This window comes from Peromyscus leucopus, chromosome 7 (genome assembly GCF_004664715.2).
Source record: "Peromyscus leucopus breed LL Stock chromosome 7, UCI_PerLeu_2.1, whole genome shotgun sequence".
Classification (NCBI taxonomy): domain Eukaryota; kingdom Metazoa; phylum Chordata; class Mammalia; order Rodentia; family Cricetidae; genus Peromyscus; species Peromyscus leucopus.
The window spans coordinates 80948420-81012459 of NC_051069.1; the positions used below are offsets into that span (position 1 = coordinate 80948420).

Genomic DNA, 64040 nt, shown 5'->3' on the forward strand with positions numbered 1-64040 from the left:
AAGGGAGAAGAGAAGATCTGCAGGCAGCCTATCTGGTTTTATGGAAGGTGCAACCTATGGGTTAGCAGAGGGTGCCTGCTGGAGCGAAGGGCTGGGATAAAGGGACTAGCACATGGAGGGAAGTTTGGAGGGGATGGTCTGTGGGCTCCACGGGAGATGTGGGCAGAAGAAGGAAGGCTGCAGCTAGTGTTCCATTGTAGAACTAAGGATAAGACGGAGGGGTTGGATTTGGAGGGAAGGAAAGTCTCAGTTTGATTTACCTGGTTCCTGGCCTGCTCAGTTGATGTGCTCCCAGTGAATGCCTGCTGGTGTTGGAGGCTGGGATAATGGGATGGATTGGGGAAGGAAGGTTGGAGGAAAACATCTTTGTGATCGATTGAGTATCAGGTAAGAGAGGAAAGGGGGACTGCAGCAAGTTTCCTGATACAGAGCTGGGGGGCAAGACTGGCAGAATTCTTACTTGACTTTTAACAGTGATTTTTTTAAATAACAAGATATTGCTTAACAAACCATAGTTTTATTTAGATAATTGTAAAACTAAAATGCCCAAGTCCTGATGTTATGACAAGCCTATACTTGAGCTCTTCGTGGACCTCTCCTTAACAAGAATTACTCTTGCTTGAAACAAGCATCACTGATACAATAACAAATTATTTCCAGCACTTTGTATTATGCTAAGCCATTTGTATATCCAGTGTTCTTAACAGTCAAAACTACCCATCAGTAAACACTACTGATTGACAATTTGCTATTACAAGGGGAATATCCATAGGGTCAAGTGCATGTTAGTAATGTCTGATCTTGTCTCACTGAACAACATGGTGTCTGCACCCTGTCCCCATGTTGGAAGAAATACAAAGCACTTTTTTAAAGATGTAAATCTGTGTTACAACCCCCCCTTCTGGTTGACCTATTGGGCAATTCAAGACTCGCCCTAGTGAGCACCATTCAGCTTGCAACACAGAGTTGGCAGAAACAGCTTTCTATTCTCATCTCTGCCAGGATGACACAAGACAAGAATTATAAACATTAGCTCCAGGCCTCTCTCTCCCTTAAAGAGGCAGCTTTTATGTGTGGGTATTAACTGAGTCTCTGTCTTTCATTCTGTCTTCTGATCACCAAAGGGTATTTTGCAACCATGGAATGTATTATACTAATTTGAATTACTCATAAAAAAATGGGAGAAAGATTAGGAGAACAAATGTATTCCCTCTAACTTCTCAACTGTGAGGAAAAGTGATTTTGCTATTTTATTATCACCATTTTGTCCTAGGCATCACTGTTGTTATCATTTGAAGAGAAGCTCTTCCTATGATTAAAAAAAAAATAGATATTGTTTATTGAACTACAAAGGAAATGCCCTGACTCCGTGATCATGTTAAACTGTTGGAGGTTGAACAGGAACAATGCCTGTTTACAGTGACCTTCATAGCAACCTTGTAGAGCTGTGTGGGAGGCAGCTCATTAAAGCTTCTGCATATTAGAAAGTTATATACTGAAAAGAACCTGTTTACTTTTCCCCTGGGAATTAGATTGCTTGCTTCTATCGGTAACTCACTGAGATTCAAAGTTGCTTCTAAATATTTCTTCTACTATCTCATGGTGAGTGACACACTGTCTTCTTTCCTAAATTTTTTATTTTTCTAGGCTAGCTGTCTGCAGTATAGCATTGTTAAAATTAAAGCATTTGTAGATATCTTCTTCCTTCAGTACCCTTCTTTAAGACACTTTTCACCTTTCACAGTTTTGTTTGCAGTGAGCTAAATGATGTTCCAAAAACATTCTCATCATTAGAGAGTGTGTAACCAATTCAACTTTCTGTGCAAGGACAGCAGAGCTCCACTAATATAGTCTAAGTGTGCATCAATTTCTTCAGCAGTCATATGCAATTACAGTGCCATTTGGAGTATAGAGGTGAATAACTATGGGTTTTGTTTATATATTGTTTATTTTCATCAATGAATGACTGTTCCTTCTTAAAGTATGGTTTCTGATGTTTTATGGACACCATATCAATAAAAGGGGAAGCCCACTGAAAGTCAAGTTATTAGCTCACTGTTACAACAACCTTCTTGAATTAAGATAAGAGTCAATAAACTCAACTTTCTGACAGTTTTCACAGTTAAGTTTACTAATTTTTTTCTTCATAAAACTTAAGCATACCTTTGGCTTAATAAACTATTAATAAATCAAAACAAACATATCTGTGCAATTAGTAACTGTCACTGATCAAAAACATAAGTAGAGCAGTTCTGTTAATCCCTTTAATACCATGAATTCTTTGATGAAGGTCATGATTGCTCTTTTTAATTTCTACATCCTCAGTTCCATCTATGTAATTCTCATTGTAGAACATTTCTATAGAACGGGTAGGTTTGAGAGAAGACATACTTGTCTTGGCATGTTCTTGGTAGTTTGGGGGTGGGACCAGGCCATGTGGATTTCTTTCATAGTTGTGTGTCTGATATATGATTCTCAGATACCTCTGTTGAGTTCCTTGTCTGAGCTTGGCCGATTTTAGATCATGGATGAGGGACTGGTACATCAATCCTTCAAATAGTGTAGATTTGGGATTGGAGTAATGGGAGTCATCCCACTTATTAATAAGCCAGAGAGTATACAAATGAGACAAATAAGTGGACGAGCATGAGCTAGTGTGTAGGCTGTGCTTCCCTGCATGATATGGGTATATCAGAGCCCTAGGAGGAGAGTAAACAGGATATGTAGCAAAGGTGGCTTAGAGATGGCGTAGGCAGTCAAGATTCCAGGGACTCATCATGCTGAATCTATTCTCATATGTGAGTCCCAAGTTACGCTTGCAGGTTCAATATGGTACAGTCTGGCTAGTGTTTAAAGGATTGACCTAAGTGATTCAGCACACAGTATATGTAACCAGGGCCAAGCATGGTGTTGGGGAACAGTACAAGTAGGGCAGATCATACTGGACCTGTGCATAGGATGAGCAACTAGGTCCAAGCCTGAATGTTAGAAAACAAGCAAAAGGAATGGATCAGGATGGGTTAGTGCACAGTATGTGCTACTGGGGAAGGTCTGAAATAGGGGAGAGTGAAGATGAGCCAGAGTTCAAGGAATTCACTGGACTGGACTTGGCAAAGAAGGAGAACCTGGGATAAAGCCTGGATCTTGATTGGATGTGGTGCAGGCAGACTAAAGTTAGACAATCTCACCAGACTGGGCTGGTGCAGGGGATCTCAACGTAAGAATGATAGGGTCAAACCACAGCAATAGCAGTTAAGTTACAAAAAGTCAGGAAGCATACGCCATGCAAATGTCTTCCCCATGCTACATTTGGACCACACAGTCCCAAAAGAAATTAATAACAACTCTAAGAGTATTATTCTTTTGAATGGGATGGAAGAGGAGAAAAAGAATAACAGAAAAAGGGGAAGACAAAAGACATTTTTGTTCACTGTTAAAATACAGAAAATATCTGTTCATCAAAACACCACAGGAGACTATCTAGCATTGTAACACAGGTACAAAAATCTGAAAATGTTCAAGTTGCTTATATGGAGGAGCAAAAACATTTGTGTATCACTTTAAACACACTCACATATTTTAAAATCATTTTTGTATTACTTCTAACAGCAAGTACAATGTAATGCTGTGCAAATTGTTCTCCTGCTATATGATTTAGGGAAGAATAGCAGAGGGAACATCTACACATATTCAGAAACACTTTTTTAAATTAATATTTCTCCTCTGTTTCTGTTCAGAAAGGAGCAGGCCTCCCATGGGTGTCAACAAAGCATGGCATATTGAGTTGTAATAAGACTAGAACTTCCCCTTGTATTAAGGCTGAGCAAGGCAATTGGGGGAGGGGTTTAGGGGAGGTGGGGGTGGGAACAGAGGAGAGGAAGAAGGGGATGAAAAAAATAAGATTTCTATTTATCTTTCTTTCATTGAAAATAGACCTTTTTTTCCCTTACAATATATCCTGATATGGATTCTTCTCCCGTTCCTCCCAGCTCTTCTCCACCTTCCCACCAATCCAGATCTATCCTCTTCTGTCTCTCATTTGAAAACAAATCTGTAGATGTATCCAACCGTCTTATTAAATAAGAAACACAGAAACAATGTAAAAGAGAAAGCCGAGAGGTCAGAGCTCAGAGCTAAAATCTCACCCTTCCTCCTGCTGTCCCAGCTTCGCGAAAAGAGACCTACTTCCTGTCGGTTCGTTTTTTTATAGTATGTTGTTCTGCCTTCTCATTGGTTGTAAACCCAAACACATGACTGCCTCGTCACTGTCTGAATGTACAGCCCCCTAGGTCTTAAAGGCATATGTCTCCAATGCTGGCTATATCCCTGAACACACAGATATCTATGGGATTAAAGGCGTGTGCCACCACCGCCACACTCTTGCTATGGCTCTAATAGCTCTGACCCTGAACACACAGATATCTATGGGATTAAAGGCGTGTGCCACCACCGCCACACTCTTGCTATGGCTCTAATAGCTCTGACCCCCGGACAACTTTATTTATTAACATACAATCAAAATAATAATTCAGTACAATTAGATTACCACGACACAAATCAGGCACCTAAGGAATAATAGTAAAATAAAACAAGACAACATTAAAAAAAAAAAACAAAAACAAAAGCAGACACATTGGAATGAACAAACACAAGGAAAAGATCTCAAGAAACAGGTACAGACATGGAGACTCTCTTGGTCTCACACCCAGGAATTCCATAAAAGAAAAACAAAAAACCTGAAGCAATAATATATACACAAAGGACCTGTTGAGTAAAATAAAATTAAAATTAAAAATTAAAAAGAAGAAAAGCCTTGACATGACATTATAAGAAAAGCAACCTCCAAAGGTAACATTGAGTTTGTTTTCTGTTGGCCATCTACTGATGGCCATGTGGCCTACTCTTAAGAGTCATGTGTTTCTCCCTGGCTGTCATGATAGAACTCTCATCCAGTGTTTGATGGAAGCGGATGCAGAGAGCCATGGCCGAGCCCCAGGTGGAGCTCTGGGAGTCCAATAGACAAGAGAGAGGAGGGACTGTATGAGCGAGAAATATGGAGACCATGATTGGAAAAAGCACAGGGACAAATAGCCAAACTAGTGGAAATGCATGAACTGTGAACCAATGGCTGAGAAGCCCCCATGGAACTGGAGCAGGCCCTCTGGATAAGTGAGACAGTTGATTAGCTTGAACTGCTTGGGAGGCCCCCAGGCAGTGGAGACAGGACCTGTCCTTGGTGCATGGGCTGGCTTTTTGGAGCCTGGGGCTTATGCTGGGACACTTTGCTCAGCCTTGGTGTAGGAAGGAGGAGACTGGACCTGCCTTGGCTGAGTCTACCAGGCTGGGCTGACTCCCCAGGGGAGACCTTGCCTTGGAGGAGGTGGGAATGGGGGGGATGGATTGGGGGAGAGGACTGGGGGTGGGAGGAGGGAGGATGGGGGAATCTGTGGCTGATATATGAAATTAAGTTAATTATAAAATAAAAATATTAAATAAAAAAGAGTCATGTGTTTCTCCAGGAGACTTTCTAAGAGAAAACTAAATTTTCATTCACAAGTGGCTATCAATGGGAGGTAGCTTCTGAGTTATGTGGTGATATATTATGTCCCCCAATATATTGTGCATACTAATAAATTTATCTGGGGTCAGAGGACAGAACAGCCACTAGACAGCCATAGAGGCCAGAAACTGGTGGCAAACACACACCTTTAATCCTATCATTTGGGAGGCAGAGATCTATCTGGATCTCTGTGAGTTCAAAGTCACACTGGAAACAGCCAGGCATGGTAACTCACACCTTTAATCCCAGGAAGTGATGGCAAAAAGCAGAAAGGTATATAAGGTGTGAAAACCAGGAACTAGGGCTGGTTAAGCTTTTAGGCTTTTGAGCAACAGTTCAGCTGAGATTCATTCTGGATGAGGACTCAGAGGCTTCCAGTCTGAGGAAACAGGATCAGCTGAGGAATTGGCAAGGTGAGGTAGCTGTGGCTTGTTCTGCTTCTCTGATCTTCCAGCATCCACTCCAATACCTGGGTCCAGGTTTGATTTTATTAATAAGACCTTTTAAGATTTGTGCTACAGAGTTAGGGATGGGACAAGCGTCTACTGCTCCTCTCAGCTCTACGATCCCATCTGATTCAGACGCATGTAGGCCATGTGCCTGCTGCTTCAGTCTCTGTGAGTTCACACGTGTGTCAGTGCTGTTATGACTTGTAACACAGTGTGAGAACCTTCAGCACTTCTTGGGCTCCTTACACAAGGGGCAGATGCTACCGACTCCTTTCCAGATGAACTTCCACATGCAAGCAACATCTCTAGCATCTCTTCCTACCTTTTAGTAAGAGTCATACAAGTCTTCTGTATTGAAAAGCATTTTCCAGGAATCTGCCCCATTCTTCTCTTTTTTTCCCATCAAAAATACAATATTCAAACACTATTTGTTAGCTTTTCCTAGAATTTTTTTTGACACTTTTCTTTTTCACTCAAATCCTGGGTGGATTTTATATGTGATTTCTTCTTCTTTGGTGATTTTTTTTTATATTTTTCTTTTAGCACTTGCTTCAGATTTTTGTGACCTTCTTTTATCCTTTCATCTACTACCAATGAAGAAATATGTCAGTAAAGGCATCCTCACAGAAATGAAATAGGACCTGGTGGGCAGAGAAATTTGCTAAGTCATAGAACAAACATTAACTATAATAAATTCAACTTCCTCCTTGGCATCTAAAATTGTCACTATGCTTCCACCATGGGATGAGTTTGTCCATGTTTCTTATGTTTCAGTGCATTATGGGAACTTTATTTCCTCCCATGCCCCAGTGCCTGTCCATCTGCATAACTCACCACAATCCCATGTTCACTCGGAACTCATAATTTGTGACTTGTTTCTTCTTGCATTGTTCTTGCAAATCTTGGTGTTTTGATTGGTTGTTTGCTTTTGTACAGTGTGTGTTAACTCTCAAGAATCTTTATAAAGATGTAGTATGAGAATTTACTCACTTCATTCTCAAGAGTTTCTTAAAACTCAACAAATAAGATCACACCAAGTTTTACTTTACCAATAAAATGTTCCCTTAGTGTAGTTTCTTTTACTCCTGGATTTTCCCAGTTTGTTTAATGGCCTTGGTTTAATAGTTCATACTTTACAACTAATCCTGATTTATTTTCTCTGTCTTAATTCTGTCTTGGTCTTCTATCACCTGAAAGTCTTCTGTAGGTATCATTTAATATGATAGTAAGTTTATGGGAATATGCAAAAAAATGAATTTTTTCCTAAGAAATAGAAAATACATCAAAACACGACTCAAGCCCCAGTGCCAGGCATGGGAGACCACCCTTCAAGTTACTGTTCATGGGGAGTCCGAGGAACTCTCCAAGCCATGCGAGTTATTGCCATTACCTTTGGTTGTCTTCTAGAACTTGAAAGAATGACCCCATTGCTGAAGACACTATACTCTTGGGACACAAGGCATGGAGAAATCAAGCTGGATCTCACCTGGAAGTCTCTGCCCTGAGGACTGGCTCTCAAAAAGAGCTATGCAAGCTTCCAAGAGAGAAAAGCATCATTATACCCAGATGAAAAGCCTATGAACCACAACAAAATCCACACAAGTAAGATCTCTCCAGTGGTCTAATAGTGGGACTTTCACCTTGGGGTAACCTCCAGCTGTCCAGTTCAACTCAAGGCCTGTTCTATGTGAGGGAATTCATGTCTGACACTGTAAACTCAGCCAACCACCCTTGGCTGGAGGGGTCATAGGCCCTAGAGTAGAACCTTCCACTGCCATTTTCCTAAACCAATATCATTTCTACCCCTATTGTAAATACTTTTTCTTATACCCATGAATAAGTATATAGTTCTCACTCTTCACCAGACACTTCTTTTTGTAGTAATCAGAGACTACAAAATGCAGAGAAGAAGTGATCATGGGATACCCAGTCCCCGTTGGCATATCTCTAATTCAACCCTTGTATCTGAGGCTCAGGAAAAATTATTATTAAAGTAGAGGTAGATAGGATTGTAAGAGCCAGAGGGCCAGGGGATCTGATCCTAGATAGTGCCTTCTAGGCATGACAAGAATGCTACATCCATGAAATCTCACCAACATGGTTGCCTAAAGAAGACCTGCACGATGATAAGCTCAGCTAACATGCTTACATGATGTGGGAGCATTTCAAAAGGCCCCACCCTTAGAAAAAGAACTAAAGACAATTAATGGTTGCTAAGGAAGAGAGTCTTTTCACAGTCTTCTCTAAGGATGAACCCCTGATGGCTCATCCAATCCCAAGTGGCAGGCCCTAAACACATGTATATAAAACTTACTCTAAAATGTCTCAGTAGCATATATATATATATCAATAATAATTATAGAAGGATCACGAACTCGAGAAAGGGAGATGGGAGGAGTTTGAACAGAGAGAAGGATGTATAAAAATAACATAAATACAGAATTCATGCATGAAATTCTCAAAACAGTAATTTTTCATAAAGGTAGTCCATAAAGCCTTTCATTTTAGTAACAAATTATGTGAATTGTTTAACAAAGACTTATTGACTGCCTAGTGTGCCAGGACTGCTCTAATCCTCTGGGTGTCAGTAATGAAGAAATTGCTCTCAAGCAGCCTTCTTCCCTTTAATAGATGAGAAATTCTTAGAAATACAGGGTCTGACATTATTAGGCCAATAATACATAACTGTTCAATAGCTCTTCTAAAACAGTTCACAAATCCCCATATTTTTGTTTTCTCTAAACTGTAATAATATTATTTTGTTTTAATTTAAACCATATTCGTTATTATGACATTGAATCAAAATTGAACTACAAAGAACGGTCATTGTGTCCTATTCTCTCATTACATTTTTTAGCTTGAAAAATTCGTAGTTTGACCTAGTGTAGCTTGGGGGCTTATGTCAAAACACTCTCTTTCCTAAGCGAGATGCCCCACTTAAGTAGGCCTTCCCCTCCTTGCTTTGACTCATTCCTTCATTCTGTTGACAGTTCCGAGGCAGTTATATGTCAGCTCTGTGTGGCTTCACACAAACATCTTCTAAGTTACTGAAGGAACAAGTGCACACTGGGTGGAACACAATGGGATATTCTTCCCACTAGATCTTTTCATCCCTCTAATAGGTGTAACACACCCTAGCTAAACTGATTGCCAAGAGCCTGTTTACATCTCCATTTATGAAACCCTAGTAGAATCCACCAATGTCCTTATCATACATTAAGAAATCCCAGTCAATTTCTTCCACAATGTCTTTTTAACGTAGCCAAATAAGCACATTTGCACACTAATTTAATGAGTCTAACTTCTTGAGTTCATGTACTATATCATTTACGTAAACACAGACCCTATATACATAGTAACTACATACTACTACATAAACTTGCTTATTCTTCAAGACATCCCTCTCCTTTTTCCCTCTCCCCACTTGCTTCTCTTGTCTTTCTTCTGTACTTTTCTACCCCTCAATATAGGAGAACTTCTGTACTGGGTCCTGAAAGGTAAAGTACACATGTAATCCTACTCCTTATCAAATGAAGGATGCTTGGCAAGTAGAACTCATTCATCTTCTAACTTCTGAACACAGGCTGATATTTTTAGTTTATAAATTCAGCTTCAAATCATTTTCAACTTTACTATGTTTTTAGTTCTAGATTCTTCCTTCTTGTCAAACATCTTACAGGGTCACTTAAAATTACTGATATCTTTTAAAATTGTATATCTCTTGTTGAAAGTAGTAACAATGACATTTTAAAACACACTCAGTTGAAACATTTTAACTATAACTCATTATATGAAGGGCCAGGATGTAACTTTGGGTAGAACACTTGTCCAGCATGCATAAGACCCTGGGTATAACCTCAGGACCTAAATAAAAATATAAATGAATGAAACTATTATATACCTATACTCAATTTAAAACCTAAATATACAGGGCATAGTCACACAAAAACAAGCAAACAAAAACAGCAATGAAAAATCAAATAAAAACAAAACAAACCTCTAGTTTACAAGGTCATTTTCAAAAATCCCTAAACTGATGATCTTCTTCATTGGGTAACAGAACAGGACTGGGAAGAGGGAAGCCAGCAAGCTCCATGGAGGACCCCACATACAGACAGAGCAAACTCATGAAAGGAACATACATTATCACATACCACTCTCTCACTCTAACGCTATGATTTTGTTTGTTTTGTATTGTTCAAATCTTTTAATATACAGCTTATCTTTCCCCCAGGATGGTTCTGTTTTTCTGTCTTTATGTGAATGCACATATTTATTTATTTCATTTTTATTTTTAATCATTTGGGATGGATATCACTTTCTCGAATAATCAAGGACTTTTCCCCAGTCATTTGTAATGGAATCCCATCTCTTTATTTATTTTTTTTTTTTACCATTTTTTACCATCACCTAATTTATTGCATCCACACTATTTATTGTGATCTAAAGTTACTTTGAAGTAAACTAATTTTTTTTTATTTGTACTTGTTAAAAGTCTAAGTTCCATGACAAGAAAGTCTATAACTTGAATCTTAAAAGGTTTTATTAAAAACAAAAAACAAAAAAAAAAACACCCAGAGCCAGATATTGTAGCTGGAGTTTTCCTGCCTGACCCACAGTCAGGACAAATCTCTGTCACCTGCCAGTCCCACAGCCACTCAGACTCAATCAAGTAAACACAGAGACTTATATTGCTTACAAACTGTATGGCCGTGACAGGCTTCTTGCTATCTAGTTCTTACATCTTAAATTAATCCATTTCCATAAATCTATACCTTGCCACATGGCTTGTGGCTTACCAGCATCTTCACATGCTGCTTGTCATGGCGGCGGCTGGCAGTGACTCCCTCCGCCTTCCTGTTCTCTCAATTCTCCTCTCTGTTAGTCCCGCCTTTACTTCCTGCCTGGCCACTGGCCAATCAGTGTTTTATTTATTGACCAATCAGAGCAATTTGACATACAGACCATCCCACAGCAAGATATTGGGATTTTATTGGGGTGCACAATATATCAACACATTTAAGGTACACAATATATCACCGTAAAAGTCCCCTACTATATTCTTCACAGGATCCCCAGCACAGGACTTAGTTCAAAATACCAGAATGGAAACAAAGAGAGATGCCAAGAGTATTCATACTCTGAATGAGCCTGGAAGAAATAGAAACTAGACTGAGAAGTGGGGAGAGGCAATGACAAAGTGTTAGCAAGGTCATGACTCTCATGAAAAGCATCTTGAACATAATAAGGCAATGGTATATGGCATAAGCACTAGTCAGAGAATGAACACAACACGGAGCATGTGTGGAGAAATGGCAGGAAGTATGCCAGATAAGTAAATGCATTTAAGAAAATCAGGACTCCTCATTTTGGGATAAATGTTGAATTCTTCTTGAAAACAAGACTTTACATAGATATTTGCCTTTAAAAATTAGTTTATTAAAGAAAATTTGGGAGAAAAATATGAATATGTGTTAAAAACTAGGTTTTATTTCCTTACATGACTTATTTATTTATAAAACATCAGTGATTTTTTAAGTTCCTTATTTTAAAACTATAATTTATTATAAAAATTCACATTACTGAATTATATTTTTAGTGTTAGACTACTCTGATTAAGTCCCTGTATCAAACAAGACTCAGCTAAGTTAACTATTTGCCTGTATTTAATGATGAGCCAAACCCTCCATATTACAATAATTTCATAGATTGGGAATCTGACATGGGTCAAAACTGAATTTGAAATTCTCTCCTAATCCATAAATAAGAGTGATTTGCCACACTTGAAGAAATACCTCTTTTTCAGCAGTTTGCTTTGGGGAATGCTGACCGCTAACATTTCATAGTTCCTGAAATTTTTGTTGAATTGCATTAAACATGTTTGGAAACATTATTGCAAAATATTTTTGCATTAAACATTATTGCAAATGTATAAATAAATGCTGAACACATAGATAAGATATTCCTAAATTAAGTGTAAATAAAAATATTTGATATAGTTCATACATGCACAAACAAACCCCAAAGGAAATGAAGTTAATTTTTTTTAAGTAAGAATAATAACCAAATATATTTAGATGGATAGATTAGAAAAATTATTCCGTGTGTAATAAGTGAAGGAGAACCACATCCAATTTCCCAATTGTATGTAATAAGTAAACAGTATTTGTCACTCTAATAAGGCCATAAGTAAGAAGGAAATGTAACATAATTAAATTTTTGTTGAATTTGTTACCATAGTTGCAACTCAAGAAAAGCTTATGTAAATAGTGTAGATTTAATAAATACTCCATTTCAGATCTTTGACCCTGTAGTGTAGCTACACTACTTTACTCTCTCAAGCCACACTGTCCTTATTCCATACCATGTCTTAGCATTGCTTCATCCCTGATAGCCTATTTTATGAATTCATGCCTACCCTTTCCTCACAAGATCCCAGGGGGAAATCAAAGTATGATCCCACCCCAGGAAATAAATGGGTTTATTGGGCTTACTTACAGAACACAGGTGAGGGAGGTCACACTGGGATATCTTACCCAGAATGGATGATGTTTCTCCATAAAAGCATAGATAGAGACCTTTTTTTTCAGTTAACCTTCCCTAGCTATTTTCTCTAGCATCTCCTGAGACCAGCCAACAGTTTTGCAATTAAAACAGAGTTACATACAAATGGCTGGGAGGAGTAGCTGGAATCTCAGGAGAGAGTCCAGTGATCCTCTCCAACCCCTTCTTCTAGTGAAAGGATGTCAACAGTCGACAATCCCCATGATGATGATCTTCCACGGTCAGGCCCAGCTGATCCACTGAAGATGGTGGCTCTTTTGCTCAGAGATCTGTGTTCTACAACATAGGTTGTATTTACGGAATATGGTTGTTTGGCTCAAACTGTCTGGGGGAGGGCACCCAGACAGGGGTATCAGGATCCATCCCTGGTGCATGGGCAGGCTTTTAGGAGCCCAGTGCTGGTGGTGTGACACCTTGCTCAGCCTTGGTGCAGTGAGAAGGGGCTTGGACCTGCCTAGGCTCAGTGAGCTGGGCTCTGCTGACTCCCCATGGGAGACCTTGATTTGGGGGATGTGGAGATGTGGGGTGGCTTGGGAGAGAGGGCTGGAGGATGGGAAGAGGGAGGAGACCCATCTTACCCAGAATGGATGACGTTTCTTAAAAAAGAAAAATGAAAAAAACATAGGTTGTATTTATAACAATGATTAATGCTTAAATTTTTCATGTTTATATAAGGACAACTATTTGCTGTGTATTTATATGCATATTGAATATACCTGATTTAATGTTTTATTTATTATTAGCACGTGAGTGAGAAAGTACAGAGGCATGTGTGGTATGTACTTTCAGGAGTCAAGTCTCTCCTTCCACCACAGGCTCATGGTTTGTGGGGTTCTGAACTGGTCACCAGACTTGCACTGAGAGCATTTTTTACCACTGAGCCATTTCATCATCCCCATGTATCTATCTATCTGTCCACTTCAGCTACTTGCAAAAACTATCTTATATTGAATATGCTAAAGGAGCAACAAATTATGACTCCCAGCTCTGGATGTACAAGCTCATGGTGCCAGATGATTACATCTTCATTACTTCCTTCCAACTTATCCTAGTGACCCCTATTCTATCTTCCTCCCAACTTCACATCCTCCAGTTTTTGTTCTTAAAACCCCTAAGTTCAACTAACACTGCTATATGTTCATGGGTATGGGACCATTCACAAGGAAATGTACAACCTAACGCAAGCCATGTCCCAAAAGAGAGAGAGTGATTCTTACTCTCTCAGCAGCCACCCACTGTACGTAGCTACTCTATCAAGGGTGGAGCCTCTGGAGACCTTCTACCATTACTGTTGGAATTTGTTTGGCTTGAGGTTTGCACAGGGCTTGTGCAGGTAACAACAGTGGCTAAGAGTTATATGTGCAGCAACCATGTCCTCTTCAGAAGTCAGCATTTCACAGCTCTCATCTTCCTCCATCATTTCTTACATTCTTTTCACCTATTCTTCTGAAATGTTCCATGAACAAAAGACGGAAGAGGAAGAGCTACATCCTGATATCTCAATCAAGGCCATAGCTGCAGCCACTTTTCCACCACTAGGCATTGCTTCCTATAGATTCTACTGCCTTTCAATAGTGCCATGGCTAGGAACCAAGCATTTATTAACAGGCTCTGGCATGGTGGGGTTTGGAAGGACAAAGGTTAGCAGGACATTTTGGAGGGACTCCTATGACATTAGCAGGAAATAGAAAGCAGCAGATGGAAGAATTAGAAAGAGATTTCAAGTCATGTCCACTGCAAGGGAGACAGAATTTAGGATTTGAGAAATGACAAAGATAGATAAGTTTGCTATTACCTTCAGGCATTTAGTAGACCTGACTTACCAAAGTATAAACAGAGGGCTCCAGAAGTTAAGGATTCGCCTGTGAGCATCTGAATAACAGACTCTTCAGTAGAGTAAGACAGAAGTCAAAATATTTTTATTTATTTATTTATTATTAAGAAATTTTTTATTCATTTTACATACCAGTCACAGATCCCCTTCTTCCCTCCTCCCACTCCTTCAGTCTAGAAGTCAAAATCTTTATTACCCACAATATCCTGAACACACACACACACACACACACACACACACACACATTTGCAATGCATCCTAAGAAACAGACACTTATGACTCATTGTCAAAACTCAGTGACAGAAACAGAGGAAACAATATTGAAATACAGTAGAAAACAAATATTAAAAAGATGTCCAAGAATTCAAAGAAAATAGTGGTTCTATTTAATTACTGATCATGAAATTTCATCAGGAGATATGAAAGTTCTAAGAAGGAATCAAAAGACTATACACTATATTTTTTCCATTTAGCAATGTTTTGAGAATATCATATAGGAGTGCTGTATTTACATTATCTCCACTCCTTCTCTCCCCTCACTTCCTCCTAGCCCACCCTTCAACTTCTCTTAAACTCATGACTTCATAACCTATTCTTCACTTATTGTGATGTATGTGTGGTATACAAACATACATACTCACACAAACATATATGTATATAAATTCTGCTTGATAAGTCTATTTAGTTTTGCTTTTATGTGTATGTATTTAAGGCTGACTACATGAGATTAGATAAATTATTGAGGACTAATCCCTGGGAAAGATCGATTCTCTTCCCAGGAGCCATTAATTGCCTGTAGCTCTTCATCTAGGGGTGGGGTTTTATGAGATTTTTTTCTATCCATATTGACATGCCAGTTCACAATGCTGTCATTGTGAAGGTCTTGTTTGTGACCATAATGTTGAGATTTCATGGTTGCAATTTTCCTGTCATGCCTCATAACAGATGCCCTGATACTCTGACATATAAATATAAATATATATACTATTTCCTGCTTGTCCACCAGCCTTAGGTGTACAGAGTTTTATTATAGATGTACTAACCTATTTGCTGCTACTCCATCAGTCTTAGGTGTACAGAGTTTTACTGTAGATGTATCAACTGGGGACAGTCACTTCACAATCAATCAGTTGTTCTCTACTTTTTGATCAGCTGCAGCTTTCTGTGGTGGTCATCATCTGCTGCAAAATGAGCTTCTTTGACAAGGGGTGAGAGCCTCACTGTGTATAAGGATCAGCATTTAGAATACAGTCAGAAATTGTAGTCATTTAAGAAAGTGGAAGCTACAGGTTATCCTCTGGGGAACATGATGATCTCATCAGCCACGGGTAGTTAGCTAGGTGTACAGTATTAGGCATGAATTCCCTCATATTGAATGGATCTTAGATCCAAATATACAGCTGTTGATTGCCTTCAAGTTAGTCATTCCTGGACCTTACAGCTGAATGGGACTATTGATTTCATTATATCCCCCCCCCCACACACACCCTGCGACAGAACATAAGTAACTTTGCCTCTCAACATTATCAGAAATATATGTGAAGTTCATAAGAGCCTTTCACTCTATGCAAATACTAAGATTGTTGTTTCCATTTACTTCAGGAGGTTTCCTCATAAAAAGAAATGGTAAACATAAATCCAAATGAAGATAACATACCAAGCCCCAAAAGTCATCCTCTGACTTCTACACACAATCCAAGGTAAGCACATGTCCTCCTTCTACATACACAATGAATGAAAAAAAGTAAAAAGCCTAAGAAGAATGGCAAATAAATGGTCTGATAGTGTACTTCAAGGTCCCAGGTAAACAAAAATAAGCCAAATCCCCAAATAGTAGATGGCAAGAAATAATAAAGATCAGGGCAGAAAGTAATGAAATGGATATGAAAAGACCAACACATAGGATAAGTCAATGAAATGTTGGTTCTTTGGAAAAAAATGACCTTGATTGTCAAACCTCTCCCAAACTAACAAAAATAGAGGGGAGAGACAAATTAATAAAATTAGAGATGAAAGAGATCTGTTACAACAGATTTCAAAGAAATGTGAAGAATCCTTAAAGTGTGGAATGACTCATCCCTAACAGGGTCGAGGGCCAGCAAGCCCAAACCAGTAATAAGATACTTCCTGAGAGCCAACCAGGTCTGCCTAAAGGCCTTAGCAACAGCAGCTGAGACATGATCTGAGATGACCTGGACCAATGAGAGGCAGCCATGTCACACCAGCAGATGCATATTCATCAGACCTTCCCCTGGGGCTGGCTGGAGGGTCTGTAAAACTTGCCTCTTCCTGAACAAACTGAGCTTGTCATTTCCACATCCTCCAAGAGTCTGTGTCAGGTGACTCTGTGCCTACTCACCCCCTCCTCCAAAGGGAACAGCACAGGACCCTGCCTCATTAGAGAATATTTGAATATTTATATTTTAAGAAATTGGAAAACCTAGAAGAAATGGAAAACTTTCAAGACACACGTAACTTTCCACAATTAAATCAAATTAAGACATAAACAACAAAAAAGATTCATACAAGTAATAACTTTGAAACAGTAATAAAATTCCTCTAAAAAGAAGAGTCAATGATTAGAAAAATTTACTGCCCAACCTTTAAGGAAAAGACAATACTAATATTTTTCTGTTTGTTGTATGAAATAGAAATGGAAGGAACACTACTAAATTCATTTTAAGAAACCAGCATTATCCTTGCTACAAAACTGGCTTAGAATACAAGAAAGAAAGAAAGAAAACAACAAAACAAATTATCATCAATTGCCCTTATGAACATAGATACAAATATTTTCAAATGCATACATGCAGAACAAATTCAAGAGCATATTAACAATATCATGTGCCATGACTAAGATGTCTTCATCCCATGGTAGGTTTGGTAAAACATATACAACCAATTCCTGTATTTAACACATAAAAAGACTTGAGGACAGCAATGAGGTGATCTTCTCAACAGGTGCAGATAAGTTCTTTGATAAATTTCAGCATCCATTCATGATAAAAGCCCCAGAAAAACTAGAGAAATATGTCTCAACATAATAAAGGCTATATATGACAAACCAAAACCAACATTATACTAAATAGGAAAAAGCTTAAAAAAAAAAAAAAAAAGCTCTCTCTCATCACTCTTACTCAGTATAATGCTCTAAGTCTTATTCAGCAATAAGACCAAAGGAAGAAATAAACGTGGAACATAGGAAAGGAAGAAGTCAAAGAATCCCTTTTGTGGATAAAATGGTCATATACTTAAAAGACACGAACATTTCAGAACACTTTGTGCTGGTTAGTTTTAACTGTCAAGACAACCTAGAATCAGTTGGAAAGAAAATCTCAATAGGGAAATTCTCAGACCAAGTAGGCCCATGGGTGTATCTATGTCTGTTGATTCTTCATTCATCTAAGAGGACCTAGCCCACTGTGGACAGTACCATTCCCTAGGAAGGGGTCCTGAACAGTATAAGAGAAGAGAAGGCTAACTGGGAACAAGCAAGCAGAGATCCATGCTTTCTCTGTTTTTGACGGTGAGTGTGATGCTTTAAGTCTCTGCCTGGACTTCCCTACATCAATTGACTATATAACCCAGAACTGTAAGTCAAATAAACTCTTCCTTCCTTAAGTTGTTTTTCACTAGGTTATTTTCTCACAGCAACAGACAGTAAACTAGGACCATTTTAGACTTGATAAGACAGCAGAGAAGTAAACTACAAAATCAATAGACAAAAGTCACTTCTCTTTCTATGTAAACATAAGGGGGGAAATTTCTATCACAATAGTTTAAAAATATTTTTAAATACAAGAAGGGAGGAGTTAAAAATAATTGGTAATGAAACTTTAAAGCACAAGAGAAAGAAGTTAAAGAATACACTATAAGATGGAGTGATAGCCCATGGGCATAGATGGGTAAAATTCATACTGTGAAAACAGCTATGTAACAGAAGTAAAAATACAGATTCAGCATATTCCCCACAAAAATTTCAATGGCATTTTTCACAGAACAACAACAACAACAAATTTCAAATTCATATTGGAAGCACAAAAAGACTCAAATGGCCAAAGCAATTATGATGAAAGATCAAGGCTGGAATATCACACACAGTATCTAGTCTCAGATTATATAAGAACTATAGTAATAAAAACAGCATGGCACGACCCCCAAACAGACAAAGCATAGGAGAGACAATATAGAAATAAGCCCAAAGAGCTATGCTCACTTAATTTTTTTTTCTTTTTACAAAATTCCCAAAAATTTACATTGGGAGAGAAGGTGGGCTCTTTAGTAAATGTTGCTCGGATAGCTAGACCCATATATCTCAGCAATACAAACATTAATTCAAAATTAATCAAAGACTTTAAAGCAAGACCTGACCTTAAAGTAGATAGACTTGCATATAGGTAAGCTGTAAGTTCAAGATACAGCTACAAGGCAAAGACTTTCTGAAAAGAAAATATCACAGGAAATAATCTTCAGATTTGACAAATGGGACTATAAGATGCTAAAAATTTCTGTGCAGCCAAGGAAACAATCATCTGAGACAGCCTATAAAATGAAAAAAAATTTTGGCCAACTATATATCAGGACAGCGGTTAGTATTTAGAATATACAAATAAGTGCCAAACCAAAAAATGTAATCAATAAATGGTCTAATTAACGTTTGAAGAAATGTTTGATAACTTTAGCCATTAGGGAAATGCAAATTAAAATTGCTTTAAAATTCCTACTTGTCACCAGGTGGTGGTGGCACATGCTTTTAATTCTAGCACTTGGGAGGCAGAGGCAGGTGGATCTCTGTGAGTTCAAGGCCAGTCTGGTCTACAGAGAGAGTTCCAGGACAGCTAAAGCTAGTCAGAGAAGTTCTGTCTCAAAAAACAAACAAACAAACAAACAAACAAAAAAAAAAAAAAAAACCTACTTGTCCCAGTCAGAATGCCTAACATCAAGAAAGCAATGGTGGTAAAGATGTGGGTAAGTACCGGCAGGTGGTGGTGCATGCCTTTAATCCCAGCACTCTGGACGCAGAGGCAGGAGGATCTCTGTGAGTTCGAGGCCAGCTTGGTCTACAGAGAAGTTCCAGGACAGGCACCAAAACTATACAGATAAACCCTGTCTTGACAAACAAACAAACAAACAAACAAATAAAAAAGATGTGGGGAATTGAGAGCTCTATCTAGTACTAGTGGTTCTGTAAACTAGTGTAAACACTATGAAAATTATTATGGTGGCTCCCTAAAAAACTAAACTATCATATGACCCAACCTTACCACTCCTGGTTATATACCCATAGGATTCTAACTGTTAACTGTAGAATTACTTGCACAATCATGGTATTGCTTCACTTCCTAGCAGTTTAGATGTTCACCAACAGGTGAGTGGATAAAGAAAAAGTACATACATACCATTTTATTTTATTTTATTTAACCATAAAAATAAATTGGGACATTTGTAGGAAAAAAGATGAAACTGGAGATCATTACATTTAGTGAAATAAATTGGTTTACTAAATACAAATATCACATGGAGTCCTTATTGTTGAAGACACCATTTGCTTTGGACACAGGAAGATCTGAGCTGGTTCTATGCCAAAAGCCTCCCTCCTGAGCTTACGTAGTACCAAAAGACGCCATGGAAGCTTCCAAGCAAAGAAGCAACCAACAGTCCTACTCCGCTATGATTCCTGTGAACCACAACAATGACCAGTGTGGGGAGATAACACTAAGGGTACAGTAGTGGTACTTTGTGATACTTTGGTGGTAACCATCAGCTCTCTGATTGAATGTAAGGTCCACTTAACATCAGGAAAAACATGTCTGGTCCTGCCAACCTAGCCAACTGCTTGAAGCTAGTATCAGGAATCTTGGAATTGAACCTACAACTACCACTTTACTATAACAGCAGAATTCATATCTATATTCTAAATATTTATCCTTATATTCACAGATAAGTATAGGTCATACTATTTGTGAAATTTTAGATTTAGATATAGCTCCATCTCTTTTTCCCCCTTCTTCCTCTTTCTTCTCTCTCTCTCTCTCTCTCTCTCTCTCTCTCTCTCTCTCTCTCTCTCTTTCTCAGTGGATCACAAGAGAAGGAAGGGGTCCATGTGATGGTTAATGCCATCAATTTATTAGAATTACATAGGAGAAAATCCTCTGGGAATATCAGTAAAGGATATTTTGTGTTAGGTTAACCTCTGGGCATGCCTGTGGGAAATCGTCTTAATAGGTTAATTGGACTTCAGTGGTACTATTCCCTAGGTTGGGTTACACTAAAAAGGGAAAGCTATCTGACCATCACCATGAACTCTTTATTCTCTGCTTTCTGATTGTGTGCATGGTATGACCGCCCTGCTTCCAACTCTTGCTGTCCTGACTCCATTCATGATGTACTGTAGCCTTGAACCGTGAGCCAGAATGAATCCTTTTTCCCTTGAGTAGCTTTTGCAGAGTACTTTATCGCAACAACAGGAAAAGAAACTAGTGAGAATAGAAGCTAATGGAAAGTAGGTAACAAGAAACCAGAAAGGGGATTGGGATGGGGTGGGGTGAGGAAAAAGAGGACCTAACAAGAGGGTAGTGGAGAGAAGCATGAATAACAACAAAGTATGTTGACATATATGTAAGAAAATGTCACAATGCAATCCATTAATTTGTGTGCTTATGCACATTTTTTAAAAGTCTACATAATATACAGAATAAAAATTTTCAGATTTTACAAAAGCTATGGATTCACCTGTAACGGATGTGCCCTACAAAAAAAAATCAATTTCCAGGTTTAAGAGACCTGAAAACACAGATATAAGCAAGCAAACAAACCAAACCAGTAAAGTAGGAGAAATCACATACATGGGAAGTTATACATGCTATCTTATTTTTTTTCTCTAAGTTTTGGCAAAAGACAAGCGATCGACTGCTCACCAAAACCTCATAGTTTGTACACTTTATAACTTGTGTGCATGTTAACATTGCAACAGAAACACAGGATTGAGAAATGCAAAGTACTGTTATAAAAACCTTAATTTTACTGACTACTCCAACAGTAATTGTCGTAATTAGGGTTTCTATTGCTGTGAAGAGACACCGCGATCATGGCAACTCTTATAAAGGACAACATTTAACTGGGACTGGATTACAGTTCATAGGTTCGGTCCATTATCATCCTGGTGGGAAATGGGCAGTGTGCAGGCAGATGTGGTGCTGGAGAGGTAATCTAGAATTCTACATCTTGATCTGCAGGCAGCAGGAAGTGGTCTGAGTGTCACTCTTAGCAAAGCTTGTGCAAGGGAGACCTCCAAGCCCACCCCCACAATGACACTCTTATTCCAACAAACCCACACCTCCTAATAGTGCCACTCCCTATGAGACTACTGTAAATCCAGCAAAACAAACAAACAAAAAACAAATTTCAAAGAGACACAGGTAGAAAGCAGCAGAGAATCAGACAGAAAGCAGTGTATCTGTCACCCCCGAACCTCACCGAAGGGTTCATGTTGGAGGGTCACTCAATCTGAAAATGCAGAACCCCCTGATTTCTGTTGATTCTGCCTTCGCTCACAGGCTGTGAGGGGGTCTGTGGTTGCTCTCATATATTCGTTTTGTCTCCCAAACAATGCTTCACAGACATGTTTTGATCTTGAATTTTAGTATCTCTCATGTGGTCACTGTAGATATATGCACTCACAAGCTCAAGTTCTTGGTCCCTCCAACAAATTTAAAACAAAGCTAAACATTAAATTTTGCTAAGACTTTGATGTAAGCGTCTCCGTTTTTTTGCTTTCAATACGATACTATTTCTTCATTTGAGTTCTTGGAAGTTATTACTGACAAGAACATTATTAATTGTTACATCTATTCTGACAAATCACGTGCGAAGCAAAATGGAAAATTCCAGAACTTCACTCCCAAGTGCCTGCCCCATGTAAACTCCTCCCAAAGCACAACAAGGCCAAGTTCTCAGATCTGTTTGTGTCTAGTTGTGGTTCTGTGAGAGGTCAAGGGACATTTGGGTTTGCCCGCTTCTTTAATTTTCCTTCTCAGGGATGAAACACTTTAGTTTGATATAGTACTTGTGCCCGACAGCGTTAATTAACCAATTAACCAATGTCCTCTTTCTAGAGTCAGAAACCACGAGCAGGCCTGTTCTTGCCTCCCGCAGCACCCCATTCCCGGCTGCTGTCCCTCTTCCTCCCAGATCAGAACAGTGAGGCTGGGAAGCTAGGCCAGACCCAACGCGGAGGAGCCAGCCCATTCTGAGATTCTGAGCGCTGCCCTAAGGGCTCTGTTGGCGACTGCACCTTGTCGTCCCCCCCCCACCCCCCCGCCCCGCGCGCGCTTGGCTGGGGATCAGGACGGCGGCGCCCCACCCTGCAGGAAGCCCTCCCTTGGAGGCTCGCCCTGTGCCCGCCCTGGATCGCCCCACCTCCTCTGTGCCTTCCTCCTTCCTGGGGCAGGATAGTGGAGCGCGTCGGAGGCGCCTGCAGATGCGGGCGGTGAGCGGGGCCGTCGGGGAGAGGGGGTCCCGGGAAGTTTGAGGGATGCGGGAAGGCGTGGGGTCCTTGGCAGTGGTGGCGGTGGCGGAGGCGGGGCAGCGTCCCAGGCTGGAGTTCAGTCGCAGGTGGTTGCGCAACTTTAGCGTGGTGGTGTGGGCGGGGTTTCCTGCTTTGGGGTCCTGTCTGCACCCCGGGTCTGACAGGTCAATGGGGCACCAGGTGAAGGCTCCAAGGGAGAGTCACTCGGCCCTGGTGACAAGAGGGTGCAGACCCTACTGGAGCAACCCTCTCCCAGAGTTTCCCTTTTGCACCAGTGGCAGGCAGTCCCCTCCTTGCAGCTCCAAGGGTCTCTCCTCAGGCCTCTGACAGCTTCAGATAACTTTGCAAAGTTTGATGGGCAGAGACTGTGTTACAAGATAGAGCCTGTTTCTCCTGTTGTGTTACAGAGTGCAACATTAGCCTTTCGGGACTTAGATTTTATATTTATTGTGTGAATGTATATACTCTTTAGATCCGCAGTTTGCTTGTGGTTTTATTTGTATGAAGTATTTTATGTGGAGCCAGTAACCGATGTACAAATGAAGACCTTATGCCATAAGATTGATTTCCAAGGTATTTCAAGGATCCAGATGCTACTGTGGAAGTAAACACGTAACATCTACCTTCCTGACCCTTGTCACGGGGAAATAAAGAATCGAAGGCATTATCACTAGATTAGTCACACTGTGACATTGTATGGGCTAATGACTTCACCAGATCAGAGGACAGAAATCTGTCACATTATGTGCCATGTAAGTACAATCTTTAAATGCCCACAAGAAACAGCTGATTTAGGGGCAATAAGAAAGTTTAATAAACTTTCTAGTTCCATCACACTTTGTTAAGTCTCTTGAGGCTCAACTCCCCTCAAGAGGGAACCTGGAAAGTACAGTAAAAAACAGACTTTAATTTAGTATAAAATAGCACAAAATTTAAAAAAAAGTTTCTTAATTTTTAAAATTTTATTTTATGGTGCATCAGGAGATAGGAGATATATAGTCTAGAGCACTAGACTTTGGGAAGGCCTGAATGTTCTAACATGGAAAAATGGCAAAGTACTAATTAAAACACAAACATGAACAAAAGAGTGTGCATCAGTGAATAGGTACAGTTACAGCTTGTATGTATACTGTATCCTTTGAGGACACTTGGAGTACAGAATGAATTGTTGTTACTTTGGATGCTCATGTCCTCTTATATATTTATGTATGCATGTTTATAAAGAAAATATGATGTTAAAGTAAGAAAAGCAATAAAGTTACAGAGTATCTGTGGTTTGTAATTCATGTATATACTTCCTTTCTGGATACAGTAGCTATTATTTACTATAGAAAAATGTGTTATCTTTCCTGAGGATTTTCATCTTCTTTTCACTTTCTTTTTTTTAAAGACCCTTTTGAGATATTTCCTTAGGAAACCACGTGTTCTCCTTCAAGAATATTGATGGTTATGATATTTAGTATAGGGACAAAGGCACAAAACCTTTGTGTACTGAGTATCCTAATCATTAGTGTCGTCTAAAGCAGAAAATAAAGGCAAGTTCATATTTCTTATATATTTCACCAGCATTGTGCTAAAACCCACCTTAATAGCACATATTCTTTTGGAAGAAATACATAAATATGCTGTTATTTAGGAAGGAAAACATCTATCCTGAAAAACAAAACTCAAACCATTGAATGAGAAAAATGAAAATTTTTGGAAAAGTCTTAACATAAAATAAAATTTTGATGCCCTTCCTATCAATGACAAAGAAATGAAAAGTAATGAGCAGCAAATGAGCAAATGACAAAGGAGACATTTCTTGCAGTGGGGATGAGAATGACCTCCAGATGCAGTGTCTGGGAAATCAAGACAAGTTTCCTTTTCCTGCAAGATAGACAATAGCAAACACTGTGAAAAACCACTATATTGTCCATTTTTTTTGTTCAGTGTGTTAATTGGTTTAAAGCTTTTAGATATCAATTTAACAATGTTTAAAGTGCACAAATATTTTACCCAGTCAGTGGCTATCAATTTAAACAGTGTTTAAAGTGCACAAATATTTTACCCACTGACTCTATTTCTGGAACTTAAGACATTGATATACAGAGTTGTCTACATAAGTTTGTCTCACGGTTGTTTATGATAGCATCAATTGTGGGATAATTTAAGATTTCACTGTTAAGCAACCAGTCAAATAAATTAAGTAATTAAATGAGAATAGTTCTAAATGAGAATAGACATCTTAATAAGAGAAGATATGGAAGATACACATCTCTACTAAAACATAAACAACACACACAATGATATATATTACATACACAAAAACTACACAGAAATATGTACCATTGGAATGCAAAATGTCCAATATAAAGATAAGAAATGGGGAGTGAATTCATTTTACATAATGGCTTGAGTAACTGTTTGCTTTCAGATTATGTATGCTTTAAGAAGTCTCTTTAATATGCATAGATTTTCAAGCTATTTACAGTAAGCCACATGCCTTTCTGTGTATCTAGTTATGACTTGGCAGCATTCCTGACAGTGTACTTGGCTTGGTGATGATCCTAGTATAAATAGTCCTAATATAATGTTCTATATAAATGTAGCAATAATACTTTTGTACACTGTATAATGAAAACATTTCCTTTTTGAAAGCTAAAAGGAAAAGAACAAGTTACCTTTTCAAACAATTTTGACAGGTTTAATTTTAATCATTGTCTGTGGATTTGCCACTCACTCTGCTTCCATTTTAATACACCCTATATTTTGGAATGTATCCCCTCCCCTCATACAACCCACAAGATCCTTAACATTTGGTAAAGAGAAGGAAATAGTTAACTGTACACTTTTCTTTGGGAGGATTCATGGTGTGAGTACAATAAGGAATATTTTAGGTTATAAATGCCACACCAAAATTTTATTGGGTTTTTTTCCCAACATTTTCATTTGTTCATTGAGAAACGGCTTCTCCAATTCCTTGTAGGGTTGAGTTTATACAGTGAGGTTCTATGAATATCAATTATGTATATAGTTCTGATGGGTGTGTCTACACACAAGCACCTCTTCCATTGCAGAACTGTAGAATATGGCTGACTGGGTCCTTCCGTGACTCTTAATCTACTCAATATTCAGCCCCTCCACTGCTAGTTCTCTCATCACAAAGAAACCCATGAAACGACCAACACTTCACATCACAGATGCCGAGAAGCTGCCTTAAGGTCTATGAAGAGAGTTATAGGAGGAGGTATGCATTCAGCATTTATGTCTGGCAAACTCTAAGGACTGTTTCATGTTGCATTCACTGTGAAGGAATACACTGCCAGCTTTGTTTTCCTTTTTTTAAAGTTTAGAATATAATATACCTATTATAGAAAATGTAAAGAAGAAATAGGGTTTATTTTTGACATATCTTCTCCTTTTTTGTATTTTGACGAACTCTATAGTAATACTACAGATTACACTGTAAACATTTCATGGTTCTGTAAAACCATTTGCAAGATTATTAGTTTACAGTATTTTGTTGTGAGGTGCTTCAGCACGCTACACTAGCATGCAGTTTACAGGTGCTGCTGCTTGCTTCCAGTCTGGATTCTTCTTCAGAAAATAAGAATGCCACTTAAAGCAAAACCATTAGGAAATCTCTGGGATTTGAAAGAGAGGAAAATTACTTAGGTTTAAAAAAGAAATTTTAGAGAACATTACATCACTATTATCTTGATAGTTTTTCTCTTCCCTCCTTTTTTGTCCCCTCTTTTCCTCTCCCTCTGTCCCTCTGTCCCTCTGTCCTGTTTCCCTCCCTCTCTCTTTCTATTGCTTATTGATCTTCTGTCTGATCACATTACACAGCTTTTTCATGTTCTGAATAGTTCTTAGTGACTTCCTCAGAAACCTTTCTATAGAGGAAATGTAGAAATGTCACATTTTACTTTTTTGTTTGTTTGTTTTGAGACAGGGTTTCTCTGTGTAGCTTTGGTTGTCCTAGCACTACATAGACCAGGATGGCTTGAAACACAGAAATCTACCTGCTTCTGCCTCCTAAGTGCTGGGATTAAAGGTGTGCACCACCACCACCCTGCTACCCATTTTTATTTTTAATCTACTTTCCTCATTTCTTTTTTCTAACATAATTGGCCTAGCAGGACCTTCCAGCATAACACTGAATGGAGAGGAGACTAAACACCCTTATAGTTTTGGTCTTCGAGGAAGCAGTCTTTTTTGGTTCTTTTGTTGCTGGCTCTGGAATGTTCCATGAGCTGTTGGCCAGATTACTGAAGTTCCATTCTCTTTATTGAATGTTTGGCTTTATATTTTTAAACAAAAAGAAAAAGAAAAAAGAAAAGAAAATTGGATTCTTTAGAGGTTTTTCTGGGGTCTATTGAGATTAAATGAAGTTTTGCTTTTCATTTTAGTAGTATGGTTACATTGGTTGATTTTTATATTAAAATTATATTGTTGGCTATAAAAGAATATATGCGAATAAAAATTCTTTTAAAAATGTAAGATATACACTCAAGTAAATAAAATATTGTATTGTTATTGAGATAAAATTCCACTTGGTTATAGTGTACATATAGTGATATGGTTAGAGTTTGTTCTGTAGTGTTTTGCTGACTTTAGGGGTCTAAGTTCTTAAGCAGTGTTACTAGAGCTCTCTTTTCATAGTTTCTGAGTCTTGTTACATTAGGGTCACTCGGAGTCAACTAAGTTAATTGGATACGTTAACTCTTACTTCCTGGAGATTTGCAAAAGCTTGACATTAATTCTTTCTAAGGAAATTTTGTAGCTTATCAGAGAAATACTGTGTTCTCAGTTTCTGTGTGGGAAGATTCAATACTGACTCATTGTCTCGCTGTGATTCTGTTTAGGTTTTCTGTTTCTTACCAAGTCACCATTAGTGGTGTGCCTTTCTAGGAAGGCCTGTGTTATTTAGTTGATCTAAACTGTTTTTGTGTGTCTGTTTTCTATAAAAAGCATATTATAATATAACATCTAAAAAGCAAACAGAAGCAAAACTGACATGATACACTGCAGGGCTCAAACTGGGGACTTCACGCACCTTGAGAATTCATTCTACTACTGAGTTACATCCTTTGTTTTTCTATAATTCATCTGTCTATTTTTCTATTGTTTCTCTGTCTGGCTGGACAATTTTCACTGATTAAATTCGTAGCTTTTCCACATAATCTCCACTTGACTATTGATTTCATCCACTGATGTTCAGATTTCTTTTTCTTTGTATTATCTCAGTTCTAATACTTGTATCTACTCTTTTATATCTTTTATTTCTTTGCTGAGACTTTCAGTCTTTCCAGACTTTCTGGAACATTTTTAAATGTTTTATTTACTTTCAGTGTCGTGCACACAATGTGTAAGTGTGAGTTTCTGTGCCCAGGACACACATTAGGAGATCAATGGACAACCTTGTGGAGTCAGTTTCTTCTTCTACCTTTGTGTGGGTTCTAGAGCTCAACCATAGGTCATTATGCTTGTGTGGCAAGATCCTTTACCCACTGAGCCATCCCTTGGCCCAGAAGAATTAATTAAATACCTATATTATACGTAAGTCAACATTGCTATCACCTTAGCATTAATTAACATGTTTTGATATTATTTTCTAGAAGTTGACCTTTTTATGGCTCTTTTTGTGCTATGATTTTTGTATTGTTTCCTGGACATTTTGAGTATTATTTAGGAGAACCCAAGTCTAATTAAACTCCATGGAAAAAGCTGACAGTCACTGTTTTGCCAGGCAGTTCATACACTTGTTTTGAGGCCTTCCTCCCTGGCCAGTATCTGAGTGGGTGACTTCAGTGCCAGCTTTATTTTCTGTGACATTCAGCTAGCTCTTGAGTGAACACAACCCAGCACTCAGGCTCACACTGGCCACTGTTTTATTTTGTTGAGTTCTTTATGTCTTTGTTAGGCTCTGGGAAACATGATTGGGAATTCTTTAGAGTAATCCTTGCCTGCCCAAGCCAGAAACACAAGGCATACATATCCTGATACCACCAAATGCCTCCTTCTGTATTTCAGGCTACTCTGAAATGGTGTGAGGCCAGGAGTACCAGAAAGGAACTAAAAGCTTCTTTCCTCATGTTACTGATTCTATTCCTATAATTAAAGTGGGCTAGTAACTTTTCAGTTATTGGGGTACATATTTCAATTTAGTTCTGACAGCTACCCAGACTCAATACCGACTCTGCAGTTTCATAATTGCCAACAAGACTTCCCTCAGAGCAGGCATTTGACGCAAGTTTGAGGTTTCCAGATCCCTTCCACTCTGACAGTCTCATGAGTCCCCTTATCCCTTCAGATGTGATCATTTTCTCTAACAACTCTCAGGACAGGGCTCTTACAGGTGAGTAAAGCTTCATTTTAAGGAATACAACTCAAAATTAGACAAATAAAAATGCACATCAGGGAAAGACTGGCAAAACGGTTCAGTGAGTTGGGATGCTTTCTGCTGAACCTGAAGACCTGAGTTCAATTCCCAGAATACACACTGTAGAAGAAGACAATGACTTTTTAAAGTTGTTCTCTGACCTCCACCCATCTACCATACCTCTTGCATGGCCTTCCCTACACATATCGTGTAAAGCTTGGATTGTTGCCCTAAACAAAGCATTCATCCCTTCACCCAGTGGGATTGCAGTGACTGCTTTCCTGACCTGATGCTTCTGTGTTTACTAGTTGGGAAGCTGACTTGAGCCTCAGTGTACAGTTTATATCGGGGTTTCAGTTCATAGGCATCAGTGCTAAAACACTTGGCTATGAGGTTGGACTAAGTCTCTAGTCCCCTACCTCCCTAGAGGCCAGGCAGATAGGAACATTCTAATCCTCTAAACATATGATGTGTCTTGCTGGCATGACCAGTTTACATCTTGAGTCAGCCCTCTGCATAACCTCAGGTGTGATCTGATGGGTTTATCATGTACAGCAAGAATAATCCTGTCACTGAGACAGGGTTTGGAACTCAGGACAAGACCAAAGACACTGTTGTTATCTAGCACTAAATTACATTTTACATACATATAAATCACACAGATAACAACAAAAGTTTAAGCTATCACTTCAATGGAAGTGGAGGAAAATAATGATTCAGACAGTAGCAAGACCTAATAAACTCCCCCTTTTTAAGACCTAGTAGGTATATCTTTTTAAAGACCTAGTAATTATTCTTTATTTAAGGCCTGACAGAGTTGTCTTTATTAAGGGATATGCTTTTCCTGAGAACAATTACAACAATTAAATATTCACCTGTCTTGGATCCTTGTGACATATGAGGCTAAATGTGAACATTTGAAAAGAACCACAGTATTTTATTTAAGCCTTTCATATTCACCAAATGTAATATGCACATAGTCGATTCTCTAGTCCATGAACATTGATGTTGAAAGTACAATGAGCTTGATATGGTGACTCAGGACTAAAAGAGTTGGAGACAACCCCTGTTCCCACTGTTAGGATTCCCACAAGGGGACCATGATACAGAACTGTAACATATATGCATAGTGCCTGGGTCAGTCCCAGGCTCCCTGGTTGTGGCTTTAGTCTCTGTGAGCTCCTATGGGTCCAGATTAGTTGGTTCTGTGAGTATTCTTGTGGTGTCCTTGACCTCTCTTGCTCCTACAATCCCTTCTCCTCCTCTTGTTCAGGATTCCCCAAACTCTGCCTGATGTTTGGCTGTGGGTCTGCATTTGTTTCCATCAGTTGCTGGATTATGCCTCTCTGGTGATCATCAGGTTCAGTACCAACCTGGTTACAAGAGATGTCCAGATCAGGCTACATATCTGATATTGCTAGGAATCTAAGCTGAGGTCTTCCTTGTAGATTCCTGGGAGATGCTCTTGTGCCAGGTTTTTACCTGACCCCAAAGTGCACCCCCTCTCCAGTAGTCTCTTCCGGTGCTCTCCCCTCTGCTCCCCCCAACCTGATTGCTCATGTTCCCATTCCCAACCTGCCTTCACGAAACCTTCTATTTTCCTTCCCAGGAAGATCTGGGTGTCCTCTGTGAACCCTCCTCGTTACCTAGCCTCTCTGGGTCTATGGATTGTAGCATGGTTATCCTTTATTTAACAACTAATATCCACTTATGAATACCAAACCATGTTTGTCTTTCTAGGTCGGGGTTACCTCACACAGGATGATTTTTTTTTTCTAGTTCCATCCATTTGCCTCCCAAATTTCCTGGTGTCCTTGTTTTTAACAGCTGAGTAATACTCCATTTTGCAAATGTATTACATTTTCTTCATCCATTCCTTGGTTGTTTCCAGGTTCTGGCTATTATGAACAATGCTGCTTTGAACATAGTTGGACAAGTATCTTTGTGGTATGAATGAGCATCCTTTGAGTACACACCCAATATTGGTATAGATGGGTCTTGAGGTAGATGGATTCCCAATTTTCTGAGAAATCGCCATACTGATTTCCAAAGTAGCTGTACAAGGTTTCACTCCCACCAGCAATGGAGGAGTGTTTCCCTTGCTCCACATCCTCCCCAGCATGAGTTGTCACTTTTTATCTTAGCCATTCTGACAGGGATAAGAGGGAATCTCAGAGTCCTCTTGATTTGTAGCTAACTTTTTGTGCTTTGTAAAATATACTGCTTGGTAAACAAATTCTGTTAGACAACATTTGTTACTTGTTTGCCTAGGAAATGTGTTTTTGTTGTTTGTTTTGTTTCGTATGTTTCTGCTAGAACCTCAGTCTCTGGGAGAGGGAAGTCTCTGCCCCAAACCCAGCGTAGACTGGCAGTTGTTTAGCGGTACATGCTGAGCAACTGAGTGACAGAGCATTTTAAACAGTGTTGATACCCATGTACAATTTACTAGTGAATCAGTAATAATAATACAGATATCCATTTTTACAGCAGTTCTTTGCAGTTGATCCAAATGTCACTCTTTCTGTGATATACAGGATAACCTGAAAAGGAGGCTGGTCATCATGGTCACCTCCATTTTAGATAGACCTGGGTGTGTGCTGGCAGTCATGTGCTGGCACACACTACTGGGTGACTTCCCAGTCTTCTTTTCAGCTCCAGGCGTCTTTAAGTTAAGAATAAGATATAAAAAGAGTATCGGCTCTCAGAAATTACACATTAGATTCACTGGACAGGAGGCTGAGTACTTGGTATAGGTCTTTGCTGACTGAACTGTTTTCCTGCCCTGCTGAGAAGCAGGAGGAACTGTTTCTCCACATATGACTTCATTCCTTTGTGTTCCCTTGGGAATGAAGGCGTCAGAGACAGGCAAATGCCAGGGTTTTAGAACACATATTCCAGTTTCTAATCCTCTGCCTGGAGATTCTCACCACGTAAAAACCTCCTTCCCAGAGATCAACACAGATTCCAGCCAGTGCGTTAGTGTGAATTTCTGACCACCTTGGGTCTTGTGACTGAAGTTTCTCATCTCCATGTGTGTACTAGAACTTCTGATTTTATGGGACACCACATTATGCCAGGATTTTTAGAAGTGAAACTTAAGAGCAGGCTACAGTGTCAGTGTCTCAGGCTGCTTGGCAACCGCTGAGTGACAGGGACATCTCTATCCATTCACTGACTATTCCAGGGTTAAGACAGAATTCTTGCTTGTGCCAACTGGAAATTGTAATCAGACTTTCCTTTGGGCCTCTAGCTCACAAATAACAACACAGAGACTTATTATGAATTTTGAAAGGTTGACCTTAGCTTAGACTTGTCCCACTAGCTCTTAAAATTTAAATAATTTTAACCTGCTTTCTTAATCTACATTTATATGTGGCTTCTTACTTTTCTTTCATTCTGTATGTCCAACTCTATCCATGTCTCCTGCTCTTCTTTCTTGCTGCAGAAATCTTATCAATACCTCCTGACTAGCTATTGGTTGTTCAGTTTTTTCTTACACTGATCACAGCAATCCACCTTCACACTGTAGGAATATCTTACAACAGGAAATTATCTTGCTTACACAATAGTTTGACAAAAATTATGTGTGAGAAAGATAGAGGCTGGAGAGATGGCTCAGTGGTTAAGAGCACTAATTGCTCTTCAAGAGGACCCATGTTCAATTCCCAGCACCCACATGGCAGCTAACAGTAGTGTGTAACTTCAGTTCCAGGAATTCTGACATCCTCACACATACACACATGCAGGCAAAACACCAATGCACATAAAATAAAAACAAATAAATTACATTGAAAAAGAAAGGAAGACAATGTAGGTAGGTTAGAATGTGTGATGTTCAATAGGAGGCATTCTGTTGCTGCTAGATGTCATTTGAAGTAGAAGTTGCTTTGCAAGGAGACGAATCCTGCCCCACCAGGCTTTGTCTGTGGCATGACTCCTCTCTTTCTCCATGTTATGCTCCACTCAGCTCTGGATACCTTGTGTGAATCATATGCCCCCAAATGCCAAGGCTTCAGCAGGACTTTCCAGACCTAGGTGTACTAACCCATGGAGATGTGGCTCAGTTTCCAGGATTAGCTTCCCGACACAATGAAGGCAGAAGTCGATCTGGATATATGGCATGATTCACTGTTGCTGATTGAGAGAACAGCTGAAACAGTTTACTAACTGTTAAGGGAGGATTAAGATGACAAAATTCTTGCTTGTACCAACTGGAAATTCTTCTGCTTACATAACATTTTGGCTAAAATGATATTGTAAATCTTTATGAGAAAGAAAGAGAATCTAGGTTGATGAGAAAAGGCCTTAGTGGCTAAAAGGGAAAAGAAAGGAAAGATACCTACAGCCTGGGGGTGGGTGGGTTGATAAGTGTGCACACACTGCTTTATCTTATTAGGATTAGTTTATTTCTAAAGTTTTATGGCTCTGGGATGGGAAAGGGGTATATTTCATTGTATAGTATCACATCACAGCCCATGGCTGAGAGAAGTCATGGACAAAACCTGGAGGCAGGAACCGTGAGGGAGACCATGAGAGACCATGAGGGAGGGCTACTTATTGACTTGCTCCCAGGGTTTGCTCAGCCTGTTTGCTTCTTGGCTGCGGGTGGCACCACCTACAGTGATCTGGGCTCTTTCCTGTTAATTATTAATCAAAATACACCATAGGCCAATCTAGGTGAAGCCATTTTCTCAGTTGAGGTTCCCTCTTCCCAAATGACTCTAGCTTGTGTCAGTTTGATGTAAAACTAGTTGGTACAGTCAGCTTGTAGACCCAGACTTCCTTGATGGAAGAGGAAGCCAATTCTTCCTGAGGAAGAACCCTATAAGAATAATACTAAAATTTGTACTGTTATTTGTTTTATCCCTTTCTTCAAAGAATCTTTTAAAAGTAACTTTTATTTCAGAATAGCTATATACTAAAGGAAAGTAAATAACCATGCCATTCAAAAATTACTACACACTGGCTCTGAATTGATATTATTCTAGATCACTATCAACATCACCATGATCAAGCAGAGTAGGGGTATATGTAAAACAACCAATAAGAGAGTGTGGACTTATGGAACCCAACCAATGAGAGTAAATGCTTATGGAACCAACCAATCAGAATAGGGGCTTATGGAAACCAATCAATCAGTATTTTCAGAAGTTTTTATCATGAAGGGACATTGAATTTTGTCAAAAAACTTTTCTGCATCTTATGAGATGACCATGTGTATTTTTTTTATATTTTAGTCTGTTTATATGGTGGATTACATTTATTGATTTACATGTGTTGAACCACCCTGTATCTCTGGACTCAAGCCAACTTGGGATATGTGGTGATATTGTGTTCCCCAATATATTGTGCATCCTAATAAACTTATCTGGGGTCAGGGAACAGAACAGCCACTAGATATAGAAAATGGTGACACACACCTTTAATCCCAGGGAGTGATGACAGGAAGCAGAAAGGTATATAAGGCACGAGGACCAGGAACTAGAGTCTGTTAAGCTTTTAGGCTTTTGAGCAGCAGCAGTTTAGCTGAGATTCATTGGGATGAAGACTCAGAGGCTTCCAGTCTGAGGAAACAGGATCAGCTGAGGAATTGGTGAGGTAAGGTGGCTGTTGCTGTGGATATTGTTCTATATAAATAAAACACTGATGGCCAGTGACCAGGCAGGAAGTAGGTTGCCAGGCAGGAAGTAGGTGGGACAAGGAGAGAGGAGAATTCGGGAAAGTGGAAGGCTGAGGGGAGAGACACTGCAGCCACCGCCAGGACAAGCAGCATGTGAAGATGCTGGTAAGCCACCAGCCACGTGGCAAGGTATAGATTTATAGAAATGGGTTAATATAAGATAAAAGAACAGTTAACAAGAAGCCTGCCACGGCCATACAGTTTATAAGTGATATAAGCGTCTGAGTGATTATTTTATAAGTGGATTGTGGGACTGCGGGGCTTGGGGAACCTGGAGAGAAGCTCTCCAGCAACAGGCTGTGGCTTGTTCTGCTTCTCTGATCTTCCAGCTTTAACCCCAATACCTGGCTCCAGGTTTGATTTTTATTAATAAGACCTTTTAAGATTCATGCTACACATGGTGAATAATCTTGATGATTTATTCTTAAATTCTGTTTGCAAATATTTTACTGAGAATTTTTACATCTGTATTTATAAAGAATATTAGTCTATAATTTAATTTCTTTATTTTTTCAGGTCTTTGTGTGTTTTAATATCAAGATAGTAGTAGCTTCATAAAAATAATTAGAAAGTATTCCTTCAGTTTATATTTTTTGGAATAATGTGTTCTTTGAGAGTCTGGTAAAATACTTCAGTGAATCAGTTTAGTTTTGATTTTCTTGTTTATTTGTTTTGGATTTGTCTAAGAGATTTTTAATTACTGCTTTTGTTTCACTAGAGATTATCAATCTGTTTATATTGTTATTTCATCTTGACTTAACTTTGGTAGGTTGTATATATCAAAAACTTCACTCATTTCATTTAGGTATTCCAGTTTGAAGGAATACAGATTTTAAAAACGTGTCTTTATGATTCTCTGAATTTCCTGTTTCTATTATAGTCCCCCTTTTCATCTCTAATTTTGTTAGTTTGGATCTTCTCTCTTTCTTTTAATTAATTTGGCTACTGATTTCTGCATCTTGTTGATTTTCCTAAAAATCCAAATCTTCACTGCATTGTTTCTTTGTATTTTTTACTTTGTTTATTTCCAGTCTTTGATTTCAGCTCTGGGTTTGATTATTTCTTACTTTCTGCTCTTTTGGGGTATTAGTCCTTGTTTTTTTTTTTTTTTTTCCTAGAGCATTTAGGTGTGTCACTAAGTTATTAATATGCAATTTTCCAGGCTTGCTTGTCTGCCTGCCTGTCTGCTTTCTCTCTCTCCTTTCTCATCCTCTCTCTCTCTCTCTCTCTCTCTCTCTCTCTCTCTCTCTCTTTCTTTCTTTCTTTCTTTTTTATGTAGTCACTTAGTACTCTAACCTTGCTTCTTCAACCTGCCTTCATTGTTTCCCATAGGTTTGGCTATGTTGTGTTTTCATTTTCATTCAATTCTAAAAAGTCTTAATTTTCTTCTTGATTCCTCTCTTGACCCATTTTTCATTCACTAATGAGTTGTTTGGTTTCTATGAGTTTGTAAACTTCCTGTCTCTGTTGTTATGTGCATGTATCACATTTGTATACATAAATGCATTAATATATTTTATTTTTCAGGTATAACTGGAATTCATAAAAATGTCAGGTACAGTTTTATTAATTTCTTAAGATTTACTTTGTTATTTTAAGACGTGTGTGTGTGTGTGTGTGTGTGTGTGTGTGTGTGTGTGTGTGTGTGTTTGGGTTTGCTTATGTGAGTTCTGATGCTCATGGAGGCCTTATATGTCTGACCTCCATAAAGCTGCTGCTACAGGCAGTTGTGAGCAGCCTAGTGTGGGCACTGGGGTCTGAACCTGGGCCCTCTGCAAAAGCAATAACCACTCAACTGCTGAGCCCTCACTCCAGTCCCATTATTATTACTTTTTATTGTTTTTCTTTCATGTGTGAATTAAATGATTGTTTTCTTTGAAGGGGTGTATTTTATTCTACAATATTTGACTAGTTAGCATTTAGATATATTTATATGTAAGTTCATTTGTACATATTAGCCCTCTGTTAGAAAAAGAGTAAAAGCAGCTCATGTATGCACATAGGCCTGAAAGGTCTCCAAAGGTTAAGAAGAAATTGAATGAAGTAAAAGAAAGATAGGAGAGCAAATGCAGACAGAAAGAGCTGTGGCCTTTGGCCTGGATGTGATAGAGTGAATGCTGACTCTGCCTTTTTTTTTTTAGGTAAATGGTATAAGAAGAGAAACATCACAGTTACAGTCTTTTGTTTCCTTCGATATAAAGTTCAATCTTTTATTTATGAAATTGAGACCCCTCCTTATAGTGAGTCAAGTAAGGATTTCCTTTGATCTCTACAAGAGAACAAAGTATAACACCCTGAAGGGGCTTTCTGTACCACCCTTGCAGCAACCACCATGACACTGTGACCAGGTGGCTTTTAGGAAAAATGTGGTAAGAATGTGAGTCACTGCAAATGTGGGCTGAACCAACTCTGACTGATGTGTTTACGACTATATTGCTTTTTTAGCTGGTGAGAATTTATTTATTTAGTGTTTTGAATTCAGACACATTTCCAAAAAACTATGAAGATTCAGCTTTATATTTCCAGTGTTTCTCACATAATAAGAGAAAGAATCACAATTGTTTGCATGGGATTAACTATGTAGGTGGGGGCCAGCAAGCGGTCAGCTGAAGCAGGACCAGGAAAGCTTAGGCTGCAGCCACAAGCACAGTATGATGTTGTCTCATTTTCAAAACTATGTTCAGTCTAGAAGTCACAAAATTTATTAATAGGTATTTTTCATAAGAAATATGATTGTACTTTCTGATGTTTATACGAGGAAAAAAGTACATTTTGCAATCATGTTATCACTTACTGTGTGGGTCATGTTCCTCCCTTCCTCAAGGTGTGGTCCCCACAGCCCCTGAGCAGCCTACAGGAGAAATGGAAAACCAGTTCAAATCACCAACTGCAGCGCCTGATGCCCCTCCTGACTACAGCTCTCATTTTGTGCCAGGTAGGGTAAATGTTCAAGAATAACCCTCCTCCAGAATACCATAACCATAGTTAAGGTGACTTCTTCAATCAACATTCGATTCAGCACATAAATACTAAATGTGGAGAGAGTGCCACTTTTAATATACTCCCATGATTACAGCCTGTGCTCTGGAAAGCAGTAAGGAAGGAAGTTGTAAAAGCAGGGATAATATTCTCTCTGTTCCTAGTGGACAGAAGAACACAGGAGATGGTGCTGTCTGACCCCACCAGGGACTGGAAGGGAGCTGTGACTGAATAAAGCAGGCTTTGCTACACAAGAATTGGATGGTTAAAGAAAAAAGGAACTATGTATAGCAGAAAAACTCCCCATGTCTTACACAGTGTCTGTGAAGATCTGGTATGAGGTGAGCAAGGGGTAAATGGCAGGAGGGGACAGAGAAGTAGAAGGACATAGCTGTGAGCACCAACTAAGGCACTGTGGCATGTATTTTTGTGTCTTAAGACTTGGTGGAGACTCAGGAGGAGGGTTCTCACATGGCACTGGAGTAAAGTTTAGATCATATAGTCATTTTAGGAAATAACTGCATCATTTCCAAGAAGTAAACATTGATAAAATCAGGTTCCATTCACTATGGGAAACATTTGTTTTTCTCCATATCAAAGATAGGTGGGGTTTAGGAATTTAGCTTATGGGTGGAGTCTTGCCTAGCAAATGAAGACTCTGTTCAGTCCCAGGAGACAGCCTTTAAATAAAACAGGAAAGTGGAAAATGTATCCATTGTCAAATACACTGCTAATGAATTGTCACTTCAGTGAAAAGTCACAGTGATTGCTGCCTAGTACCTAGACAGTATCCTTTAAAACTGGTTGACAGTTTCACATATGCGAATCTGGTGAATTATGGTGAATCTCAGTTGTTTTCATCTGTGTTACGGTCACCCCTCCCTCTTCTGTTGAAACTCTTTTTCTTCCCTGGAAGTCCCCTTCAATTTGGATCTCTCTCTCTCTCTCTCTCTCTCTCTCTCTCTCTCTCTCTCTCTCTCTCTCTCTCTCTCTCTCTCTCTCTCTCTCTCTCTCTCTCTGTCTCTGTGTGTGCTTCTTTCTGACTGTCTCTCAGTCTCTCTGTGGTGTTTGCATGCTTGTGTGCCCTGGAGTTTGATTAGCATTGCTTGCATGAACATAGGAGGGAGGTTACTTACTTTAGTGTAAACTACAAAAACATGATACCCTCTTTCCCAGCAACCATTAACTCCTAATTGTTCCTCAGGGAGATGTGAGGTCTAATGAGCAGGTAGCCCCAGGTGTAGTCAGTTCATGAATGCAACAGCTGTGTTGTGTCCACAAGATGCCTTTTTACATCATGCCTCCTTACCCCTCATTATAATCATGCCTCTGCTATACCAGTGGTCACGTTTTTCCTGGGAAGTCAACACTGTAGCTCACAAGGGTGCATTGCTGGGTAAGATGATTGACGGCTTTGGCAGCTTGTATAGCACTTTCTGGCAGTGTGAAAACCAGTCATCAAGAAAGAAGCTTCTAGTTCAGTTCCTGCTTGATTTCTGTGTCTATGTCTATATCCAAAGAGTATGATTTGTGTTTTGAGCAACAAGATTGAACCATCAAGTTCAGTTGTGGGACCAAGAGCAATGCAATAGCCTATCTTGTTTTGGGATCCTCTGGCACATCCATGACCAACAACTCAGGGAAGTGTCAGTTCGTATGAAATGAATTGTGTTCCTATAATTCACAGAAACCAGAAATATTATACTTGCAAAATTTGGTTTAATGAAATTATTTAAATTCAAATTAAATTGTAATTTCCATTATAGTTCTGAATGTATTATACAGCCAAAAATAATGTTGTCCAGTATTGTTTATTAAAAGAATACTTAATAAATAAAACATTGTTATATGGAACCTATTTGAGAAGAAAAATGGCATGATTTCTTGAAATAAAAAACAATGGTAATACTAAAGGTTATTAGGAATGAAAATCCCATAGGCAGTTTCTCACACTGCTATTGGTAGGCAGCTTCTTACTAGAGTTTTCTGTAGATTAATGTGAGCTCTTGTGGTTACACAAAGTTAAACATGGATTGTTTTGTTTCAGTTTGTTTTCCTGTAGAAATAGTCAAAACCCTTAAGGGCAATTTCCAACTCAGATGGAAGTATATTATGATAGTTTCTTACACATAATTTTACCACGTTTTTTTCCTCTTCATTTTTAACATGGATTAATATATCCTTATAGCAAAACTCACTCATTTATATTAATCAGTATATAGTTACAGAAATTTAATCATCATATTGAATAAGTCCTTAACATAAATTTTACTTTTCTTCTGGCTATTGACCATGAACTTTTATTATTTCAAGTGCTTTTATATTAAAAGTACAAGGTATAGTAATTAACTCATTTACATAATCTAATGATCAGTATTCTTTAAATGAGGGTTTTGAGACTCTGAGGAAGGATCACTGATTTCCAGTTCAGGTCGGTACTCTTACAATAGTTCTTTTGGGGATTAAAGTACATTCTTCATGATAACTCAAACTCAAAATGTCCCTCATTCTTCTTTTATACCTACTCACCTTTGTTCTCATTTAGTTCTAAGTTAAAGGCATTTTTAAATTCCACTCTCTATCATTTAATTATACTTAACTGTCAGTCTTTATCACGAGCTCTATCCCTAGCCTTAAAAGCTAGTTTTCCCAGAGTTCTTTGGCCTTCTCTCTGGTCCCACATTGACTCCCCCTTCCTTGAGCCTCATTTCCTTTCACTCTCTCAAAGTGATCTTGACAATCCCACTAGTTTTGTGTACTTTAAAGTACTAATAAAACCCATCCTGACCCATATCATCATGCGCGCTTTAGATTTACAACTGCAACTTGCTGTAGACCATGTTCTCTGCGTAGCTACAGGTTCTCAAACATAATTATTGAACCAGCTTTGACATTTTACTTCCAAATTTGTACTCTGTTTTCCACATGTTGGAGGCATGTAGGAGCATAAACCAGAAATTTTAGAATCTTTCCTTAAGAATCAGTGTACTATCGGCCGGGCGGTGGTGGTGGCGCACGCCTTTAATCCCAGCATTTGGGAGGCAGAGGCAGGCGGATCTCTGTGAGTTCGAGGCCAGCCTGGGCTACCAAGTGAGTTCCAGGAAAGGCACAAAGCTACATAGAGAAACCCTGTCTCGAAAAACGGGGAAAAAAAAAAAAAAAAAAAAAAAGATTCAGTGTACTATCAAGTCAACACACTTTTTTAAATGTCAGTTTTAATGATTTCTTTTTATTCTCTCTTTTTATCACTGTTAAACTTCCTTGCCTTACATCTGGTCTCTGACAAGCACTTCCTGCTTAACTTTGTATGACAAGGGTTACAAATGGGAAGCATCCACTCTCTATTCTGCTGGCACAAAGTTCAAGTTCTGGATGAAAAGCATAAGGTTTGCCCATATTCTCACCTACCTTATTTCTAGCATTGTCTGCCAACACTCCACCAACAGTCGCTAATTCTTCAGAGCTAAGCCCCATTTGTACAGTTTTGGCCTGTGTTCTCACAAAACCTCTCCTTCCCATAAAGGTCAGGTTGAAGGAGTTAGTACTTATATTAAAGTCAATCTTGTCTGCATAGGTTAATGAGACCCTTAATCATAAAAGTTACAAAAAGTTAAACAGGAAGGAAAGAAGTGGAAGAAGACATAAGACCTCTAGTGACCATGAACTGGCAGCTGATGTTGTGAATATGATTATATTATTGAAAATGGTCTTCAGATTGACAATCCCCAACAAAATCTCGATGTATTCTTCATAAATAAATAATCCTAAAATTCACACAGAAGCAAAAATGTCAGAGTAGCCTAAAATATCTGAAGCAGAGAAAACAATGTTGAAGATATCAAAATGCATAATCTCAAATTATATTAAAGACCTGTAGTCACAAAAATTGAGTGATGCTGGCACAAAGAAGATACACAGGTGGTGCTAATTTACTGTCTAGTGCTAAGATAAAACACTGACCAGAACTAACGTGGACAGAGAAAGGGTTTACTTCAGTTTACAGATTACAGTCCACCATTCCATGATAGTTGGGAAGCCAGGGCTGGAGTGCAAGGTAGAAACTAAAGCAGAGACATTGGGGGATACTGCTTGTTTCCTCTGGATTGCAAAGCTATATTCCTTTTATAAAGCCCAGGAGAACCCAGGTCCACTATCCCAAGAATGGCACTGTTCACAGTGGCCTGGAACATCCCACATCAATATCAATTACCAACCAAGAAAATGGACCACAGAGCTGCCCACAGGCCTGTCTGGTGGAGGCAATTCCTCAAGGAAAGTTTCCTTTCCCAAGTTGACAACCAATGACTAGCCATCACATAATCCAGTAGAACAGAGAATTTAGAGACAAATCCAGAGATAGAGCCACCAAACTACAGAATTGCCACAATCATTCACTGGGTGTGTGTGTGTATGTGTGGCAGGGGTGGTGGTGGAAACAGACTCTTTCAATAAATGATGCTGTATCTCTCACCCTACACACACACACACACACACACACACACACACACACACACACACACACACACAAAATGGATCAGAGGCTTCAGTGAAACTACTGTAAAAAAAAGATACTTAAAGGCACAGGCAACACATTTCTGAAAAACACTTTAGAAGTGCAGGAGACACTTCTAAGAATTGACAGATGAGGGGATTGCATGAAATCAAAAAGCTTCTGCTCAGCAAAGGTAACAAGCAGCAGAATATGCCACCCTACAGAGTGTAGAAAATATTGCCAGCTACACATTAGGCAGAGCATTAATATCTAGAATAATAAAAAAACAACAAAAACCTAATCCATAAATGGACCTAATAAGTGAGTGCAAAGTTCAGAAGAAGAAATACAAACATCCCAAAACACTTTTAAAATTTCTTTATGGAAGGGGTGGTGGGTACAGGCATACAAGGGTCAGTGTGAGTGTGGAGGTCAAAGGCCATCTTTGGAAGATGTTTCTCTTTTTTCACTGTGGGTTCTGTAGATTAAACTCAAGTTGTCAGACTTGTACAGCAAGTTGTTTTACTCACTTAGGCATCTGAGTAACCCCTAAAAAATATTTGAAAAAGTGTTCAGCATCCTTAGGTTCCGGGGTTATGCAAATTGAACTTCATTGGTATTCTGTCTTACCCTAGTCAGAATGGCCATTACTTTTTGAAAAAGCAAGAAAGCCAGCCATCAAACAAGAAAATAACAGCAAATGCTGGAAAGGATGTAGAGAAGGAGTCTTCATTTCTGCTGGTGGTCTGAACATGTAAATTTGTGCAACCATGATAGAAATCATCATGGTGCTTTCTCAGAAAGGTGAACAGAACTGCCATATCATTCCTGGTAATATACCCGAGGAACTCTAAGTCGAAATGCCACAGAGGTGGGCTAATTGCCTAGAGGACCATCATCGATGGAACCAGCCTAGATGTCCATCAACAGATGAATGGAGAGGAGGACTAATGCAGTGTGATAGAATACATATGGCATGGAAACTGATTTGGAGAGGAGGGGAGCATCAGGAAAGAGCTAGGGATGGGGGAGTATAGAGGGGCAAAGATGACTAGGAACAAAATAAAATGGCATATGTGTGAAAATGCCCTAGCAGAACCACTTTGTATGCTAACTTTTAAAATATTGGGTTAAAAAGAGTATCAAAGTAGTCAGAATGTTTCATTGTGAGCCTAGCCTTTAACCACTGAGCCATCTCTCCAGCCCATGTAGTCAGAATGTTTAAATTCTCCTTTTGCTGCATACTAGCTGATATCCTTCAGCAAGTTATTCGATCTCTGGCCCAAGAAAAGCTACCAGTGTATATGTCTTTAATCTCAGCACTCAGGAGGGAAGCCAAGGCAGGTAGTTCTCATCGACAGAGAGAGTTCCAGGCCAGCTAGGATTACAAAGTGAAACTGTGTCTTTAAAAAAAATGTTCAGACTAAATGTGTACAGGAATGTGATAACAGGAGTGTTATTATAATCACCAACATGAAAGCAGCCCGAGTGTTCTTGAATCAAAGAACACAAATAGTGTGATATATTCCATATTGTAGAATACCACCCAGCAGTAAAAAAGAATAAAGTACCGAAAACACTGAACATGTGCTACAACATGGGTAAAAGTTAAAAACATACAGATCAGGAGAAACCTAGCACACAACTACTGTACACTTCATCTATGTGACATGCCCACCATAGATAAACCACAGAGAATGATGTCAAGAGGTAAGAGAGGAAGGAGTAAGTGACTGCTAATGAGTGATAACTCTTCTGGACTTAGGCAGTGAGGATAGTTACTCAGCTTTGCTAGCACAAAAAAAAAAAAATGACAACAGCAAAGCCCACTGAATTGTACATTTAGAAAAGGAAAGAAATCAAGATGATTTTCTTTGTTGTTTTGACTTGGAAACAGTGTTTGACAAATGGAAACTGGGCCAGGCATCTCTTCCTGAGAAATCCAGGCCGCTTTTGAAGTACATCAGGCCACAATTAAAGAAACAATCCTGAAATGGTTTTCTTATATGTTTGAACATAGTCGATTTAAACAGCCACTTTTTAAAATCTAAATCTGATTTCATTTTTCCATACATCCTTCCTCTGTAGCAAACATGACTTAATAAGGCCTGGTGGAAGATAAGGTTATGCATTAGTTATTGTATGGTATTTTATTATTCTGAATACCCTTCTAAAAAAACATTGGGAAATGCTGTTCCCGGGGCATTGAATGACTTATAATGGCCTAGGTAGTGTTCATTAGATTTTGGATAGTGGTAGAGTATGGAGAATTGGACATAAATATGGATAAGTATTATGACCTGAACATTGTATACTCCTACCCCAGGTTTACCTGTTGGGGCCCTGTTACAAGGGCTGGGGAGATGGAGTCTTTCAGGAGTTTCCAGAGATCCTGAGATGGAGCCACTAGGGTGAAGTTAGTGTTTTTATGAGAGGTGGCAAGAAAGTGATAGCCTGAGTATTCTTGAAGTGTGCCCTCCTCAGGCTAAAAAGAGGGTGAGCACAGGCTAGATTTGCAGTTGATCTTGGAGCTCCCTGCTTAGAGGTAGGGAAGGTAATGTTTGTTGTTGAAACCACTCCACTTGCAGTAGTCCCCTGAATGTGTGAGACAGTCATTTGGCTTGATCTGTTTGGGAGGCAGCTGTGCATTGGTGCCAGGTCCTGGGCTCGTTGCATGAGTTGGCTGTTTGAATCCTGGGACTTATGCAGGGACACTTGGCTCGGTCTGGGAGGGGGGGAATGGACCTGCCTGGACTGAGTCTACCAGGTCGACCCCGGTCCTCTGGGGAGACCTTGATCTGGAGGGGTGGGCTGGGGGAAGGGGAGGGCGAGAGGGGGAGAACAGGGGAATCTGTGGCTATTATGTTGAACTGAATGGTGTTGTAAAATAATAAAAAAAAAAAAGAAAAAAAAAGAAATGAGGTTAAGAAGTTGACTCTGAGAAATATAAGTGTTGATAAACACTCTGAGGTCTAGATGAAAGGTCAAAGAGAGATCTCTGAACAAAGGTAACCCAGTATAGATGGTAAGGACTTCTTTGCAATAACTAGTAAAAAATGACAATGATAATTGCATGCTAGAGGTTGTACTGGCCCCCTTTAAAACCAATGAAGTGTGTTCATGATCAGTAAGTGAGAGGCTACCTTGTTTCTCAGTGTGCCAAACTTCATTTCTATATCCGTGAAATGGGCATAATTATGTCACAAGTTTTAAGATGATATAATGAACTAATATGTGAATAATGCTTTCAGTACATTGTTAATATATAGGTATACACTTGAAGAACAGAGGACTTGTTTTCTTTAAGAACATGTTGCACAGTTATTTTCAAATGTAAAAATCATATAACTTTCAATACACTAAAGTGATAAGCACAATACTTTCATCTGTTTGAAAACACAGGCCCTGCTGGACCAGCTCTCCCTCCACCTTCAGGCTTACCCATGGGATATAACGTTCCACAGCATCCTGGTGCCATCCCCTTGTACCACCCCATTGGTGGTACCCGTCCTATCCAGTACCAGCCTGGCAAATATCCTATGAGGAATCAGTCTGCTCCAGTAATGTGGATGCCAGGGCCAACTCCTATGTCCAGCTGCCCTCCTGGTCTGGAATACTTAGCTCAGGTACTCTAATACATCTAAAGCATTTTCCTATGAAGTATGACCTTGGGGTCTAAACGGAGGAAACAAGACACTGGCTAGAGTGAATAGGGAGATGGATCATTGATGACAGAGGCTGGCTTGCTGAAACCATGATAGTGGATTTACAGGTAAGCAGTGAGTATAAGGATGCATTCATAGGACACATAAGTTATTTTTGTAGCAATAAAATTGACTTTCAAATATTCAATATGTCTTTTTCAAGGAAGTTAGAAAAATAAGAATGAGAATAACTAACCTGATGCTGTGCCATTTACTTAGAAGTAAAGTGTTCACATCAAGAAAAACAGAATATATATAAATCAGCATACTTTTCAGTTCAGATAGGGTAACTACAAACAACTCTCTCTCTCACTATATATATACACATATACATACACACATATATACATATATTTTTAAGTCATATATATATATATATTTTAAGCCATGATACTTTAGTATAATTATAATTTTTGTTAATTCAGTAGTATAAACTATTTTCTGTTCTACGAAATGTTTGTTTTATGGCTACAAGGGTGAAGTGTCCTGCTACATTTACACCTCCCATATTCTGGCATACAAACAATACTTAATCGAATTTGAGAGTTTTAGTTTGGGCATTTGAGGGAGCTTCCTCACGTCTACAGCCTGAAATCATAGACTAGTCCCACCTCTAAACTTTGCAATGACTCATCATGTTAAACTGTGAGAAACAGATGAATCCAAACTTTTAATTACAATTCATATATACAAGTTAGATAACAGCTCAGTGAGACTTAGCTGTCCATCCTAAGGGTAACATACACATTCTCCACTAAGTTAGACAAGTCTTAAGTTTTTTCTTCCAAATAATGTACAAATTTAGAAGTAGCTGGCAAAACACACACACACACACACACACACACACACACACACACACACCCTATAATGATCCAAAGCAGACATCCATGTAATTACAGTTACACAATGCAAACATTCTGGAAAGAACATTGTATCATAGTTCATTCACTTGCAGTGGATCTTTGCTCAGTTTCCCCTGTGGTAATTTTAGAAACAAGTGTCAACTTTGAAATTAGATCTGCTAAGTTGGGGGTTTGCTGCTTGAATTCTGTACTGGATCCTCAAACAAACCGATGTGAATGTAGTTTTTTCTCCTGTGTGAAGGAACAGTCACACCCCAACAGAATAGCAGGAAAAATCTAGAACTATTTCAAGTTTTATCTTTTTGTACATGAAAATAAATAAGAATAAAGAAAGAAAAAAAGAAAAACAGAATAAGGAAGAAGAGAGCACTAGACAAGGAGAGTCACAAAATGTACAACCCACAGCTTCTTTTCAACATCTCAAACTAACACTCCTGAATCCCCAGACACTTAAATCTAAGTAAATGTAAGATGTTGCTTCAAGCCAAAATCCATGTCCCTTCAAACAGCACAGTGACTCCCCAATTTCTTGTGCATGTAAACTACAGAGCCAGAATAAGAGCTAGTGTGATACACAGATTTTGTACAAGTGATATATAAAACCTGCAAAAGAAAACTTGGCGAAAATAAAAGCTAATTGTGGAAATGTCTTCTGAACTTATAAATTTTGTTTTGCTTTTGAAAAAGTATTTAAATATATTACTTAGTAGATACATCCCAATTTAATGTGTTTTGATGTAGTCAACCAAACATTCTTGGAGTTGACATGTGTCAGTTTTCAGTTCTCTGTGTGGGAGGAAACTGAAAATCATAGATACACTGCTGCATTGCTGATATATGAAAGTCAACAGGGTCAGATAAAATATTTGAATTTTACATGAATAAAATTTCTTATTAAAATTGTTTGAGCAAACCTTTGATGAAATATAAAATCCATTCACAGAAAGTCATAGAATAGATGCATTTGTTATTCTAAAAAGCTTTCAGACAGTACTGCATTTAGAAATCTCCATTTCTATACCCAATGAAACTGCCTTTAGAAATCTGAAATTTTTTTTAAAAGGGGCATCTCAATTTCTGCTGTTACTCTGAGAATAAATCAGTGCACTTTTAAAAATGAATTCTATTTTCCCGTTCAGGAGTTACTGAGTTTAAAATAAATTTAAAACAAACCTGGTCTTTCTCCTCTACTAATGCTAACCTCGTAGTCTTCAACTCTCATTATCCATGAAATGGCTTAATCAAGGGCAGACTATAACACTGTTGTGAGAAGTTTTAGTGGACAATCTTGTAATGGCTGTCATGTTTTTGGCACACAGAGGCATGCCCTCCAGCTGCTGGCTGTGGACACTAGTAGTTTACACACTCTTGTGTCATTTCCCTGTTAGGTCATTTGAGGTGACACATACAGATTATGTGATACTTTGTTAAGACTACCGAGAGCCCTTTTCCATCCACTGAAGCTTTAGAGTATTTCCAGAGCCTTGTGTTTGCCAGTGACTCCACCTGTTTGTCTATTCACTGCTGGCACAGCACCTCACTAGGAAACTTCTGCATCAGCAATAATCAGAACAGTTTGCCCTGTGGCAAACGCTTTTACCACATAATACTATTTTTAATTTTATTTCTGTACTCTAGTTTCTTAGTATTTTACAAAAGAAACTGCAAATACTTGTAGGAGCAATTTTGATATCTTCTATGAGATGACCTTGTATTAATTTATGTTTTACATTAAACATGGATAGTGCCCTCCTATCTAGTCGTAACTAATCACACAATATCATCCGTAACCAGTTGTTTTTAATCTTTTTATTACACTCACGTAACTTTCACTAAATAATGAATTTTGATGAAATGCAGCATTTTAGGCAGCATTCTGTACTCAGTGATTATGAATGGTCTAATGACATAAATGATTTGCAATTATGTTGATTAAGATCTGTCTGTCCTAGAGGAGACAGTCTATCTTCTGCTGGGATGTTCTGAATTGTAACAGATAATAAAACCACCAAACTGTCCATCTTCAAAGTAATTCCAATATCATTCAAGTAGAAGTTTCTCTAATGGTGTTCCTAACCTTCCCTTTCGTGGACTACTGTCTTGAATGTTTCCTCCCCTTTCTCCAGATCCTGCTCACAGGGTGCTCCCCTCATGCATCCATACTAAAGTAACACGTGGGAAAGAACCTGATATTAGGTGAATACAGGTGAATGAAAATCATGTGCTTAACCTCTTTGAGAGGTACTCAGGAAATAATGTGAAGCAGAGGTCCTGTTCAGGCTTGCTTTAGCTTGTTCACCTTCCCTAAACCACAAGAACATCCCATGCTGTGTCTAGTCTATGTTAAGTCATCCTGATTTGCTCCCATGTGATCATCTCAGAGAAGATGACAGAGAAACAACCCAAGATCCTTGACATGTACCTGGGTTCCTCTATGTGTTGTCACTGTAGCAAGCAAATGTTTTCCTGATGTCAGCCAGCTCTCTGATTTCTGGTATGGAACTTCCAGAAAGTGTTCTTCTTATTTAGATACCTCTGCCAATAGCCATTTAATTGGATGCAGATGAGATAATCTCAACTAATTAAAGTTTTAGATTCCATTCAATTTTCAAAGAGATATTTGGCATCAGTTGATACATTTTAACTATTTTATTTCATGCACATGGGTATTTTGCATGCATATGTATCTGTGCACCACTTGCATGCCTGGTACCCATGGAGGCCAGAAGTGGGAGTCTGATTCCCTAGAACTGGAGTTACAGACGGTTGTGAGCAACCATGTGGGTTCTGAGAGCCAAATTCACATCCTCTGGAAATGCAGCCTGTGCTCTTAAGACTGAACCAACTCTCCAGCCTCTGATAGATGCATTTTAATACTACATCATCCCATTCTTTTCTCTTGCTAATTAAAACTAATTCTGGCTGTTTGTCTTCTAATTACTGTTGTTCTGTCTCCACAGTTGGACAACATACATGTTCTTCAGCACTTTGAGCCTCTGGAAGGTAGGTATGATTGTGTTTTGATTAACATGTATTTTAATCAGATGGAGATTTGTATTGTTTCATACCTAGTGCCTTATTTTATGTCCATAAGCTTTTAATGACTCAAACAGAGACCGTTCTCTGTTTCCTTATCTTCACAAAAGAAACAAAGTGAATTTTTCATATAGTTTTATCGATCCATACTCCATACACTGGTGGTCTCTTAGACTCAGAAAGGACTTATATCTAATCTGGTTAGTCCCTTGTACCATTTGTCCATTTTTTCCCCTATGCATTCACCTTTTTTAGATGAATATAAGAAGGTGAGAGGTGAACTGAGCTAGCTAGAGCCCCACACTCCACTACAGTCAGTGAGTAGCAAGGAGAAAACAGAGTCTAGGGCTATTGAGTTCTAGTCTGTGGTTATTGCTATGGAAGTCTGGATAAATGATCCCAGTCAGGTGATGCTGGGCTGTTCTAAGTTCCCTGCATGATTACTCACCCTCTGGTAGGCGCTGGGCATGCCCCTCTGGGCACCACACAGGGCGTTGATTTTTCTGGATTTTTTTTTCTTATCTGTAAGGAGCATGTCCCTAGTCATTTCCTCAGTTTCATGTGCTGATTAATTCATGGTCTAATGTGTGATTCATTAACATGATTTTATTATTAAAATTTTCTTAATTCTTTTATTCCAGGAACATTGTATTAACCATAACTTTTATGTGGGAAAACTTTTAAAATAATTTCATATTAAACTTAGCAATTGTTTTGAACTTTTAAAGTGCTTAAGCCTCATGGGTCACATGGTTGTATTTCACCTGAAATTAAAAAAAAATTTTTTTTGGCTTTCAGGGCTAACCATACTTCTTCCTGTTTCCTTTCTCCCTTCTTTCCTTCCTCCTTCCCTTCCTTCCTTTCTTCCTTCTTCCCTTCCTTCCTTTCATTCTTTTTTATGGCAAAGGCTGCTTGAGGCCTATCTTGACTGGTTCTAATTTAAAACTCTTTTTTCGTTCTAATTTTTAGTGATGACAGGTTATGAAACTAATAATAGATATGACATCAAAAACAATGTAGACCAGATGGTTTACATCGTAACTGAAGATACAGATGACTATACCAGGAATGCCTATCGGAACCTCCGGCCCTTTGTGCTCCGAGTCACTGACTGCCTGGGCCGAGAGATCATGACCATGCAGAGGCCTTTCCGATGCACCTGCTGCTGCTTCTGCTGCTCCTGCGCAAGGCAAGAGGTCAGAGAACAGGAGTGGAATCGACACTTGCTTCCTGACCTGCCCTTTTACAGTGTGGCTGGCCTTCTCCTTCCTGTATTACCTGGAATGGAGATTTCTGCCCTGACAATTCGGAATGAACTTGAAACTGAGTAGCGAGCGGGGAAGGAGAAAGCTGACTTTTACCATGGGACAGAATTTCAGTTTTCCTTTATCTCTTCAACTGAGAGATAGGGGTTAAGTACAGCTTGAGTCTGTTTTGTGAATAGCTGCTTTCTGATAGATTATAGGGATGGACAGTTGTCATATGGTATGTAATGGTACCAACATATCCACCAGATGACAAATTGGGATGGGCTTTTGACTGATTGCATTACCCACCACAGCGTATACCTTTGTGCAAAAAAAAAAAAGTTTTTAAAGTATGGAATGCCAGACTGTAGTGCCCTGCCAATGGCAGAGCTGGGCCTACAGTGCAAATGCTCTGTATTGTGGTTTGGTCCCTCCCCTGTGACATACACAGGCTCAGAAACAAAAATTACTGAAAAAAGACTGTGTGTCTCTGTGAGTTCATGTGCAATTAGTCCTGTTGTGCCTGGAAGATGCTGTTACCTTGGAGTCATTCATCACCTCTGCTTCTTAGAATTTTTCCATTGTCTTTTCAGAATAGATTGAGGTGTGGGTGTTGATGGAGACATTCCATTTATGGTTGAGTGCTCCAAAGTCTGGCACTCTCTGCCTATTGGCCAGCTGTGAGTCTCTGTGTTAATTCTCATCTACTGTAAGAAGCTTCTCTGATGAGGGTCCAGTGATGCTCTGAACTATGGGCATAGTAATATGGTCTTTTAGCACAATAATACTAGATTTTCCTTTATGCCCATGACCTATCTAGTCTCATGTTTTTGGCCACTTGCATCCTTCGTATACAGATCATGAAGTATAATCATGGGTCATGAAGTTTTCTTAATGTGTGCTTGAATTCATTTCCAATATTTTAATGATAGATTTCTGTCTGTTGAGCAGGAGAGTTGCTCTGTAGTTTCCCCTTTTGTTCTACCTTTATTTGGTTTTGGTACCAGGGTAATATTACCTTTGCTCAATTAATTTGCTGGTTTCCCTTACCTTCCGTTTTGAAAAACAGTTTAAGACATTACCTCATCCTTGAAAGTTTAGTAGAATTTGGCTCTAGATCCATCCAGTCCTAGACTTTTCTTTTGTAAAGAGATACAGTAATGACTGCTTTAATCTCATTGCTTGTTATTTGTTTAAGTTATGTATATCTTCCTGATTTAATTTTGACAGGTCATATGTGTTTAGCTGTTTGGAAAGTTTTTATAGCATCTCCTAATGGTACTTCTGGATTACATTAGATTTTGTTTTAATTCATCTCTCTTGTCTCCAAATTTATTAATTTGTGCCCTCCTTTTATTTTGGTTCATGTGGTTAGGGATTTTTCAAATGTATTTATCTTTTAAAAAATAAAATATTTTGGTTTTAGTCTCTATTTCATCAACTTCTACCCTAATCTTTATAATTACTTGCTATTTACTGCATTTGGATTTGGCTTGCTGTTGATTCTCTAGAACCTTTGAGTGGATTACTTGAGACCTTATTTGTAATGCAAGCTCTTCCAGCTATTTCCCTTAGAACTGCCCTGTCTGTGTCCTGGTGGTTTGAGAAGCTTTGTTACTATTTTAGTTTGTATCTATCATGGTTTCAATTTCCTCCTTGACTTTTTCACTGATTCAGTATTCATTGAAAGTGTGCAAATATTTGTTTAATTTCTATAGTTTTCCTTGATGTTGATTCTAGTTTTATTCTGTTGTGATCTGACAGAGTATAAGGAATTGTTCCAATTCTCTTGTTTTTCTTGAAGCTGGCTTCACTGCTTACAGTGTCACTCATTTTAAAAGAAGGTTTCATGAGCCACTGAAAGAATGATGTATGGCATAGTTTAGCTGTAAAGCTTTGTGGTTTTTAATTGTAGTTTTCATCCAGAAAACATCTTGAAGATGGTAATGGGGTATTGAAGTCTCCCACTATTATTGTATCAGGACCTGTCTGATCTTCCGCTGCCTTTAAGTATTTGCTTTATGAAATTGGGACACTCAATATTTGATTACAAAATGTTTACTATTATTTTACAGTTGTACTGGCTAGGTTTTTCTTGACTTCACAATCTAGAGTCATTTGAAAAAAAAGGGAATATCAGTTAAGAAAAGAGTACTTACTTCTATTCCAGACAACCCAAGTTTGGTTCCCAGCAACCATGCTCATAAACTTTAAGTATTTTTTGCAGTGATGCCTTTGCTGCCCTTTAATGTCTTAGTCTGTACTTTTCATGAAATGTCTTATCTCTCCATCATCTTTAAAATAGAGCTTGGCTGGGTGTTTCAATCTTATTTGGCACTTGTTTATTTACATTCCATGATTTCCTGTTTTGGGAGTTGATGGCATGAGGTCTGATTCCTGTGTCTTTTTCTTTGTATGTGACTTGGCATTTTTCCCTTCTAGCTTTAGTATTGTTCTTTTTTTTTTTTTTTTTTAAAAAAAAAAAAAAAAGATTTATTTATTATGCATACAGTGTTCTGCCCACATGTTTGCCTGCAGGCCAGAAGTGGGCACCAGACCTCATTACAGATGGTTGTAAGCCACCATGTGGTTGCTGGGAATTGAACTCAGGACCTTTGGAAGAACAGACAGTGCTCTTAACCGCTGAGCCGTCTCTCCAGCCCTTTAGTATTGTTCTTTATTTTTTGCATTTTTATATCTTCTTTATGAATTGTCATAGAGAGGTTCTCTTCTGCTCATTCCTGTCATGGTTCTGAATGCCTCTTAGATTTGGTTTCTATGACTTTCTCTAGATTTGCCATAATTTCCAGAATTTAGACTTTATCACACCCCTTTCTTCTACTCCAGAGAGTCTTAGACCTGGTTTCTTGAATGTACCCCAGAAACCATGGAAGCTTTGTTCATATGTGTTCATTTATATATACATACAATAAATATGTATTATATATACATGTACATATGCATTGGTACATCTCTTTATGTATTGATATATATGTACTTTTGCCTTGCCATTGTTCTGAATCCCTCAAACTCATGCTCTTGCTTGGTCTTGCCTATCATGATGCTTTCCACTGCGTGTTTGTTTACTTGATTGATTGCTGTTTTCATTTCCATCATTTCTCTTTCACTGTTTTTCAGAGTCTCAAATTCCTTGCTAAATTTTTTTTCTCCTCCATCTTTTATGATTTCTCCTCCACTTTGCTAACTTTCTTATCTAGGCCCTGAATTAGAATACCTAGGGATTTTAAATGGTACGTTATGTATCACTTTTTTCTAAATATTAATCTGTTTATCTCAATCTCTGTTTACCAATTTCCCTGTAAAATTGAGATTATAATTAATAGTTCTTCTCTGGCAAGATGGTTGCTTTGTGGACTGAAGATTTCTTAGTACACACCAGTCTCTAAACTCAGTTCCTGATAGATACTATTGTCCTGCCCATCAGTGTTTCTGTTGTTCTCAATACTCCTTTGCAGTTGTTAACATTGTAACAGGAGCTTTCTCTCTTCAGTCCTTGTTCTTTTTTCCCAGTACAGCAGGCATTTGTATTCATATATGATATTTGGTTTTCAGATCAAAGCCTTTAAATTCCTGTAAAAGGGGCCAGAAATAGATTAAAACAAACCAGAACTACAAACTTATAAACTTACTTTTTGTCTAATATCACAATTGAGACATTTTTCCTTTTTTTGTATTCATTTTGTGTGAGCATTTTCCTTACACAGCCTTATCACCTAGACTCCTTTACCTCGCACCACAGAACAAAGTCCCAATAATTTTCATAACTACAAAAATAGTCTTCATTACCTCACTGCTTCTTCTCTCTCATTTTCACTATTAATTGTTGCAAACCACTAATTTGTTCTGCCTCTCTGCAGCTTGTTATTCAAGGATGTTATAAAAAAGCAAGGCATACATTAGTCACTTAGTCATCATATAATTCTTCACTAAAAGGCAACTTTTTATGTTTCTATACATTATTTAAAATAAAATTAGCTTTTTAAAAAAGCTTTTAAATAATTCTCTGACATTTTTTAAAACTTTCATGAAGTTTTGGTTCTAGGGAACGATCAAATTTAATGTGTTGTATAGCTACAAATGTTTGTGTGAATAATGGCTCCAGTAATGCAACCCCTGACAGCTCTTATAAAATTTTAATGCACAGGTAATTAAATACAGCAGCGTAGTGGACAATATTTGAAAAATCTTTAATAAAGTACTGTTGTCTACCTCTACATGCACGCTTTTAACTGTTGCACCACAGCAGCCCCTCCACTTCCTTCAAGAGCTTTTCTTTTTGTGGTTTTAGTTACTACAGACGAATGTAGTCTGAAATACTAATGTCACGTTCCAGAAATAAACAATTCCTAGGCTGCACAGTATGGTGAATTCTGGATCATGAATTATTCTTTTGTGCAGTGTATCCAAGGTGTTCCTGCTATAGACAAGCTGGCTGTTGAAAGACTACGGTCACATCATTTCTGTTATAGGACAGGGTGTTGTAACTGTTCTATAGTTAATGGTTCCTGTTAGTCCTGTACTATGACTAATTGATAAGTTACACTTTGCTGTAGGAGTGTGTTTAATGGCTGTAGACATGTGTTTACTGTAAAGTGTGGTATGGACTGGGTTCAGAACTATCTATTTAAAACATCCACTAACGTCTTGGAACACATTCCCATCAAACAGGGGGCACTTTCATACAGTTTTCACAGTCCTTCTCTCTCTTTTGTTTTTTGTTGTTGCTGTCATGTAGGAGAATTAGCTTTGCTGGTTGTGGTTTATTAAGTTAACTAGTCACATTTCATGTATCTATTTAGAAGAAATGAAAGTCCTAGATGAAACATTGGCCATTATAATGTTTTTGTTTTTGTTTTTTCAAGTCAAGGTTTCTCTTTGTAGCCCTGGCTGTGCTGGAGCTCACTCTAGACCAAATTGGCTTCAGATTCACAGAAATTCACCTGCTTTTGCCCCCCAAGGACTGGGATTAAAGGCATGTGCCACCATCACCTGCTCAAAGGCCTTTATTATGGCACAGCAACATGAACACCAGTATATTCATGTAGGGTCCTCTTTGCCTCAGGTCCTTCAGGAGTGACTGGGAGGGGCTGTAGATTTAGCCAGATAATGCTGTATGTCCTGTTAGGAGCCCAGGACTTAGATAACTGGAACACATTATCAAGCAGTTCAGCAGTAATTAAACATGTTCTTTGACCCACCGTAAAGCATGACCTCATCTCTTTAGAGTGCTTTTGGAAACACAACCCTGCAAATGGCCTCAGGAAAACACCAGTCTTTCCCTCCCAACATTAATCCCCCTTGCCCTAGAATGACCAAGAACATGTCCAGGTATGTGCACCTGAGTGACATAGGTGTGCATTGTGCACCTACAACATCATAACTCCTGTTATTATTTCATATGCAGCTGGAAGTACAGTGCCCTCCCGGGGTCACCATTGGGTTTGTGGCAGAACACTGGAACTTGTGCAGGGCCTCTTACAGCATCCAAAATCAGAAGAAAGAGAATATGATGAGAGTGCGTGGTCCATGCGCAACCTACGGCTGTGGTTCAGATTCTGTTTTTGAGGTAAATATGTGTAAAACAATATTGCTTCTACATTTTCCATTATGACCTCAAAATGTTCTTAACCAGCTTTTCTTGTGAATGAGCGAAGGGGACTGAAGAGTTAATTACAAGTTGACAGCAAATGCTTTTCACATGGTTTCGCATGGCTACTTGAAGTTTTCCAAAATGTGAATGGCATTGCCTTTTTTAAAATATTCTTTGCCATTTAGAACATTAAAATGCTTGGGAGTAAATAGCCTGATTGTTCTTGATATATATCATCCTTTCTTTGATTTCTAGAATGGGAATATAGGTATTAAATGCAAAAATCTAGCAAATCATAGCAGTTAGAGAATTCATAAGGGCGTGGATATGATGAATGACAGGGTTATGTTGTAACATTTTCTCAAAAATGAGTGATATTTTATTTTGCACTTTCTGCAGGGACTGCCAAAGAAATTGTGAGAAAAAAAAAAAAAAAGCCCTGAGGTTTGGGAGGCTTTCTCAAAGCCTCTTAACAGGACGAGGTTTGATACATACTAAACTTAGTCCTCCTCCTACTTCCTATGATGCCAAAAGCTTTCTACTTTTTATTTTATGTCACCATGTAATGAAACATCACTCCCTTATTAAGAGAATTGTACAAAATGTCAACAAACCAGATTTCCAGTGTAGGCTGGGTGTGATCACTCCATTACTGAGTGACATTAGAAGCTGTGTATGAGGTATTTTTTACATCAAATGCCAGGGTCCCTCTTTTAGAAGCTGAAGCCCATTCTTACATCTAGATCTGCTAAGACAGGGTGGGTTTGGCCTCCAGGTCTTGAGTGGTGTGCAGTGTATAGTGCAGGCTCCTTTATTTTGTTTAGAGGTTCCCTTGATTGGAAGTGATGTCCTGTTCCCAAATTCTCACCTTCTGCTACAGAAAAGAATTTAATCATCATTTCAAACTATACGTTCTGACAAAATTCCCCAAAAAGATGTATTTAAGGATGAGGAAAAGTCATCAGCTCGATTAATAACAGTTTCAGGACACTTAATCCTAGGATTCCTCATTTGAAATGATGTCATTAATAGTTTTTCCTGCATTATATATTATCGCAGCACAAACTGCTTCTAAGCAGAGGACAGAGCCATGTCCCTTGATACTTTTCAGCCACCCTAAAGTCCCACTCCTCCCTTTGCAGGTCTACTCTCTAGATGGAGCCTCTAACATCGGCAGTATTATCAGGAAGTGGAACGGCTTTTTATCAACCATGGCAAATGCTGATCACTTCGAGATTTGCTTCCCTTTGGACCTGGATGTGAAGATGAAAGCCATGATTTTTGGTGCTTGCTTCCTCATTGTAAGCCTCCTGCTGTGGACTTGAGAGAATTATTATTTCTTATGATGAGAAGCAGTATTCTATAGTAGAAAATTCATTTTGAAACTTGGCCAGCTTCTGTCTGTACCACTTCTAGGCACTGGGCCACTGGGTTCACTCATTTGCAGCAGGGAGAAAAATACTGGCATTACAGGGTGATGGATCTGAGCTGAGTCAAGGCTGCTGGGGCACACCTGGAAGGTGTCAGGCAGACAGTGGATGCCGTAATCATCATTTCCTATGAGTTATCTTTCTCACTACTTCAAAACAGCTGTCCTGTGATAATTAATATAACAAAGTAACTGCTAGGCAGCTGTCCTTCTCCTCTTGCATGTCAACTGTAATCATGCTCACCAGTGTTACATCTTCCTTAGGTTTACTGAGTTTTTCCTTCAGTTCAATGAGAAAAAATTTAATCGGTGCTGAATATGAAAAACTTATTACCCATCTGCATTCTCACACATTAGCCATGCTCATAAACATTTCATTAGATTTATTTACTTTTCCTGGTGTAGAATGCTCCTGTGATAAATTACAAAGGCTATTATATGCATTGATGTAATTATTTTTATCTATCTGCCTTCCATTTCTCAATATAAATGTAATTCCTCTTCCAATTTCAGGACTTCATGTACTTTGAAAGGACTCCTCAACGACGTTCATCCAGATAGAGGGATGAAGCAAAGCATCAGTTGAAGACAAAATTAGAGAAATGTGCATTGAGCTCACAGCCAGTCTTCAGTTATTTACAAGTGTATTTCTCTGGCATGAACATTGTTTTCACTGGTATAAGTTCAAGAATACAGTCAGGACACATGTCCCCAGTCCAGTATTTGGCTTCCTGGGACACTAGCTTATTCTGAAATATCTGCTCTACTAGCCAAGTAAATATATACAATGCAAGCAATAAAAAAATAGGCACATGAGCCATGGGAAAATTAAGCTCTTAATTGTCAACTTAACAGGTGGTAACATACCTTCTGCGTCTGTCCCTCTTTTCTTTGTCAAGAGGGCAAACTTGATTTCAGGTGAAAGGACTGCTACTCTTATTCTTCATCTTTAGGACCAGAAAAGGCACACAGAAATAACACAGAAATGATGTGCTTTAATGAGCAAAGAAAATGTTTCTTGTAAGCATGTAGCAGAATCTTGTTCTGCAACATTCATAAAAGTCCATAAAGTTCTCAGCGGGGAATTCGATTTTATTACAAAATAAAATGTGTTCTCTTTATAGTGCAGTTTATATTTCCCATAAATATTTCTTTATTCCTTCAGCTGGACAATTTGGAACTACCTATTTATAAAGGCAGGATAAGGCTACTAGGGAAAGTTGACCAGGACCACAGCCAAATAAGATCTTTGCATCTTAGGGCTTGGGCGCTTGAGTACAAACCCTGGACATTTACTTACTTGGCACATTACACACACTTTTATATCTGAATGTTTATCTTGGTGTCTAGGATTGCCTATTGTATCTTTGTATCTCATTTGACTTTTTTCAAAATCAATCTAATGACCAGGATATTCTAATGACAAGCAGTTTATAAAAACTGAATGTATAAATTTTATCATTGTTTAACACTGCTTAACTGCTTTATATGTTAAACAACTCTTTCTATGTAAACAATAGGAAAACCCAGTAAATATGTTGCCTCCAGATGATCGACGAGGACTATGGAGGACCAGCAGAGTACTTGTTTGTATTAAAGATGTTGTCTGTATGAATACATAGATTAGAGTCTCTCACTTGGGCTTCCTACCTGCTGGTGGACTGTGTTCTTTCATGGACGTGTTCTTTTAGAGTTTTTTAAATGAAGACTGAATGCTCTTATGTTGGGTTATCCTGAGACGAGAGGCTTAGCCACAGCCCTTTTTGAAATGAAAGACAGGTGCTTCACTTTTATTTATACTAATCGTTTTATGATAAAGCTAGCTTTACCCCATTATTTGTAACACATCTTTACTTACTGCCATTCTTTTTTTATATAAAAAATGTGATATCTGAATTATTTTCTAAAAGCAAATTACCTTATATTTTAAAATGCAACTCTAATCATAACTAGACATACCCATTTTCTGTAGTGCTATGTTATATTCTGCATATAAACCAGACAAACAGAGCTCATGTATGAATTTGTCATTGTACCCACCCTCACCCCAGTATTGCTGAGCTAGCCTTACATTGATAATGCAGGTCAGGATACTTTACATCTCATTGACTCATATTAGTGTTTTTTATACTAACACTTCCCTAACAGAAAAATTTCTTAAGCATAATAAGCTGTCATATTTTAATATAATTCATGCAATTTCTGTATCACATAATGAAATTTTATTGTATCAAATTGGCCAACTTAACTAAAAAAAAAAAAAAACCTCCTTGTTCCATCAAGTTTCTTAGACTTTTAAATAAATATGTAATAGAATTAATAGTAAGATGGTATTTTACTTCCTGAATTGTTACTGAGTCTGAATGCTTTCCCGTGAGATTTTTTTAAAAATAATTTCTTATTAATTACTAAGTTCTTTTTATTCTTGTATAGATTCACTAATTCCTGAGGCACTGAACAGTAATAACTAACATTCCTTTTTAAAATATTTTTGTCAGTTATTTGACAATTTAACAAATATATTTTTATCATACCCACCTTAACCTTTCCCATTAACTCCTCTTACATCCACTCTTACCTCCCTACACCCACTTCAGATCCTTATTTTGAGATTTCGTATGAGTAATGTATTATATCCCTTCCACCCCATCTACCCCTCTAAATTCCTTGTTCCTTCTTCTTCCTCTCAAATTTACACCCTCTTCTTTAGATAAGAAACACATAATCACACACCTACACTTGAGCACAAGCAAGCGTGCACACAGTCTGATGTGTCTAAGTTTAGGATTGACCACTAGGGATTGGATAATGTATGAGGGACTAATCCCTGGAGAAGACTGATTATCCCTATATTAGCTGCTATTAATTGCATGTAGCTCTCCTTCTATGAGTGAGGCCCCTTGAGATTTCCCCCCTCCGTGTAAGAATGTCAACCAGTATTGTTATCTTTCAAGTACTGTTTAGACCACCATATTGTTGTGGTATCTTGAGTGCAGCTTCCCTGTCATATTTAGAAAGCATTATTTCACTTCAAACCTTGCTGTTCTGTGTTTTTTACAATCTTTCTGCCCCTCTTCAGAGATGTTCCCTGAGCCTCAGGTATAGGGTTGTGTTGTAGATGTATCAGTTGGGGATGGGCACCGTGTGGTCAGATCTTCTTTTCTCTTTATTCTGCTCTCTGAAGAGCTGTGGATTTCTGTGACAGTCTCCATTTGCTGCAAAAAGAAGTTTCTTTGGCTAGCATTTATACTAGTTTATGTTTCCCTAAAACTCCACTCCCATCCATCATTGAAGAAGCTTCTTTTTGCAACAGACAGAGACTGTTACACAAATCCACAGTGGTCAAAATACAGAGAACAACTGAGTGTCCTAGGTCCGGCCCCAATTAATATTTGACATTCATTTTATCAAAAATTTCACATATTGGTACTCTATTTACATAATTTCTACCATATACTCCCCCCTCTAATTTCCTTGTCCCTCCTACTCCACATACACAACATAACTCCTATACCTAAGACTCTGAGAACATCGCAAAAGAGGAGACAGAGGATAGTCAGAGCCAACGGACCAAGACATCTGCTGTTATATAATCTCTTCCAAATGAAAAAATAAAGACAAGAACATGAAATGCAGTGGTTAATGACAAGATGGCTTGAGGAAAGAGTAGGAAGTGAATATAATCAAAATATGAATATTATCAAAATTATTAAGACACTATTTTTGGAGACTCTTCTTCGAGGGGTGAGAGCTATATTATCTATCTTATTATCTATCTATCATCTATATCATCTTTCTATCTATCACCTATCTATCTATCACCTATCTATCATCTATCTATCTTTCTATCTATCTATCTAGACCCTTAGGATGCAAATGGGAATTATACTCATTTAAGAAAGTGTCGGTCTCAGGTCCTCCTTTAGAGTCCACAACATCACTGCCTATGTGTAGCTGGCTAGGTTTATAGTACTTGGCCTGAATTTCCTCCTAGTAAGCAGACCTTAAGTTCAATTAGACAGCTGTTGATTACTACAGGGATGTAAATACCACTACAGCACCTTTAGGTATATTATGGCATTATGGTCCTTCTTATGGTTTGTAAGCATTACAGCTATGTCTTAGGGTTTCTATTGCTGTGATAAAGCACTACAACCAAAAGCTACTTGGGAAGGAAAGAGTTTCTTTAACTTATATAACTTCATAGTCCACGGAAGTCAGGGAGAAACGAAGGCAAGAAACTAGAGGCAGAAACTGAAACAGAGGCCATGGAGGAGTGCTGCTTACTGGCTGGCTACTTATGGCTTCCTCAACCTGCTTTCTTATAGTACCCAGTACCATAAGCCCAGGGTATGGCTTATGGTGGCACTGCCCCAGTGAGATGGACCCTTTCACATCAATCATTAATGAAAAGAATGCTCTACAAACTTGCTTGCAGGCCAATCTTATGGAGGTATTTTCTTTGAAAGTTCTTCTTCCCAAATGACTCTATCTTATGTCAAGTTGTTAAGTATCTACCCAGCACACAGTGGGTAGGAATATTGATTTCTTTTCTACCTTGGCAGCTTGTACAGTACCTTTCAATACTTTGAAAGCTAGTCCTCAGGAAGGAGGCCTCCAGGTCAGTTCCAGATCAATTCCTCCATGCCTTTTGTCCTAAGTATCTTCAGCAATAGGGTTTTACCTTCTTTTTCAGGGAAGCACCAAAGGGCAACGGTGTCCTTGTTGGTTGATACAAGCTAGATTATCTCAGAAGGGAGCTCAATTGAGAAAATGTCTCCATAGATTGGCCTGGTGGCAAGCTTCTTAATTAATTATTGATGTAGAAGGACCCAGACCATTTTGAGTGGTACCACCACTGAGCAGGTGGTCACTATCCATTTATCAGCTTAAGGACATTTAGATTGTCTCCATTTCTTAGCTATTGTAAATAGAAGATCAGTAATATGGCTGAGCAAGTATCTGTAGAGGACGACATTGAGTCCTTTGGTCATATGATTAGGAGTGTATTGCAATTTCATGTGGTAGTTTTACTTTTAGCTTTTTGGGAATTTTCTGCTTGGATTTCCAAAGGGGCTACATCAGTTTACAGTCCCATCAACAGTGAATGAAGGTTTCCCTTTTCCCCACACCCTTTCTAGTATTTGCTCTTGGTGCTTTTCTTAATATTGGCCATCCTGACTGGGGTAAAGTAGCTTTAATTTTCATTAATTGCTAAGGATGTTGAACACTTTTGACATATTTATTAGCCATTTTCACTTCTTTTGAGAACTCTCTGCTCAGATCCCTAGCCATTTTTTTTTTACTTTTATTAAAAATAGATTTTTTTCTAACAAAATATTTCCTAGTTATGTTTTTCCCTCCCTCTACTCTTTCTAATTCCCTCTCTCCTCTCTCCCATCTGGATACACTCTCTTTCTGTCTCTCAGTAGAAAACGAGGAGATTTTTAACAGAATAATATACTATAATATTACAATGTAATACAGTATAATATGATAAGAGAAAACAAAAACTAACACAATAAAGTTGGATAAAACAAACAGAAGGAAAAGAGCCCAAGAGAAGTCACAAGAATCAGAGACCAAGTTGTTTGCACACCCTGAAATCCCAGAAAAACACTAAACTGGAAGCCATAATATATATGCGGAGGACTGGTGCAGACCCTTGTAGACCCTGTGCATCCTACCTCAGTCTATG

At 38.5% G+C, this 64040-nt stretch overlaps 1 protein-coding gene across 4 annotated transcripts; it reads left to right on the top strand.

Moving 5' to 3' along the window:
* Window positions 1-22734: 22734 nt before the first annotated feature.
* On the top strand, window positions 22735-60063 carry Plscr4 (phospholipid scramblase 4). 4 transcript variants are annotated; one of them, XM_028865987.2, is made up of 10 exons: window positions 22808-22895; window positions 23407-23686; window positions 36509-36536; window positions 37806-37916; window positions 45855-46078; window positions 49980-50022; window positions 51025-51251; window positions 56728-56889; window positions 58056-58214; window positions 58856-60063. In XM_028865987.2, the coding sequence occupies exons 3-10, from the start codon at window positions 36530-36532 to the stop codon at window positions 58901-58903; spliced, it is 981 nt and encodes a 326-aa protein (XP_028721820.1). In that variant the 5' UTR covers window positions 22808-22895; window positions 23407-23686; window positions 36509-36529; the 3' UTR covers window positions 58904-60063. The 4 variants fall into 4 exon arrangements, with proteins under 4 accessions (XP_028721819.1, XP_028721820.1, XP_037063739.1 ...); XM_037207844.1 differs by lacking the exon at window positions 23407-23686 and adding an exon at window positions 37123-37350 and having other exon boundaries at window positions 22809-22895; XM_028865986.2 differs by lacking the exon at window positions 23407-23686 and having other exon boundaries at window positions 22735-22895.
* Window positions 60064-64040: the final 3977 nt, after the last annotated feature.

Bases quoted from the DNA above. Each gene is read 5' to 3' on its own strand.
- Plscr4 (XM_028865986.2), top strand. The intron at 46,079-49,979 runs GTACTCTAATAC...CTGTCTCCACAG, and splicing joins GTCTGGAATACTTAGCTCAG to TTGGACAACATACATGTTCT. The intron at 51,252-56,727 runs GTCAGAGAACAG...TTTCATATGCAG, and splicing joins GCTCCTGCGCAAGGCAAGAG to CTGGAAGTACAGTGCCCTCC.